The sequence below is a fragment of the Lolium perenne genome, chromosome 6 (genome assembly GCF_019359855.2).
Source record: "Lolium perenne isolate Kyuss_39 chromosome 6, Kyuss_2.0, whole genome shotgun sequence".
Taxonomy (NCBI): domain Eukaryota; kingdom Viridiplantae; phylum Streptophyta; class Magnoliopsida; order Poales; family Poaceae; genus Lolium; species Lolium perenne.
The window spans coordinates 106787625-106859713 of record NC_067249.2 but is presented as its reverse complement, the minus strand read 5'-3'; the positions used below and the strand labels follow the sequence as shown (position 1 = coordinate 106859713).

At 43.8% G+C, this 72089-nt stretch overlaps 2 protein-coding genes across 2 annotated transcripts; one reads left to right on the top strand and one right to left on the bottom strand.

The window, feature by feature from the left end:
- Positions 1-25503: 25503 nt before the first annotated feature.
- On the top strand, positions 25504-34052 carry LOC127325968 (uncharacterized). Its single transcript, XM_051352780.2, has 9 exons — positions 25504-25894; positions 26257-26491; positions 26639-26808; positions 28378-28520; positions 28653-28830; positions 29040-29607; positions 31115-31227; positions 32565-32808; positions 33672-34052. Exons 1-9 carry the CDS (start codon positions 25695-25697, stop codon positions 33900-33902), a joined length of 2082 nt encoding a protein of 693 aa, XP_051208740.1. The 5' UTR covers positions 25504-25694; the 3' UTR covers positions 33903-34052.
- Positions 34053-34453: 401 nt separating this feature from the next.
- Positions 34454-42382, bottom strand: LOC127325969 (glycosyltransferase BC10). Its single transcript, XM_051352781.2, has 2 exons — positions 41561-42382; positions 34454-35299 (listed from the first exon to the last, which is right to left on the bottom strand). Exons 1-2 carry the CDS (start codon positions 42194-42196, stop codon positions 34658-34660), a joined length of 1278 nt encoding a protein of 425 aa, XP_051208741.1. The 5' UTR covers positions 42197-42382; the 3' UTR covers positions 34454-34657.
- Positions 42383-72089: the final 29707 nt, after the last annotated feature.

Genomic DNA, 72089 nt, shown 5'->3' with positions numbered 1-72089 from the left:
CCTTGTCTAGGATCGGCTTACGATCACCGTGCGCGGCCGCGAGGCTCAATCACGAGTAGGATGTTCCGATTATGCGGTGAAAACCCTAAATCGCCGTAGATCGTTTTAGCTTTATCTTGATCAAGCAGGACCACCATATATTCGTACACCTCGTGCGAATCATGGGTGGATCGGCTCTTTGAGCCGATTCACAGGACAACCTGAGAGCCGATCGAGGCTCGTATTTAATGTTTACGTGTATGCCATGCAGGAAACTAAGCGAGGCATCTCCATCACCTTCCTGACCAGGTATAGGTCAGGTGGCACGCCCTTGCACCAGCATCGGACGTGCGTGCCGGAGTCTTTGCGGGCCGTCGGTCGGAGGGACCAGGGCCAGCCGCAGCCCTAAGTTGTTCCCGGCTCTCCTGTGTTGCCCGTCGCTGCTCGCCGGTGGGTTTCTGACTGCAACACCACGATGTACCTTTTACACATGAAGATGAGAGGTGAGATTGACCACATGCTATCTGAGTTCACGGACCCTGATAAAGTCCAAACTCGGATGCGTGATTTGAGGGCACAACCACAACATACTACACCTTTCTTTAGCCTAGACAGCTATGTAGATTTGAGTGACCAGTTGTCCCATAAAGATCCACTTACACCCAACTTTGTTCCACATTATCCACATGTGTCAGCATCATATGAGTCTGGATATGGGGGAGATGATTCCAGGAACCTAAACTGCTCGGAGTCACCAATCGAGAATTCGACTGGTTGGCGTTTCGGGGAACCATTTGGAGATGAAGGAGAACCCATCACTTGTGAGTCAGAGGATGAAGGAGGCGCGGTTAACCAGAATATTAACCAAAGCTTTGGGCAGGAAGAGAAAGACACCAACTCCATTTCTTTAGATTTGGAGATGGGATTACCCAAAACATCCTAGTATGTCGTAGGTGAGAGTTCTGGAACCAAGAAAAAGAAGAAGAAGAAGATGAGGGGTCAAGTGAATAGGAAATCCTCCATGGATGACAGGAGAAGATGAGCTGTATCCCACTGGGGATACATATGAGTCTTTATCTAGCTACTTTGGCATGACAGATCTCTGTCTCGGCACTTCGTCCGATTCAGACTACATACCTACTGGAAGGACCTTCATTCCGGACGGTGTTCGGAAGACAAATCGCTGTACCGGATGGACCCCAGGGATGTACGCGGAGGCGAGTTATGATGACGAGGAGTAGAGCTCCAAGAAAGAATAAAGTAATCTAGGTGGTATTGTAATAGAGCGTATTTTAAATTCCCGTTGGCTTGGGCTTTGAGCCAAATAAGTGGTTTATATGTACCACATGTAATATAAGCTTGTGAGTGTGTTATGTATTATACAAAGTATATGCATAATAAATGTTTGTTTTGTATTTGCTTCTTGATTTCATTGTGTGACTAGTTCTGGGCATTGAGTTGAGCTCAGAAAGCATTTGCATTGTGTAGTTATGAGTAATCGCTCTTTGTTACAGGACTAGGGGGAAATGGCGTTAGTAGAAACCGAAGAGGCTCGCAGAGAGCGGGAAGCAAGAGAAAAAGAGGAGGCAGATGCAGCAGCTAGAGCAGAGAATGCACCACCACCACCACACCCAATGATGCACCCAGACTTCCAACAGTATATGAGGTCAATGGAGGAAGATAGGAGGCGTTACCAGGAAAGCCAGAGCAAGAACATGCAAGATTTCTTTACCCACGTCATCAATGATAGGGGTAATGAAGGCAAGGGAGTAACTCTATCGGACTTCCAAAATGCAAGACCACTACCATTTACATCAGCTCCAGAACCAATGGACGCTGAAGATTGGCTTATGGATATGGAAAGGAAGCTGAAGACCGTTGGCTGCAATGATCAGGAGAAGATCAGATACACAACTTATCTGTTGTCAGGACCAGCAGCGTCATGGTGGGAGAACCTTGTAGCAGTACACCCTCCTGATAAGGTGTTCACCTGGGAGGAGTTCAAGAAGAAGTTCCGGGATGCTCATGTTCCGGACAGCGTGGTGGAACTGAAGAAGAGGGAGTTTGAAGAACTAAGACAGAATACTGCACCTATTATGCAGTATGTTCGGGATTTCAACAGGTTATCCAGGTATGCACCTGAGGATGTAGATACAGAGGAGAAGAGAAAGAAGCGGTTCATGAAAGGCATGAATCCATACATGAAGATGCAACTGAGGTTGGCACGGACTGCCTAATTCCAGGAACTGATTGACTCGGCAATCACTTTCGAGGATGATTACCGGCAAGTCCAGGAGGACAGGAGGAAGAGGGCTCGTATAGAGCCAAGGAAGTACCCAATCAGTAAACCAACACCTGATCGGAGTTTCAAACCCCGATACCGACCTACTACTGGTAGCCAATACAACCGGGGAGGTCAGAATCAGAATCCAATCAGCCAAATCATCTGCAACAATTGTGGCCTAAAGGGTCATTTGCAGAAGGATTGTTAGAAACCCAGGATCATTTGTTATGGTTGTGGGAAGGAAGGGCACATCAAGCCGGAGTGTCCAAACAAGGCGTCTTGGAGCGGACAGAGCTCTGGAGGACGAGGTGGAAACCACAACAACAACAACAACAACAACAACAACCGCAACAACAACAACAACAACAACAACAACCACCACAACTACAACTACAACAACAAGAGGGGAAAGCCTTATGGAAAGCTGAATTGCACATCTTTGGAACAAGCGGAAGAGTCGGATCAAACAGTCTTAGGTACGCTAAGCATTCTTACTCATCCTGGCAAAGTATTATTTGATACTGGAGCAACCACATCATTTCTTGCATTGGAGTTTGTGGAAAAATTCGGGCTTAGATGTTCTAAGTTAGAAACTCCTATAACTGTTCTATCCGGGGGGGAACGATCTTAGTAACCCACGTGAAAGAAGCACAAGTCCTAACCATATGTGACTGTGTGTATTTCGCGGACCTATTCATCATACCCATGAAGGACATATCAGTCATCCTAGGGATGGATTGGTTGACAGAGAATGGAGCGGTGATTAACTGTGGAGACAAAACAGTATCACTTCGCAACTCCATCGGAGGTCGAATAGTGTTCCAAGGAGATAAGTACATTGAGTTGGAGATCTGATTGGAACTCAATAGTCTGAAGGAGGTGAGAATTGAAGATATTCCTGTAGTGAATGAGTTTAAGGATGTATTTCCTAAGGAACTACCGGGAATGCCACCCGATAGAGAGATAGAATTCACAATCGATCTGATTCCAGGCACAGCACCAATAGCACAACCACCATATAAGATGGGGCCAAAGGAATTAGTGGAACTGAAAGCTCAGATTGATGAGTTAGAACAAAAGGGATTCATTCAAGAAAGTGTGTCACCATGGGGTACACCAGTTATTTTTGTGGATAAAAGAGATGGAGGAAAGAGAATGTGTGGAGATTACAGAAATTTGAACAATGTAACTATCAAGAACAAGTATCCTTTACCTAGAATCCAAGACCTTTTTGATCAAGTTCAAGGAGCTGGAGTCTTCTCGAAGATAGATTTAAGGTCAGGATACCATCAAATCAAGATCAAGAAGGAGGATGTACCAAAAACAGCGTTCGTATCAAGGTATGGACACCATGAATACTTGGTTGTACCATTTGGACTAACAAATGCACCAGCAATTTTCATGAATTTGATGAACAAAATATTCATGAAGTACTTGGACAAGTTTGTGATAGTGTTCATAGATGATATTCTAATCTATTCCAAAGATAAAGAAGAACATGCCAAGCATTTGAAGATAGTTCTGCAAACTTTGAGGGAACATCAGCTATATGCGAAGTTTAGCAAGTGCAAATTTTGGTTAGATAGTGTTGAATTTCTTGGACATGTCATAACCAAAGAAGGCATAGCGGTGAATCCAAGCAAGGTTCAGTCCGTATTGGAATGGAAATCACCTAAAAATGCTAAGGAGATACGAGGATTTCTTGGTATGGCAGGCTATTATCGGAGATTCATAGAGGGATTTTCGAAGATTGCAGGACCAATGACCAAGTTACTCAAGAAAAATACTCCATTTGTTTGGACTGATGAGTGTGAAGCCAGCTTCCAAACACTCAAAGATAAGTTAACCACAGCACCGGTGTTAGCAGTTCCTGAACCTGGAAAGGATTACACGGTATATTGTGATGCTTCCAAGCATGGACTTGGATGTGTTCTTATGCAAGATCGGAAGGTAATAGCTTATGGATCAAGGCAGTTGAAACCACATGAACACAACTACCCAGTACATGATCTAGAGTTAGCGGCAGTTGTGTATGCTTTGAAGAGTTGGAGACAATTTCTATATGGATCCAAGTGTGAGTTATACACCGATCACAAAAGTTTGAAATATTTCTTCACTCAGAAGGAATTAAACATGAGGCAGAAGAGATGGTTAGAGTTGATTAAGGATTACGACCTTACGATCAACTATACACCAGGCAAGGCTAATGTAGTAGCAGATGCCCTAAGTAGGAAGAGTACGGAGAATCAACCTACGGAATGGGAGATTCCAAAGGAACTTCGGAAGGAGCTAGAGGAGGCTCAGATTTTGTTTATTCAAGGTGATGATAAGGGAAGTATAGCAACCATGAGGATTATGGATGAGATGTATTCAGATTTGAAATATGAGATTATCCGAAAGCAAGCGGATGATTTGTTCATCCAAGAGGAAATCAAGAGGATTGGAGAAGGAAGACCATCGGAATTCCATCTAGGGGATTTTGATTCAGTATACTTCCAGAAAAGGATCTGTGTACCGGATGATCCAGAAGTGAAGTCAATCATATTAAAGGAAGCACATGAAACCCCTTATTCAATACATCCGGGAAGTACTAAGATGTATATGGATTTGAAGGAGATGTTCTGGTGGAACAACATGAAAAGAGAAATAGCACAATATGTCTCGGAATGTCATACATGTCAACGAGTGAAGGCAGAACATCAGAGTCCTGCGGGATTACTCAAACAATTAGAGATACCGGAATGGAAATGGGATGAAATCGGAATGGATTTTGTTACTGGTCTACCAATGACTAGTAAGAAGAAGGATATGATATGGGTAATAGTGGACAGGCTTACCAAGAGTGCTCATTTCATAGCCGTAAACACAAAAGATACTGCAGAAAAGCTTGTGGATATATATGTGAAGGAGATTGTGAGTAAGCATGGAGTACCAAAGAAGATAGTCTCGGATAGAGGTTCAATTTTCACATCAGCATTTTGGAAACAACTACAAGAATCTTTGGGATCCAAATTGGATTTCAGTACAGCATATCATCCACAGACCGGAGGACAAACCGAAAGAACCAATCAGATACTTGAAGACATGCTTAGAGCTTGTGCTCTGAACTTTGGAGGCTCATGGGAGGACCATTTACCTTTAGCGGAGTTCTCATATAACAATAGTTATCAGAGTAGCATCCAGATGGCACCGTACGAAGCATTGTACGGAAGAAAGTGTCGATCCCCAATTTGTTGGTTTGAAACCGGAGAAAACAAGGAGTTTACACCGGACTACATCAAGGAGAGACAAGAAGTCATCGAGGTGATCCGGGATAGACTCAAAATAGCTCAGAGTCGTCAGAAGAGTTACGCCGATTTAAAGAGAAGAGTTGGGAACCGAAAGTGGGAGACATGGTCTATTTAAAGGTTAGCCCAATGAAAGGACTTAAGAGGTTCGAAGTGAAAGGAAAGTTAAGTCCTCGATATATTGGACCATTTAAGATACTCAGTCAGAATCGAGGAACAGCTTTTGAGTTGGAGTTACCGGCACAACTAAGTCAAGTTCATAATGTGTTTCATGTTTCACAACTCAGGAAGTGTTTGAAGGCACCGGATGATCCTATCACATATGAAGAAATATAATTGCAATCTGACTTAACTTATGTGGAAAGACCGGAAAAGATCTTAGAAGTACAATGGAAGAAGTTAAGAAACAAAGCAATCAAATACTGCAAAGTTCAATGGCAACATCATCCTGAGCGAGAAGCAACTTGGGAGACGGAAGAAGAATTAAGGAAGTCTTACCCCGAGATGTTCAGGTACCAATCTTAACTTCGGGACGAAGTTTCTGTTAAGGGGGAGAGGCTGTAATAACCCAGAACATAGGAACAACGAAGGGTAGATTTAGAAATGGGATGTGCATTTTATCGCAAAACGGGGGAAATTTTCGCGCCTTATTGCAACTAAACCTAAGAGGGATCGAGGTTCTCTCTCATTTTGCACTTAGGGTTAGGCAATGTGAGTTAGGGAAATTTCGACATGATCTCTTTTGTAACTTGTTACTTTGGGGAATGATTGCATATGATATGTGTTAAACATTTAAATATAAACATCATACAATATAACAATGAATTTAAAATTCAAACACAAGATATAAAATTCAAATCACTTTGAAATTCAAAGTGAATATCACATACAATATTTAATCAAGAATACAAACATTACATAATACAAAGCTCATAAACCAAAATTTGAGCTTTATTGATATACAACACAATTACAAAGTCTTTACAATATCCTTGATACAAGAATTGAGACATAATGATCAGGAATAAAAAGAAAAGGAAAATTACAAGTTTAATTCTAAACTAAACCTAAACTAAGTGGCTTGAGGATGATCTTCTTGCCATAGAATAATTCAAACCTGCAAAACCAAAACAGAGAACAAGAACTAACCAGGATACAAAGTGTTAGCAAGGTTCAGTTTAGACAGTTAGCAGAAATAACCCAAAATTCAGTTTGGACAGTGCAAACTGTCACAGCACACTTGTGCTTGTCCAAAATCCTGGACAGCACAAGATAGACATAGGCAGACCAGCACTGAGCAAGCCACAGGGGCTCAAGTTTCACCATATGAAGGCTGTTGCTAGGCAAGCAACAGCAAGGCAAGGCAAGGTGTGAGTCATAAAGTAAATGAGCTTGTGTGTCATGGCCAGGGAAGAAGTAGAGGCCATATAAATAGCACACAAACCCTAGAACCATGACAGTCGACCACATTTGCAAATCACCAGGTAAGGGTGAAGCAAGAACAAGCACAGTTCATCTAGTTCATAACCAAGAATAGAAACCAACACAACCAACTTAGCCACCAGGAATCATGGTGACCTGAGAAGATCAACCAGAGATTGGAGGTGAAGGGATGTGCACAGAAACCCCAAGTCTGCATCAACCAAATATTTCACACTAGGAGCTGGAACAAGGTATACCAAGTTCCTGGACAGATCCAATGGATCTGATCCATCACATATGCATGAAATAAGCATGGGTATGAGCAGATGCTCATATGGGTAGATCATCACTTGGTTTTAACCAAGGATTACTGCCAGTCAACAGCTACTAAAAATAGAAAGCATCTAGGTACAGATCTTGTACACAGAAACTAGCACACATGCACAGATGCACACCATAGCCAGATCACATGCACAGATAGCACCAGTAGATGAATTGCAAGGATTAGCAGCTAAGGCTACACAGTAAATCCTAAGCTATGAACCATCAGTAAACCCTAGATTTTCATCAGGCAAGCATATTGGCATTCATCTCAAGGATGATTCCCAAATATGCAAGCAAAGGTTGAGTAGCCACAAGATCCAACTAAATAGGTGAGCAACCAATCAGTAGCAAGGCTACTGAGGTCACATCACACTTAGCACCAATTAAGAGAAAGCCAAATATATCACATCATTATCCAGGAATGGATTCAGATTCAATTGCTTGCCAGATAATCATGAACAGCCAAATCATTTGCAAGCAAGTCATTTAAATCATTACTGCATAAGCAGTTCATCATAATTTAATTAATACAAGCATGAATTTATCACAGATCCATGCTTAGCACTGACAGTAGCACACTATTAAGCAACACAATTTAATCACTACACCATAGCCACTGGAGCAAGTCCAGTAGCTTGAGTAAGCAACAGCATAGTGATGCTTGAGCATCAGCATCACAAGAAAATTGAATCACTTAGCCACAATATTAACCAGTAAGCCATCACTGACAAATAACTGATCAAATGGATCAATTAGAGCAAGCCAAGCTACACAGGGAAGTTAGCCAACAAGCAAGGAATGATCCAATGGATCATTGGCTTGCATAGAAAGCACTGAAGCATATCACAGGCACCACTGGCACACACACAAGTGTCACTGATGCATCACAAATACACCTAGACAAGCAAGCATGATATACCAGTAAGCACAGGCAAGCCATAATCAAGCATAGCATGGCATAGCAAGCTTTTGAGCAAGCACAGTATAGCATGGCAAGTACAGAGCATGCTAGGAGCAGCAGAGGAGCAAGCACAGCATGAATAGCAAGCAAAGCAACATGAGCCAGTACCAGTAACTGGTAATTTGGCCATGATCTTGCAGTAGACAGAAGCACAGGAAGCTTGCACAGCAATAGCATGGCTCTGCGTGATCACAGGAATCACTAGAGAGCAACAGAGCATGAGGAGGAAGAAGAACAGTAACAAAGGGAGGCGCACAGATATGGAGAAGAGGAAGAGGAAGTGCAGCAACTTACTTACGCCTGGAAGCAGAAGCTAGGGCATGGCGAGGCAGTGCTCGCGCGGCCCTAACAGCTGCGAGTCCAGGGTAGGCGCCGACGTTACGCCGGCGAACCCAAACACGAACCCAGCACCACCGTAGCAGATGCACCTGAGGCGACGGCACGAGTACTGCGAGCAGCACCCGCGCCAGGTCAACCCCAGGAACACACCCATCGTCGGCGAGGACGAGCGCTCGCCGGAGTTCGTCGAGGCGAATCTCCGCGAGATCCAGAACGAAGGCGATCCGCCAGAAGAGGATGAGAAGGGGAAAACCACGCGGACAGATCGATAGATCTGCACGCGGCGGTTCTAGTTCGGTAGGTGGCTACGGCGGAGGAGCACGGAGATGGCCGGAGCGAGGCGGCGGCCATGGCGGCGACGCCATCGCCAGAGCGTCGTGGGAGAGGCTAGGGTTAGAGACGAAAGCGAGAGAGGGCCGAGTAAGTGAGAGAGGTGGGCCGTTCGGCGCCACCGAGCCACTATGGGGCAAGCCTTAGTGGGCTGTCCCATGGGCTTAGGCAAATGGGCTGGGCCCAATATGGGTCCAGGGGGGTATTTTAGTCTTTTAACATTTAATAAAAGGCCAAAACTTTACCAAATTTTAATAAATCAAATACAACTCTAAAAATCCATTAAAAATTGGATTAATGAATGAAAAATAAATCTTAACAAGAATAAAATATGAAATGGAATTTATGAAACAAATTCAAAATTATGAATTTTAAGAATTTAAATAATAACTTGGAATTCTAAACTATTATTTCCTTGTAATTAAAATTCAAGGAAAAATCTCAAATAAGTTCAAATACTTACTTTCAAACATTTCAAAATGAAATTCTAATATTCCAAGTCATTTCTATTGAAAAGGGTATTTTTCCAAGAAAAATACTATATTCCTTTATATTCCAAAAAACTATAGAGGTAACTCAATAATTTCAAATTATTTTTGGAATGATTAAGGAAATCATCAAGTAAAATAGTTTTACTTTGAATTGTTGTACTTTGTGTGAATTAAAAGGATTTATACTTTTAAATCAATTGTAAATTACTGTCAAAGACATAAATCTTAAACTCGACCCTAAATTGCTATAACTCACCGGGGTAAAGGGATCCAACATAAAATAATACATCCATGATTGCATTATTTGGATTTTATAACATTGTCCTTACCGGACAATGATGCTTCTTACAGAACCCGAGGTCCAGGTTCCATCAACTGCATTGAACTGCACTATCTCGCAGTCCACAGGCAAGTTCACCCTTGCTCATGTCAACTTGATTATTTTCTACTACTTTAATGCAAAGCTATATACTTATCATTCCTGCATCGCAAATGAAATGTTACTTTCCAACTATGAATATGACTATGTGGCTGGCAATGGAACCATGGTATGTGTTGATATGGTGGAGGTTCCATTGCAATGGGTTATATCACCCTAGGATTAATCACCAATGCCGTCCAGTGATTCTAGCGCCGTACAAATCGCGTTGACCATGAGATCTATAATGGCTCTGGGGAAGCCAGTCGTATCTTTTCCCTTCTGCACGCCAACGGATTGGTAGAGCCGGCGGGGTGTTGGAGGCACTGCCGTAGGTTGGGATAGCCTTTTAAATCCCCATCCATTAGTGATGATGGCTCTACGATCTATGAAGGATTGTCCGGAGTACACCGTGAGTAAAGCCGTATTATCGGGGGAAGTCTACTAGGGGTGTACGGTTGGACAAAAGGGTGGGTTTGCAGTCGCGGAGAAGGCGGTGTGGGCTTGGATCTTTATACCTGGCCTCACACCAAAGGAAGTGTGAACGGGGGCAAGTCCCTGCGGATGGCAAAAAGGGTGAGATCTCTTGTGGGAAAAGTAACGAACCTCTGCAGAGTGTATCAAATTGTGGCTGTCACTCCTTGTTCCGGGAAGGGAACTGCGAACGCGGCAGGAAAGGAACTCCACGAAGTTCTAGTCAACCTGTGAAGACTGAACGGGCATAGTTTTCATAATAAAAGCAACCTTTTGAAGAAATGATTGCAAAACATGCATTGACCTGCGATTTCCTGATCAACGGTCGTAGCTAGTGCATCAAACACCTTTTTATTCTTTTAGAACTTGCTGAGTACCCCTGTACTCACTTTCTTTCGACACCCTTGCTAGACTGTGATCCGGAAGTGGAGGCCATCAACGATGGAGTACCAGAAGGAGGTTACGAGCTGGTCTACAAAGAACCCGATCTTACCGGCGGAGTGGAAGGAGTAGACTATGGGATAGTCTACGGATCAGATGACACGGAGGTGGAGGAGTAGTGACATACATTAGCATCATAGAGCCGAGCAACATAGAACTTACCTAAATAAGTTGTTGAGCTCTCTTAATATTTAGTTATAAGTTGTAATCGTACTTAAGTAGTATCTTAGGATGTTCTCATAGGACCTGTGAGAATATCAACTTGTAAGACAATGTTTGTAATAATGTATGGAGTGTTATGACCTGCAATGTTTCTGTTGTACCACTCTGAGGGATATGGCAATTTGTGAAGAAGTCTGTTCACAAAGATCATATCACGACTTGTATACTACAACATGCAGTGGTATGCTGGGTCACCGCAACACCAGAGGTTATTCCACACATACACAGAGAAGTGTCCGCCCCCAAGGTAGCAGAATCGGAGGATGTTGCCTTGTGAGAGCCTGCTATCATGGACGAATCTGTCCCAGCCGGTGGCAAAAGACATTCTCCCAGAAGAGGAAACCTCGAGGTCCACTCCCCAATATGCGTCTCCCCATGGCGTGAGACAAGGTGACCGGCAGGGGCAAGATGTCGACTGAGCCAAGACCCGAGTGCTCAGGAAGCGAGAGTCTCTGCCTCCAGCCGAGAAGACCGGGGATGGAGACAAAGTCGATGCGAGGCAGAGGGTCATCGTCTTCCAGCTTCACTGGAACTTGCGGAGGAAGAGCAGGTGAAGGTGGGTTGACCTTTTGGGCACCTCCTCTTTTGTTGCGGCTCCCTGGTGGGCGGCCTCACGGACAATTCGCCACCGAAGCTTCATCACTTTCTCCCACCCGGGAGGATGACGCCCCGCCGGCAGAGCCCCTGCGGCCACCACAACCGCTTCGACTTCTGCCTCGACCTCCATGTCTCCCGCTCCCGGGAGGGCGACCGCGCGGCCTTCTCGGCGCATGACTTATTTCCTCCAGCACAGTCGGGCTCTTGTTCTTCTCAGATGCGAAGAGTCTCTTCGGCAGTATCTGGTGGAAACAAAAGAAGAGGAAGAAGACTAAGGAGTAGGTGGGAAAACGGGCCACCCTATCCCTTCTTATACGTGGCCCATTCCGCGACAGTCGCTGGATCAACGGATTCGGATCAGCGGTCGTTTGGTCTGCACAGCTCAGATGAAAAAGGGTAGGGATCAAGGCGCCCACGTGGCACAATCACCTCAGCAGTGGGAGGACCATCTTCCCTCCCAGGATGGGCATACCCGTCAAAACCACGTCACCAAGGTCTCTGACGCTGGATGTCTCGAGCACCACACGCACGGGAACCTGGGAACATAGGTAGTATGTGTTGGAGATATGCCCAAGAGGCAATAATAAATGGTTATTATATATCTTTGTGTTTATGATAATGTTTATATACCATGCTATAATTGTATTAACCGAAACATTGATACATATGTGATATGTAAACAACAAAGAGTCCCTAGTATGCCTCTTAACTAGCTTGTTGATTAATGGATGATTAGTTTCATAATCATGAACATTGGATGTTATTAATAACAAGGTTATATCATTATATGAATGATGTAATGGACATACCCAATTAAGCGTAGCATAAGATCATGTCATTAAGTTATTTGCTATAAGCTTTCGATACATAGTTACCTAGTCCTTATGACCATGAGATCATGTAAATCACTTATACCGGAAAGGTACTTTGATTACATCAAACGCCACTGCGTAAATGGGTGGTTATAAAGGTGGGATTAAGTATCCGGAAAGTATGAGTTGAGGCATATGGATCAACAGTGGGATTTGTCCATCCCGATGACGGATAGATATACTCTGGGCCCTCTCGGTGGAATGTCGTCTAATGTCTTGCAAGCATATGAATAAGTTCATAAGAGACCACAAGTATGAGTTGAGGCATATGGATCAACAGTGGGATTTGTCCATCCCGATGACGGATAGATATACTCTGGGCCCTCTCGGTGGAATGTCGTCTAATGTCTTGCAAGCATATGAATAAGTTCATAAGAGACCACATACCATGGTACGAGTAAAGAGTACTTGTCAGGAGACGAGGTTGAACAAGGTATAGAGTGATACCGATGATCAAACCTCGGACAAGTAAAATATCGCGTGACAAAGGGAATTGGTATCGTATGTGAATGGTTCATTCGATCACTAAAGTCATCATTGAATATGTGGGAGCCATTATGGATCTCCAGATCCCGCTATTGGTTATTGGACAGAGAGAGTTCTCACCCATGTCCACATAGTTCACGAACCGTAGGGTGACACACTTAAGGTTTGATGTTGTAATGGTAGAACTTGAAAATGGAATGAAGTTCGAAGTATTGTTCGAAGTCTCGGATGGGATCCCGGACATCACGAGGAGTTCCGGAATGGTCCGGAGAATAAGATTCATATATAGGAAGTCATTTTATAAGTTTGAAAATGATTTGGTGATTTTACGGAAGGTTCTAGAAGGTTCTAGAAAAGTCCGGAAGGAATCACTAAGGAAGGAGGAGACCCGGAGGGACTCCACCTCCCCATGGCCGGCCAACCCTAGTGGGGGAGTCCAAGGTGGACTCCACCTAAGGGGGCCGGCCACCCCCCCACATGGAAGGGGGGAATCCCACTTGAGGTGGGAGTCCCACCTTGGGTAGGTTTCCCTACTACATGGAAGGTTCTTGTGTTGGGGTCTTATTCGAAGACTTGTAGTCCAACACTTGGGGATCCACCTATATAATGAGGGGCATAGGGGAGGGGGCCGGCCACCACAAAGCCACAAGCTGGCCGCACCCCTTGAGGCCGGCCACCCCCTCTCCCAAACCCTAGCCGCCCCCTCTCTCCTCCACCTCTCCCGCACGCTTAGCGAAGCTCCGCCGGAGATCTCCACCGCCACCACCACCACGCCGTCGTGTTGCCGGATTCAAGGAGGAGCTACTACTTCCGCTGCCCGCTGGAACGAGGAGAAGGACGTCGTCTTCATCAACACCGAACGTGTGACCGAGTACGGAGGTGCTGCCCGATCGTGGCACCGTGATCAAGATCTTCTGCGCGCTTTTGCAAGCGGCAAGTGATCGTCTACCGCAGTAATAAGAGCCTACTCTTATAGGCTTTGGAAATCTTCAAGGGTGAGTCTCGATCATCCCCTCGTTGCTCCCGTCTTCTAGATTGCATCTTGGCTTGGATTGCGTTCTCGCGGTAGGAAATTTTTTGTTTTCTATGCAACGAATCCCTACAGTGGTATCAGAGCTGTGTCTATGCATAGATGGTTGCACGAGTAGAACACAATGGTTTGTGGGCGTTGATGCTTTTGTTGTCTTTAGTTTGAGTACTTTGCATCTTTGTGACATAGTGGGATGAAGCGGCTCGGACTAACTTTACATGACCGCGTTCATGAGACTTGTTCCTCGTTCGACATGCAACTTGTATTTCATAAGAGGCTTTGCGGGTGTCTGTCTCTCCTACTATAGTGAAGATTCAATTTACTCTTCTATTGACAATATTAGTATCACCGTTGTGGTTCATGTTCGTAGGTAGATTAGATCTCTCTCGAAAACCCTAAACCACGTAAAATATGCAAACCAAATTAGAGACGTCTAACTTGTTTTTGCAGGGTTTGGTGATGTGATATGGCCATAATGTGATGATGAATATGTATGAGATGATCATTATTGTATTGTGGCAACCGGCAGGAGCCTTATGGTTGTCTTTAAATTTCATGTTGAGTAGTATTTCAAAGTAGTTGTAATAGTTGCTACATGAGATGAACAACCATGAAGATGGCGCCATGGACCTTGACGTTACGCCGACGATGATGGAGATCATGCCCGTTGATGATGGAGATCATGTCCGTGCTTTGGAGATGAAGATCGAAGGCGCAAAGACTAAAGGGCCATATCATATCACATATGAATTGCATGTGATGTTTATCCTTTATGCATCTTATTTTGCTTTGATCGCGACGGTAGCATTATAAGATGACCCCTCACATTAATATCAAGATAATAAAGTGTTCTCCCCTCGTATGCACCGTTGTAACAGTTCGTCGTTTCGAAGCATCTCGTGATGATCGGATGTGATAGACTCAACGTTCACATACAACGGGTGTAAGCAATGTTGCACACACGGAATACTTGGGTTTGCTTGACAAGCCTAGCATGTACAGACATGGCCTCGGGACAACGGAAACCGAAAGGTTGAACACGAGTCATATGGATGATATGATCAACATGTTGATGTTCACCATTGAAGCTACCTCATCTCACATGATGATCGGTTTTGGTGTAGTGGATTTGGATCGTGTACCACTTAACAACTATGAGGGATGTTGTATTAAGTGGGAGTTTATTAGTAATTAGATTAAAACATGAACTAATTATCATAAACATAGTCTGAGTAGTATTTTGAATTAATTTTGTAGTATTGGCATCCGTTTTCTACCATGCGCTAGTCTTGTAATTGAGATAGAAATACTGTTAAAATCTGACAAGAAACTTTACGGATTGGTACCGTATTGTTAAAGAATCAAGAATTGATTAAGTCCTATTGAAAACTTTTAGTAAACCTCACATTGTTGATTCAAAGAGCTATGGTTTCAATTAGTACCTAAAGTTATCTTGTCTCCGTGAAACTTGAAGTTCAAATCTGTTTGAAAAGTAAGGAGCTGAAAATTTAGTTTTCAGAAATAATCAAGGTATGAGATATATGTGATATCTACGACCTTATTGCAAGATGATAGAATATAATTTGGTGAGACTACACAAACTCATAAGTTTTATGGGAATGTACGAAGGTTGAAGACGCAAGGCGTCCCAATCCTCCAACTATTGGGGCACTAACGATATTCGCATATCCATGAAGTAATCATCCTTAGTATGCACCGTTGCTAAGACTCGTCGTTTCGAAGCATCACGTGATGATCGGGTGTTATAGATTCTACGTGTGCATACAACGGGTGCAAGCCAGATTTACACATGCTAATACTAAGGTTAAAACTTTACGAGCCTAGCATGTACAGACATGGTCTCGGAAAGTCGTCATGATATGATGGATAAAATTATGAGTGAAATTGTTCATCATATTACAAAGTTACTAATAGTGAAATCTGGAACACTTATCATATGATGATCAACTTCAAAGTAAGAACCTCAAGGTTATTGGTATTTGACCAACAAACCTAGAAGTTAATGATGTTGAAGTGTTTTTTTTCTGAATAATGAGGAAAGCTAAAAGAGAAACTACAAAAGATATTTTGGCAGAAAGAATATAAAAGACTAGAAAGTCCAGCTCAGGTGTATATAAATGATATACATGTTATGGTTGTATTCCTAGTTTGGTCACACAATGAAATTCTTGGGTATTTGTACCATATTGGTTGGTATGAAGTGTCATACAAAACAACGCAATACAATAATACAATGGCCTAAGTGACTGATAAGGAATATGGTAATAATGCACGTCTGGAACATAATAAAGTGTTATTATGTTTGTCGTTGGCATTCTACCTAGCCCTTAGAATTTATAATAAAGAGCTTAATAAATTTTTATTTTGCTCTGGTCAAATAAAAACAATGAGTTGTTCAAATTATGACATTACTCCATGTACGATGGATAAGTTATTATAAATCTTAATGGTGAAACACACACACATAATACTGACGCTAAAATGCCATAAGGAAAATGATTTGAATTCCACTTATTTGTGGAACCGCCATTTAGGTCATGTTAGAAAGGAACGCATGAAGGAACACCATGCAAATGGATTTTTGGAGTCATTTGATTTTTTGAATCGTTTGGCGCTTGCAAAATCTTTTCTAAAAAGTAATGACTGAAATACCGTTCATAGGCCGAGAGTTGAACGGGCAACTAACTTAGTGAAAACATACATAATGATATATGTGGTTCACTGGGCATAGTTGTGTGCGGGAGATTCTTCTACTTCATGAAAACTTTCAACAATGAATTGAGTATATATGTGGATATATTCAATAAGGAAGAAGTTTGAAACATTTGAATGGATTCAAATAAAATTCAGCATGAAGTGGAAATCATCGTAATAGAAAAGTCAAATATCTATGATTGGATCATGGTGGAAATATTTGAATTACGAGTTTTAGCGAACATCTAAGAGAGTTATGAAATTGTTCTACAACTCACGTTTCTTGGAGTATCATAGTGATGATGAAGTATCCAGGAGATGTATCCAAACCTTGTTGGGTCAATGATGAGATAAGATATTGACGCCATTATATTTTTATGGATTATGCTTTAGTGACTACCGCTTTTACACTGAATAGAGCATCATCATGATCCGTTGAAATGACACCATATGAGTTATGGCATGGGTATGAACCCTGATAGTCTTTTCTTAAATTTTGGTATGCATAGCATAAGTAAATAAGTTTACAACCAAAATCGGATGAATGTCTTTGTTGGTTATCCCAGAGATTTGATTGGGAATTCTTCCCACGAGACAAAGACAAAAGTGTTTGTCAATGTTTCTTATTTCCGAGAAATTATTTCTAGCGAAGTATTTGAGTGTGGGGACAATAGAACTTGATAAAGTTTATAAACTTGAGCATAATGATCAGAGTAGTGCAGCATTGGAATTGGTTCCGGAAGCGGCCACGACGATCATGGCTCCCATGACTACAAAGTGTTTTAGCCATGGAGATCGAAGTACTTATTGAACCTTGTAGGTATGGTTTACTTTGTGATCAAATAAATAATTTGTGGACAAAGGATTGATTTTGAACAATGATAAACCAAATACAAAACAAAGAAGTTATGATGGGCCCTGACTCCGTTAAAATGGCCATGCGCCATGAAATCCATAATAGATGAATACTTTTTGAAAGTAAATGGATCTATAGACTTGGATGAAATATCCTTGAAGAAGCTCGACTTGTCGAAAAATTGTTTACGACAAAGTTCAAAGAGTTGACTATGATAAGATTAGATCTTCCGTAGCAATGCTTATAGTCTATGTGGATTATTCTAGTAATCGCTACATATTTCTTTTATGAGATATGCTAGTAGGATGGCAAAATAAATTACTTATCAGAAGTATGTATTAAAGGTGTATACAAGATACAACCAAGAGTTTTGCTGGTCTGTGGAATACTAGATAGGTATACAAACTTCAATTGGATGAAGTGAGTATCGCGGAGTTGGAATCTTCACCAGATGAAATAGTCAAAGAGTTTTTGATTTCATCAGAAACGATGAAGAGGCTTGCATTTGCAAGAAATTAAGTGGGAGCGCTGAGACATATTTATAATACTTTATGTAGATGACATATAGTTGGTTATAAATGATGTAATTATATACTTGATTAAAAAAGGTTTCATTGAGAAATTAACTTCAATGAAAGGATATGGACTGAAATAAATTTAGTGTCAAGATCTATGAAGATAGATTGAAACACATAATAAGTTTAAGTCAAAGTACATAGAATGGATATTGAAGTAGTTCAATATAGAAATATTAAGAAAATGTTATTGTCATGTGAAGTTTTAACAATACTTGAGTGTATCTGACACTCAATGAGTAAAAACACATGAGTGATTATAGATCACAAATAATATGTACACAATCAGATGTCATGTGCTCTTAAAAATGTTATGAGCATGTACCAGAATGATTCATGTGATGATCATTGAAAAACAGTAAGAATATTCTTGAGTACTTAAGAAGAACCAAGGATATATATAGTTTTGTATGGAGAAATGACAAACAAATCGCTGTAAGGTGTTGTACCGATATTTGTTTTGTCACATATGAAAATAAAATTTCAATCTCAAATTAGACTAAGTGTTGTTTAAAAGGTAGCACAATGAGCTAGAAGTTGTCTATGCTAGATTTAGAAGAGTTCTAAATATTGTGACGGATTCTACAAATGAATGCAGAGTATGTCATTGTTGATGTTAAAGTCAAGAGGTTCTTTGAGAATTTGTTGTAGTTCCGACAGAGTCAGAACTTTGAAGCTATATTGTGTGTGACAATATTAGTAACATATTTCAGACCGCGGAATTAAGGTTCCACCAGAAGACCAAACATATTTAATGCCGACTCATTAGGAAATGAGTTATGCATTGAGACAAAAATGAATTACAAAATACATACGTTTCTGAGTGTGTCAGATCTGTTGACTAAAACCTCTCCCGTGAGCAAAACATGATAAAGCACCAGAAGGCCAAGGTGTTATATCTTTACAAATGTAAACTAGATTATTGACTCTAGTGCAAGTGGGAGACTGTTGGAGATATGCCCAAGAGGCAATAATAAATGGTTATTATATATCTTTGTGTTTATGATAATGTTTATATACCATGCTATAATTGTATTAACCGAAACATTGATACATGTGTGATATGTAAACAACAAAGAGTCCCTAGTATGCCTCTTAACTAGCTTGTTGATTAATGGATGATTAGTTTCATAATCATGAACATTGGATGTTATTAATAACAAGGTTATATCATTATATGAATGATGTAATGGACACACCCAATTAAGCGTAGCATAAGATCACGTCATTAAGTTATTTGCTATAAGCTTTCGATACATAGTTACCTAGTCCTTATGACCATGAGATCATGTAAATCACTTATACCGGAAAGGTACTTTGATTACATCAAACACCACTACGTAAATGGGTGGTTATAAAGGTGGGATTAAGTATCCGGAAAGTATGAGTTGAGGCATATGGATCAACAGTGGGATTTGTCCATCCCGATGACGGATAGATATACTCTGGGCCCTCTCGGTGGAATGTCGTCTAATGTCTTGCAAGCATATGAATAAGTTCATAAGAGACCACATACCACGGTACGAGTAAAGAGTACTTGTCAGGAGACGAGGTTGAACAAGGTATAGAGTGATACCGATGATCAAACCTCGGATAAGTAAAATATCGCGTGACAAAGGGAATTGGTATCGTATGTGAATGGTTCATTCGATCACTAAAGTCATCGTTGAATATGTGGGAGCCATTATGGATCTCCAGATCCCGCTATTGGTTATTGGACGGAGAGAGTTCTCACCCATTTCCACATAGTTCACGAACCGTAGGGTGACACACTTAAGGTTTGATGTTGTAATGGTAGAACTTGAAAATGGAATGGAGTTCGAAGTATTGTTCGAAGTCTCGGATGGGATCCCGGACATCACGAGGAGTTCCGGAATGGTCCGGAGAATAAGATTCATATATAGGAAGTCATTTTATAAGTTTGAAAATGATTCGGTGATTTTACGGAAGGTTCTAGAAGGTTCTAGAAAAGTCCGGAAGGAATCACTAAGGAAGGAGGAGTCCCGGAGGGACTCCACCTCCCCATGGCCGGCCAACCCTAGTGGGGGAGTCCAAGGTGGACTCCACCTAAGGGGGCCGGCCACCCCCCCACATGGAAGGGGGGAATCCCACTTGAGGTGGGAGTCCCACCTTGGGTAGGTTTCCCTACTACATGGAAGGTTCTTGTGTTGGGGTCTTATTCGAAGACTTGTAGTCCAACACTTGGGGATCCACCTATATAATGAGGCGCATAGGGGAGGGGGCCGGCCACCACAAAGCCACAAGCTGGCCGCACCCCTTGAGGCCGGCCACCCCCTCTCCCAAACCCTAGCCGCCCCCTCTCTCCTCCACCTCTCCCGCACGCTTAGCGAAGCTCCGCCGGAGATCTCCACCGCCACCGCCACCACGCCGTCGTGCTGCCGGATTCAAGGAGGAGCTACTACTTCCGCTGCCCGCTGGAATGGGGAGAAGGACGTCGTCTTCATCAACACCAAACGTGTGACCGAGTACGGAGGTGCTGCCCGATCGTGGCACCGTGATCAAGATCTTCTACACGCTTTTGCAAGCGGCAAGTGATCGTCTACCGCAGCAATAAGAGCCTACTCTTATAGGCTTTGGAAATCTTCAAGGGTGAGTCTCGATCATCCCCTCGTTGCTCCCGTCTTCTAGATTGCATCTTGGCTTGGATTGCGTTCTCGTGGCAGGAATTTTTTTGTTTTCTATGCAACGAATCCCTACAGTATGTTGTTACCCGGAATTACCTCCCCGAGGAATCGGCTTGGAGGACGCTTTTCTTCCTCACTTAGGGACAATCCCTCCGCGAAGATGCGGGTTTCCGGCAAGATAAGTCTCCCTTGCCTCCTACTCTCGCAAACTATGTGTGTGGTTCTTGTGCGCTCCTGTCCCCTGTAAGCATACTATCGGAGGGCTTCGAGGCACGCCCTCGCGAGTTACGACAACTACCTCACCTGGAAAGCAACAAGTGATCAGTCATGGCCGGGCTAACCACTATGTTACTTTGACCGGAGGACAGTCTCTGATTACGATATGTGGATGAACATTGTAACGTACGGAACCTCCACGAGGATAGGGAATGCATCCCAACAGACTTCATTCGAGATATCATTCAAAATCATATTTACATTACAGATAATGCAGATAATGCCCCACGGGCGATGTCTACAATATGCTAACACTAATTGTGCTCCTGTCACCGGAAGGAGTACACCCTTTTTTCCTATAGATCCTCTAGGAGCAACGTAAGCTCGCCCAGAGGAGGATCACCAAAAGGCCCCCCCTGAACGGGTCTTCATCGGGTCAGGAGTCGGGGTGCGGTGGTGACGCGAAAACCATCGAGGTCCCAGACGCTCACCCAGAAATTCCCATTGCCGCGGTAGCGGAGACGCAGTCGAGTCCCGCGCAGGAGGGCGTTCTCGATGACGAAGTGCCTCCAGCCGATGGTGAGGATGAGAACATCAGGGCCACGATGCTCGGCGTTGACGTTCCAATATCGGCGTCCAATACCGGCTCCCGCCGGTATGGTACAGAGCCATGCCGCTCGGCACGCCGGAGCACTCCCTCGCGAAGGAGGCAGACAGCCTCAACTGGTTGACCCAGTCGGAGGCATCAAGGATGACGAGGAGGTCGACGAACTAGACGACGCGGCCTTCCTCGGGCTTCATGGCGCCCAAGCAAGGCGGACGCGGAGGCGCACTTGACGGACGCGGAGGCGGGCTCGACGGATGCGGAGGCGGGCTCGGCGCCGGTGACCGCTTGTCGCGCCTCTTCCGCGGTTTCTTGTCGCGGCTGCCTATCGGACGGCCGCGAGGACGCTTGGCAGGCCTCCGCGCCGCTCGGCCCCGCCGTCGCCGGGGGGTCTCTCCCATGGTGGCGGAAGCTGATGGCCCTCCGCCACGCGCCACCAGTCGCGGGCTTCTTGGCTTCCTCGCGACAGAGCCTACCGCCGCACTGGCCAACATCGACAGCTCCAACACCATGAGGATAAGGGATGGAGGACATGAAGGATAGGAAGTGAAGTGGGTGGCGAACCCTCTTCCCACCCAGTAGGTGTTGTAGTGTTATCATGTGGTAGTACTGCTAGGAGTAGTTTTATTAGTAGGTGTTGTAGTGTTAACTTGATTCCTTACACGTCAATGCAGGTGGTGGATTCAGCGAGAGCGAAGGACATGTACATCATGAATATCGGGAAGGAGACAATGAGGAACCCGTGGATAATGGAGAAGCCAGTGGTACGTTCAATCAATTTACTGTAGAGTATGTTTGCAATGCATTTTTTATACTCCATCAGAGTAGTTCATTTACTACTGTACATCCCGCAGGTACCAATGGTACGTTGAAGAGAATTTTTTTTGGGTACAAACTCCATCAGAAACAGGCTGCATATGTAATGCTTCTAGAGAGGACCACTGCTGGGGTGTTAAGTAGAGGGGTTTCTGAGGAAGTGTCTTCACTAACGAAGATCCATGTACATATATTGGTGAATTGGTGTAAAAAATGCAAAACACTAGGTCTAGATGGATTAGAAAGCAAAGGTGGAAATTCTGGACGGAAGAAAATACCTTTTGATCCGGAGGCTATCACACATGTGGATTTGAGTAAAAGAACTACCCTTCATGATTTAGCAATTGAACTGAACATGTCGGTGAGTACATTATGGTGTCGTTTGAACGAGGGCTTGTTTAGGCGTCACACGAATGCCATCAAGTCCACGCTCACGGATGGTAACAAGGTAGCTCTTCTAAGATTTTGTTTGTCCATGCTTGAAAACATTATAGACTTTGAGGACTCTACTTTTAAAGAAATGTATAATGTCATTCACATTGATGATAAATGGTTTTACCGCACACACGGTAGCCAAAATTATACGTGGCCCTTGGAGAAGAGGATCCATTCCGTAGCACGCAAAGCAAAAAAACTTCATTGAGAAGGTAAGCCTAATTCTAAAGGTGTTTTTATGGTTTTAAATGTGTATTGTCAATAATTCCATGGCCGTGTTATTGTGTAGGTCATGTTCTTGGCAGCGGTCGCTCATCCACGCTTTGATGCTAATGACAATGTGGTTTTCGATGGAAAACTTTGAATATGGCCTTTTACGTACCAAGAAGCGGCAAAGAGAAAAAGCAAGCATAGAGATGCTGGAACAATTGTAAGGACTTCAAGTTTTTTACATGTACTATTCGTATGTTCAGTACTTGGATTTTGTTGACATGGTGATCATTGTGTAGGTCACAAAAGTACTACCGATGGTTACCCAAAGTGTAAGCCAGGAGTACATGATTAATTTTTTGCTTCCCGCTATCAAGCAGAGATGGCCTGCATCTGAGCGTGGCACCACAATCTAGAATCAACAGGATAATGCAAAGATGCATATCCCTGTGGATGACCCAAAATTTGTCGCAGCGACTCAAGCTGATGGTTGGGATATTCGTCTCACATGTCAGCCTCCGAATTCCCCCAACCTAAATATCCTTGATTTAGGTTTTTTTGCGGCGCTCCAATCAATCTTTCACAAGCTATTTCCAGGTATTTTGTGCAGTGCTGCAATGATTTTGGTGCTGATTAAGTTGCTTTCATGTACTCCTTCATTGATTCTGGTATTGAATATTTGTGCAGGTTCTGTTGATGATATTATGGTGAAGGTGAAGCAGGCTTTCGACGAGTACCCAGCTGAGCGTGGCAACAGAATCTTCATGATGTTGCAAGCTTGTATGGTTGAAGTACTTAGGGATACTGGAGGGAACCGATATCAAGTCCCCCACATGCGGAAGGAGGTTCTACAGAGGCTCGAAACTCTCCCGGTGACATTGAAATGTACTGCTAATTTAGTGAGGTGTGCGATCGATTCCTTGCCCGATGCTTAGTGGGAATATCAGCATAGGCCTATGGTTTTGAAGTCTTAAATTTGCTTTGAAGTTTAGTTGATTTACTCCTAAATTTGAGTCTTGTACGCTCAAACTTTATTCGTGATCTAAGGTTAATGAAATTGGTGTATTTTTGTTGCTTTACTCCTCTATTGAAGTTGTGTAATCGTCACTGCCCCCCAGCCACGAAAACTCTGCCCCGGCTTTGAAATCACTGCTCCGTTTTGGAGTATTCGTCCTGCTTGTTAAACATGACCTTTGCCCCGATCTCAACAAAATCGATAAAGAAAAACAATTGAACATAATTCAGAAGCAGAACGATTACATTTATTCAAAAAAGATCAAACCGACTAATGTTCTGATGGAAACAATTTATTCATGATACAGTCCTCGTATCCTATCTGTATTTATCCAGGTCACTTCCATTGTCTTCTTCTTCATCGCCGTAGTAGCTGTTCATCGACGATCCATCCGAGCTTCTTTGGAAATAGTCGCGTATCTCCCCGCAGCCGGCACACTTGTGCATTGCCACTTGGTTGACCCATTTGGAGAAGTCGATGATTGTGCCCGGTAATTGATGGCACACAAGGCATGGCACCTCTTCCTCTGCAACTATGGACCCATCGGCCTCCACCTTGTCCTCCTCAAAAATGGTGGCGTCGGGCGCGGCCTCCTCCTCCTCAACAATGGATCCGTCGGGCGCAGCCTCCTCCTCTGCAACTATTGATCCGTCGGGCGCGGCCTCCTCCTCTTCAACAATGGATCCGTCGGGCGCAGCCTCATTGATGGGAACGTCGGCCACGACATTGTCCTCCTTCACCGATGAGAGAGGATGCGTGAGGGACCCTACGAGAGAGAGAGTGACGTGTGTGAGTGAGAGAGAGAGACGTGAGATAGAGGAGGTTCCCAGATTTTATGCACGGGATTAGATCGTTTCCTTATTTCCTGCTGTTCAGCTGATCGGTGGAAGGGATTCTTTGCAAATAAACACAGATATACTATTATATTATGAAACAAATGCAGAAAATCTGTAGGCACTATAGATTGAAACGGATGAAGTATTTACTTTCGGCACCGTGGGTTCGATAACCTTTTTTTATTGAAAAGTACTACAATTGATCTCCTGTACTTGGGAGTCAACAGAGAGGCATGGAAGGTGTTCGATATATGGAAAAAGGCAAAGGGATAGAATCACGACCATCACCCCCCAACCCTCTCCCTTTCATACGCTCTGTTCGTTGTTCTTTCCGGAAGACGACTGGCCGGTATTCATAGTTTGAAGAAGCTCATGATGGGAAGAAAAGTCATCACTCTTCCTAGCGCTATGTCTATATGTCTCGACACCCTCCGTTCTCTCAATGAGAGAACTAGAAGGTGTCGGATATGTGGAAAAAGCAAAGGGGAAGAATCACCGTTGCCCTTCCCAGTGGGTCACATGTTCCTTTTTTTTTTTTTGAGATGTGGTCACATGTTCCTAGTAAACAGCCAAAAGAGAAACAAGTTACAATCTGGAGATAAATAAATGATTTAGTAGTTGGAACCGAAAGGCGAAAACCTCTGCAAGCCTTGGAGAGATGGTGTGATTTTCCTTTCCCCGTTGTGGGTCTTTCTGCTTCACCGCACTCTCCCGTCTCATCGTCACCGCCCCACCGCCTATACCAATACCACCGGCCTAGACCCGAACACGGCAAGCACAACCGTCCCTGCGCGATCCGGCCAACGGGCGGAGGATGGCGATGATGAGCCGGACGCGGGATCTGCTCATGGAGGGTTTCGAGGGGTTCGTCCGGGACGGGTCGTTCAAGTGGCCCGTCCCCCGTCGCGCGGGGGACGACGACGACGACCCCGGCCGCTCTCCCTCCTCCGGCAAGAGCGCGTCCGTAGCCGGTCTCTCCCCCATGGCCAGCGTCGTCGTCTCCCGCTGCTCCCGGTAATGTCCTCAACAATTAAAAGGAACATGTTGTGTGAACTGATATAGTCTAACTGATTGGGAACATATTGTCTCGCTGCTCCCGGAAATGATGCTCTGGGATGTTGTAATTTCTTTCATTTCTCGCATAAGTTGTCCAGTCATTAGCTTGATTGGGAACCTATTGAGCATTCTCTATTTTCATGCAAATGTTGTAATGTTTTTTTTTTTTTTTTTTGCTTTGTGGAGCAGAAATAAGCACACATGCCTATGCACTGTCATACTTTATTCACCCCATAACAAATTTGACTTCTCTTGGTTACACCACGTCCAGCTCGCTTCCATTAGATGTTGTTGAATTTTCTGTTTGTTTTACCTTCCAGAATTCTCGACGTTACCATCGAAGACATGATATATGACTTTGATATGCAAGCATCTGATTCCATAAAGCACCAAAGGAACTATGCAAGAAACTTTTTGGAGTATTGCTGCTTTAGGGCACTTGCACAGGTCTCGCAAGTTGCCGGGTATCTTGCTGACAAAAGCCTCCGCCGCTTGACATTTGATATGATGTTAGCTTGGGAAGTTCCCTCTTCTTCAGGCCAGCTCACTGTTAAGGTAGATTCTTTGTTTTGTTGGCTTCCACTACATAACTTGTGGGTCATACAGAATGGGCCGAGTTTTTGCACTACAATTTTAGGTGACACATTTTGGTTTTGTAATAGTATCCCTCTTATACATAATTTCATCTCTCCTTGTTTATAGGTTGAGGTTGATAGCACAGTAAGTTTAGAGGCTTTCTCAAGAATAGCACCTGCCATACCAACAATCGCTGATGTAGTAACTTCTTCAAACCTCTTTGATGCGCTGTCATCAACAAGTGGAGGGCGTCTTCCATTTCCTGTATATGATAAGTATCTTGCAGGATTGGACAGGTCAGATTGTTCACTGATATGTTGTACACATTGGTATATTGCCTTGTTCAAATATCTGAGTGATAGCTGTTTTATCTCTTTCTGGTATAATTCTTATTATTTCTTAAAATTAAGTACACTTTATGTAAGAATTTTTCGTGGATATCTGGTTTTGAGCACATGACTTCAGATTTCCGGTTGGTGTTCGGTACATTGGCTCTCCTTGTGGTGTAAAGTATATTATTGTGAAGAGTTCATATGTGACAGCACTCTGTACTTCCTATAAGTAACTGACTAACTGTGCATGTAGAGTGATACGTATTCTAGTTTCTGATTGCATAAAGATAGCTTAGCTCGATCATTTCTAGCATTCATGCTGGTGTACCACTGTATATCACCTCATCTTTCCTACTTATAAAGATTTGAGTTGATGGTCAAATGTTCACTCCGTCAATCTTCCTTGTTTCAACCCTGACAAGGTTGGGCCATGCAAATCTACGAGCATAGCAGCAAACAACCCTCTCTCGAATCCTCCTATTTCCCACGCCTCCTGTTGCCCAACCCCCCTTCTCTGGTTTCTAATCTCCGCCGGCATGCTTCAAAATTAAAATCCGAGTGAACCTTGATATGCTAGCTTACCAAAGTTCATCTAGTCTATAGACTTTGTCTCAATTTTCCTTGCACGTAATCATAGCTATATCCTTCATGCATAGTCCACAATTGATAAACGAAAGATAGTGAATTAATTCAACTTGCAACTGCAAACTATGTTCCACCTTGTTTTTGGTTCAACGTAGCACTGACGACTTGCTAGTTGATGTAAACAAAGGAATGTAGATATATGGCGTAATTTAGTCAATTCCAGCTAATGTGTGCACCCCACGATGTGTATACCTATTCTTAGTTGTTACAAATGAAGCATACAACTGCATCACACATTTGATTTCTTCTGTTCTTACTGCTTATTCTCAGCAATCATAAATAACATTCATGAACTAAGATGTAGTTTTTTTTTTTTTTTTGAGAAATGACCTACCAAGATTCATCTCCTTGAAGTTCTATTTGTACAATTTTTGTAGCTTACACCTTTATATGGCCACTCATTTCATAATTTGTGCTGTGTTAGTAGACTGCTGCCTTGAAGTAAGAAGGTTGTGTTGTGGGCAAGTAGCAACAATACTTTTGCTTGGGTGATGTCATGCTTTCTTCTGCAGGGTGTAGAGTAATGCGGCATTGAGATCGTAGCATATTATCTCATGTTTGACTATCTATACCTTGTTGTTCATCTAGGCAGACAATAATTTGACCAGTTAAAATCATGCAAATACTAATGGGCATTCTGAAGTGGTATCACTATCTGAATTAGGATGGCAATGATTTGTTAAATCATTTATTGATGATTTACTCTTCTTTTAAAGTAGGACATAAGAAAATGCATGAGATAACATGTCTATTAAATTTTATTTTCAAATAAAGTTCAGTTACACTCTTATTTCCCCTCTTAACATAGGATAGGTAAGCATGAATTTCTATTGGATTTTTTTTGGTAAAGGCAGGACTCAAGAGTGTTTTTTTTGTCTCATAATATAGAGCTATTAAAAAAATGAAGGCGCAATCTGAGTCATCGCTTCTATCGGGTCTCCGATCTCAGAGAGGGGAAAGGGTTCTAGAAGTAGATGGCACATTGACAACACAACCAGTACTTGAGCATGTTGGGATTTCAACATGGCCAGGTGTGTATGGTTTACTGATGGGGATGATCAAGTTGCTGTCATGTTCGATTAGTTATTTTTTATTTCTTAATATTTGTATTTTTCATTGTTCATTTGTTATATATCACTGGTTTTCAACCTTTGCTGATGCAGGAAGATTGACACTTACCGATCATGCTCTTTACTTTGAAGCTGTTAAGGTTGTGACATTTGATAAGCCCAAAGGCTATGAACTTGCAGAAGATTTAAAGCAGGTTGTTAAACCGGAGCTGACTGGCCCATGGGGTTCACGGCTATTTGATAAAGCCGTTATGTACAAGTCGACCACCTTGTAAGTTTAACACGAATCATATAAACAATACTACATGAACTGAACATACAGTCTTTTACTGATTACGTAATTACAACTGATTCCTGCTCATCTTACAAAAAATTGTTCTGTTAGGACTAGTGTTCCACTTCATATAATTAGCATATAGGTTTGTCCTTATCGTCTTCTGTTACATCTCTATGACTGTTTATTTATGATGTGGAATGCAGAACAGAACCAGTTATCATAGAATTTCCAGAGCTGGCTGGCCACTCTCGCCGTGATTACTGGTTGGCCATCATATCAGAAGTTCTTTATGTCCACAGATTTCTTAGGAAGTTCGACATAAATGGAGTTGATAAAGAGGAAATAATCCTGAAGGCCTCGCTTGGCATCTTGCGGTTACAAGCCATTGAGGAATTGGCCTTTCCAGTTTCAAGTCGATATGAATCGCTTTTGATGTTCAATCTTTGTGACAAACTTCCTGGAGGAGATGTAATACTTGAAACACTAGCCAGTGCTATATCATCAAGAAGTTCAGCTCAAGTCAACAAACCAGGCTTGAACATTGGAATGCGTTCTATGTCTGCCTTGGCTGTCCTGTCAAATCTGGGCGTGGTATCACCAGGTAATAATAGTGAGAGACTCTCTGTTGGTGAGATAGTCGTTGGGGAAATGAGTTCCTTGCAGAAGGCAGTTACTGAGTCAATGAACAACTACAAGAAGGTTGAATTGGCACAAGCCACAGTTGATGGAGTCAAAGTTGATGGGCTTGATACCAATTTGGTAGTGATGAAGGTAAACACAGAACAAAAGTAGTCTCTTCATCTGCTCAATTTATTTAGATTTTTTTTTTGACCTTTTAGAGCATTATCACCTGCTCAATCCGGCTTTCTTAATTCAGCTTCACTAGACTTTTATTGTTTCCAGCCAGGTTCCTGTTTCAGTCCCTATTATACATTGGCTTGATTAAAGTTCTAGAAAGGCAGGAATATTCGTTTCCTACTATAAGACATCAATTTTCTTTACTCATGTTACTGTTCCACGTATAGTTTAAAGAGTATGTGTTGCTACTAGTCTAATATGTAACTGAAAGCATAGATAGCATGTCTCTCTCTTTTTTTGGCTTCCAGTTTATGTTTCTCACCAGTATAACTGCCCAATACCAAGTACTAGGTAAAATAACTTGACTGTGTTTGAAGCTGCTTAATATTTGTTTAGTATGGCAATAGAAGTAGCCAAGGGATTCTTTATATATGTCCACCGGATCAATTAGGTATTTGGACTTAGTCGATATTCTTGTTTCCAATGTTTATATATGTCTATCGAAACTATATTCTGTTGGAGTTGCACTGCTTATACCTGAAGTTTCAAGATTGTGCGTATTTCTGCTTGCACTTCAAAATTGGCAAATTGTTGCATCTGTTTTATAGATCGCACATGGACTATAATTTGCCATCTACAACTTGTGAATTTTTTCATTGACACTTTCAGATTGAAATTCCAAAAGAAGGCAATTTAGTACTTCACTGAAATTCAAAAGATGTAGGTGGATTTGGTGCATTTATGAAAGGCCAAATATTTAGGGGTGTAATGCACACTATAATAACTTCCATACTTTTCATCACATGCCACTCATGAGTACACTACATAGTATGCATGAATCAACATGCCATGCCACTGATCACGTGCTCAAGTTAGTGTGCTAATTACCTAGAGTGACTGTTGTGGCGTTAGTAGTATAGCAGTTTCCATAATTAGAGTCCAGTTCAGTTACTGCATTAGGGAAAATAGGGTAACAGTCAAAAGAGTCCTACTTGTGTACTACAGATCTTGGAGTCAGTTTGGTACACCAGGTTACCTGGCGGCTGGTCCTCCTATAAGAGGATGTGTATCCCGTATGTTTTCGGGCAAGCAATAACAAATACCGTATCTTCTATTTGCTCTCCCCGATCCCTCTGATTTCTCTCGATCCCTATCCCCTGCTATCAGATCTAGTCGCCGGCAACGGCACCTAGACGCAGAGAACGAACTCGTCCTCCTGTATCTCACCCCTATCACCTTCAAAGCTCTAAGCAGCCACAACAGTGACCCACTTACATGAGTGTTCAGTTGGGGGAGCTTGGTGGTCTAGTTCAACTAAATGGAAAAGTGTTCAGTAATCTGTAATGCAAGCTACTCTTTTCTGTATATCAAACTTTCTCTAAATGGTTTATGTTTTCAATTCTACAGTATGGTACTAACCATGTCTATCGAATAGCAGTTTTCTATAGGCAATCTTGAATTAATTATTAATTGTGTTTAGGAATTGTTATCTCCGGTAAGTGAGCTATGGAGGTTTTTGGTATCACTGGCATTATGGGATGAGCCTCTGAAGTCATTGGTCTTTTGCTTGCTATCTTCTTTTATTATTATCAGGTATGCTACTCTGTCCACATTTGTTCTCATGTTCTTTATGTCAGACATGATGCTTTGAAAGTTACCACTCTAGTATGTGTTGTTGGTTATTTTGTATTATCCAACATTACAAATAGGACGTAAGTAAGGACAGCATATTATGCTCTGCAACAACTAATGGAAGAAGGCTTGCAAAATAAACTTATGGGGTTTGCAGGAGTTAATATTCGTGTAAAGAATGTTTGGGTAGTTGGAGTTTGGATAGTACCTTTTGTTGGGAGATTATGGAAGTCCATTTTATAACGGCGTCACCTAAAGCTGTATCACAAGAATCCTTATAATGGCATCACTATAAAGTTGCTGCCTTCCGGGGCCGTCGCCTTGACATCCTCCATCCCCGCTGGCACGACAACACTGGATGGCAAACGATCCAACCGTTGCCCAACAAGGTCATGCTCTCCAAGACGACGCCCCCAAGGAGGGAAGCGACGAGACCGTCGCCATCACTTGCTCTGGCCAAGGCTGGAACCTGGGTTTTTACCCGGACAGCACGAGACCTCCATGGCAAGAGGTAGGAAGCCCCACGATGATGCCTCCAAGGAGGGGCGCGGTGTCCTGGGACGTCGTCAACGCCGACACCAGCACCGACCGGAGTCGCGGCTGAGTTTTCACTCAGACTGGCCATCTCTCACTGCCTGTACAGCCGGAGGTCCGCATGCCACCAGCAGATCCTTATAGCCAACCACACCGCACTGCAGCTCATTGGCCACCTCCCATGCTATTGAATCAGAACTTCATCTCCTGCTGTTGGTTCAGATTGGGTTGTATAAGAGTTTTAGGGCAAGTCAACTAAGTGCTCTAAAAGGTTAAGCGTCTCTGTACCATACGAAACCAAGAAAAGTGAAAGAAAATCTTTTTCTCTAGGATAAAAAGGCCCACCTCATCTATGGTGCATTTCTTGTTATTATAATATCAAAAACTCCCAGCCCTTTTTGTATGGTATTTATGTTGTCATGAAAAATGTAATGTTCATGACTGGTTGTATTGCAATTACACTATGTTTTTTCTTGAAATATCTTGAGAGCAGTCTCTCTTTTAAGAGAAATAGCAAAGTAGCAATTCCAAACTGACACTCTGATAGTAAGCAGTTGATAGGCGCACATGCATCTATGCCAATACGCCTATGGATGCCAATAGTTCCTTGGCCAAAGTACTAGGGTAGCTTCTACTAGCAACTTGAGCGTAGTACAAGTGCTTGGCTATGATGAATCTTAATTTCAAGTTGCTAATTCATCAATGATTTTTCATCCGTTCATATTAGTGATTAATGATGGTCCTATGTTTCTATGCTGAGACAGGGGATGGGTAGTCTATTTTGTTGTTATGGTCCTATTGTTATCAGCAGCCTTCATGCTCCTGACAAGACTAACTAGTCAAGGAAAGCCTATGACTGAGGTCAAGGTGTCATCTCCTCCTTCAATGAACACAATGGAGCAGCTATTAGCTGTTCAAAATGCCATTTCCAAAGTTGAAGAGCTTGTCCAGGATGCAAATATTGTTCTTCTGAAGATAAGGGCCTTACTGCTGGCTTTTCCATCTCAGGTGACTATCATCTTAATTCTCAGTATTTCATCTTATAATTTATATCTTGTTTTGCAGTTTTGTTTCTCTGCTCTATTATATTATATACGGGCAATAGTGTACTAAGAATGTAATGCACATTATAGATTGCGTAGATATTATTGTCCAAAGGGAAGCCCAGATTACACTTTAACTTGGCAAATTTATACATAATTTAGTGCGGAAATACTGATAATACAAACCATACATGCTTTGTTTCATTAAATTATAATGAAGTACTGATGATTAAATGGGAAGTGTGTGCGAACTGAATAACCAGATCACATTGAGCAAACATAGCTAAAAAGTTTGTCTTAAATCTTCCGCTTCTCTTATCTTGCATGTGGTGGGAAAAAGAAAACCCTAGGCTCATATACCATTTGAAGAAATATGCAACTCGTATTTTCATGTGGCCAAGGGCCACAATATATGTACACGAACTTGTGCGTTAAATATGCAGGGAGGCCCTTATAAAATGGGGGGGGGGGGGGGGGGGGGGAACACAACAATACACGGGAAGTATGAACTACTCTAAAAATCACACTCCCTCCATCCCACGAAATTTCTCTTAAATTTATGTAAATTCGGTGTGTCTAGGTACATCCAAATTTAGATAAATCTACGACAAGTTCCATTCCCGGTTTCCTTCTGCTCTGTGAAAAGTTCCTTACTGTTCGATTTGATGGACAGTGCTTGACTAAATGATTTCATTCCCAAATTTTCCACGGAATGCCAGAGCTTGTATTTGCGAGTTCTGTTGAAAAATTTCAATTGGTCTACCTTGTTGAATATATATTTTCTCTCAGGTTTGGTCCCTACGTTTCATGAATTCTTGTATTTTACAGGCTACTGATAAAGCTATCCTTGCTCTGTTGATGATGGCTCTATGCCTTGCTTTCCTGCCCACAAGATTGCTTGTCCTGGCCATGTTTCTGGAGGTGTTCACGAACAATTCCCCACTAAGGAGAGCAAGCACAGAGAGGTGCACCAGAAGGTTGAGAGAGTGGTGGTTCAGCATACCTGCAGCTCCAGTAGTGGTGGAGAAGGATAATAAAGAAGATAAGAAAACAAGATGAATATCCGTGTGCTTATCCAATGCGATGTCGTATCCTGTTTGGCTGATGCATCTTAATGGGCCACGAGCGCCCGCCCCACCGTGTAAAATGTCGATATGTTAACATAAAATTCTGTTAGTCTTATTCCAATAAAAGTGCTAGTTTCTGTCACTACGGAATTGTTCTATGCTGATGTCTCTCTAAATTAGTGTTTGCTAGAAACGGATGATGATATTATGGCCACATCGTTGAAATTTAACCATAGAAAAATTATAGGAGCAAGCAGAGGTACCCTTTCTATATATTTTTTTAGGGAGAGGTACCCTTTCTCTTACCACTACCTCTGTCGAAGGGAGTACCTAAGTAAGTCATCCGTAGCATTATTTCAGCCCTACGTTCATAGTTAAAAGGTTATCTTTATGAGACAAATGATGACCATGTTAGAATATGAAACGAGAAGTCTACTACGGAGTATATGATAACATTCATGTTTCTCAAAGCATATTGTTGTACTGCAGTTATAATCAAAGTGAGCAGGAGTGCACGCAATATTATGACTGGATCGAGGGGTCTGTTGATTAACAAATTCTTCTTCTCTTTCTTACGCTCTTGCATTTGCTAGATTACATATATTGATCATTATAGAAGGAAATCTGTGAAGAAAAAAGGAGCCGGTGAACATGAACCAAAGAATCGTGTGACGATGCATATATGTATCTTTGTATTGTATCCTAAAGCAAAGAAAATTGGGCGGTCATATGTATAGGTCCTCCAATTCAGCCGAAGCCCATGAGCTTTGGCGCGAATCTGAGGAAGCGGGTGAGCGAGTTGGGCAGGAACTTCCTGGCGAAGAGGAAGCAGACGGTGGTGGTCCTCCCGTTGTAGTCGCAGGTCGTCCCGCCTCGGAGCCATCGCAGGAAGTCCACCGTGACCTCCATCCTGGTGAAGCGCGACGGGTGCGGCCCGCCGTGTGACCAGTCGACCCACGTGACGCTCCGCTTGGCGGCGGCCCCCCGGTGGCGGATGTGGAGGAACGTCGGCAGGTAGTGCTCGTCGGCGTAGCAGTTGCGCGTGCAGTGCCTCCTGAACACCGGGAAGTAGACGGCGTCGGCGACGACGGCGGCGGCGAGGGCGCGGTCCAGCTCGAACCACTGCGAGCCCTTACGCCACTGCCAGGCGGCCACGGCGGGGGCCATGCCGCGCTTGTACCGCCCCCGGCCTGTCCCGCCGAGCTCGTCATAGGACTCCACGAACACCTTGGTGGAGTTGACGAGGTAGGAGTAGACCGTGGGGAAGTCGAAGAGCGGGACGTGCGACTCCGAGAGCAGGAGGAAGCGGGCGTTGGAGTGGTCCAGGAGGGCGTGCGCCAGGAGGCGACGCTCGGCTTCCACCATGCTGATGTGGCCCCATCTCACCTCCTGTTCATGCACGTCATCACAGCAATATATACACATTTAGTAAGAGCATGTCTAACAGGCCCCGTATTTTTTCGCCCCGTAAAACGCGAGTAGAGGGCCCTGTATCCGGTTTTCACCGGCCGAAAACTCGGACGAGCTAGCAGAACCCGTATCCGTAAACTGTAAAAGAGCATATTCCTAAAATATGCCAAATCAAAAAAAATTTCCTCCTCTTCCTCCTCCAACCACTTTCCCTGCCCCAGACCTGCCCCGCCCCGGCCGGCCGCCGCCCCCCGCCGCTGTCCCTACCGCCGTCACCGGCCGTGGGCCGGCCGCCCCCGCCCCCGCCCGCCACGGCTCCGTCGCGCATCCGTCAGCCACACACAAAGGAGACCCTGGGCGTCCTGTGAAGAACAGCCCTTGGATCAAGAATATGCAATGCGTCTACGCATCTTTCTGCTTCCCTACAGTTGCTACAGCGAGCCAGCTACGCTAGATTAGAATTAGTTAAAGTCTCCGTCGGCCGATTAGTATAACGTGACTACAGTCGACTTCTTGCGTGGACTCGCGTTCGGTTCGATCTCGATCCTTCCGGCGAGCTGGCCAGCTATTCGGTCGAATCCAGGAACACGAGCGGGCCGTCGTGGTCGCCCGCCAGCGCCGCGCGGGCGCGGATGGCAAGCGCAGCCATCTCCTCCGCCTGCAGCGGCCGCCGCCGCATCGCGACGAGGATGAAGTACAGTTGTCCAGGCTGTAGCTCCTCGTCAGGCGCCACGGCCATTACCGCGCCGCCCAGCTCGAGACCGTCGGCGCTGCAGAGGAAGCATGCGCGGTGCAGGGCATGGCGCGATTGGGTGCGTGCAGGATCTCGATTTGGCGCGATTGGGTGTGTGCAGGAGTCAACGAGGCGGAAGCAGTTGCGATTTCCTGAAAGTTCAGCGCGCCACGAGTGGGGGGTTGGGCCTGTATTCAGCCTCCCACCCTGTACTTGTAAGGGGCGAGGAGCCGCCCCGTAGCCAAAACTGTAAAATTTTTACGGGGTTGGGCGTTTTAAGGGGTCTGTTAGACGGCCGGGTAGAGCTCTACCCCGTATATCGGCGGTTATTTTACGAGGTTGGGCGTTTTAAGGGGTCTGTTAGACCTGCTCTAAGTAGTCTTCATTGTATGTATCATGCCCAACATGTGTGTCATCATGTCGTACGGTGAAATTGTGAGTCCATGTTTCTTGCTCGACGCCGGACTCAATCTATAGGTTTCTATTTCTAGTTTTCTATGTGTCGTATATGGATCCTTTTTCTGCGCGCGGAAATGTCGTGTGTGGATTCTTTTTCTGCGCGCGGAAATGTCGTATATGGATTCTTTTTCTGCGCGCGGAAATGTCGGAGTATATGGATTCTTTTTCTGCGCTCGGAAATGTCCTAGTATATGGATTATTAGGTCTTTATTTACTTAGATAACTAGCTCATCAGTCACCTAGTTTCCAGCTTCGTCTTTGACGAGCTCAACAAATCTGACAAAAGGGAGAGCTGATCGCGACTATGAAGGAATACCCGCGTGGCGCTGTGTGTCCGTCTGTGTGGTGTGAAGGAAGGTGCATGCCGCGCGCAGACAGCGGGAGCTGGGGCCTCCCGTCCTGGGGGAGGTTGGCAAAGTGGACTATCACGAGGCACGCCATGTGGGGGAAGGCAAGGCATGGGTACAATCTAGTTGAGACGTACTGGAACAAGTTTTATTAAAAAAATCGAAACAAGAAAGAAAATATATATATATCTTACATTGTAAAAAAAATCCGTGTGTATGTGTATCTTGACATTCTTTGTGTGCTTTGCGGAAAGGTAATATTTTTTTAGGATGATGCTGAGCATCCCGAGCCCTGATCCCCCACCTCAGAGTGTTTGACACGTGTCCACTTGGACCACCACACATACGAATAGAAAAATTCTTCACGCTCCTGGAAAAAAGGCATGCACCATCCCATCCCAGCGTCCTGGCTCACCACTGTCTTCTTGCAGCACCACACCCCATCGCTCCTCCATAAACCCCATTGGTCGCCGGAGCAAGGATGCCCACTAGCAGCACCGGCGGTGGCACCCGCCACCGTCTTCTTGCACCAGTGCATCACCACCCATGTCGCTCCTACGTGAGACTCTCCCATCGTCAGAGAATACGTCGTCGGAGCTTCAATGCCCGCTCACAACATGGTGGTGGCGGGTCGCAGCAATGGCGGTGGTGGCTGGAAGCAACGACGGTGGCCGCTCGCAGCAACGGCGGTGGCGGGTCACGGAACTTAGCCGCCGTAGGTAGCAAACCCGGCCGCCAGCGGTAGCAAACCTGGTTGCCGTACATAGAAAACCTGGCCGCTGGCGGTAGCAAACCTGGCCGCCGTGTGTATCAAACCTGGTCGCCGTAGGGAGCTAACACGGTCGTCGACCGTTGCAAACCCGGCCACCGTAGGGAGCAAACACTGCCACCGGCGGTAGCAAAACCCGACCACCATGTGTAGCAAACCTGGTGGCCGGCGCCGGAGGTAGCAAACCCGACGGCCAACGGTAGCATATCGCAGAGCCCTTTGCAGCAGCGCACCAGATTTGCAGCGCGGCCGCCCGCCTTTTCCGCCTTGCCGGTGGGAGGAGTGCCGCCCCTGCAAGATTCAGGTGTCTGGTTACATGCGGCGACGGCCTCGTCGCATTCATCTGCCCCCACGACACCCGTCTCGCAGCAACGGCTCCCGCTGCTTACAGGTCCGGCGGTGGGGAGGTGGTGCAGACCTCGACGGCAGGGACGAAGGTGCAAGCACTACCAGTTGGGAAGGGGAGGAGCAGGGCACTGGAGAAACCATGGGCAGCAAAGGACAACTGTTTGAGAGACAGGAGATAAGAGAATCTCCAGCCGTCTCCCCGACGAGGCCCCCGACAGCCGTTTTTTACATCCATATGGCGTTATTCGGCTCAGCCGCGCCCCCGACTCCTTGTTTTCACCCGGATTTGGCCTTTAATCCATCCGGAGAGCCCAGGCCATCCTCGGCCCCTCGGGGTGCGCTCGGGGACTTCGGACAAGAGAACACACGAACCCCACCACTTTGTCGACGCAAATCCCCCTCCCCTCCCGTTGCTCTATCGCCGCCGGCACCACCCCTCGCCAATCCGTCGGCTGGTTGCCTAAACTCCGCCGTTCCTCCACCCAACTGCCTATATTCCGCCGCCCACCGTGCCCTCTGCCTATTTTCCGCCGTCAGGCAGCTCCGTCGCGTCGCTCCTCGTCGACACGCCCGACAGGTGTTCGTACGATTGCCTGGCCGGACATGGACTCCGACGAAGAGGAGGAGCAGATGTTCGCCGAGCTTTTTGAAGAAGAAATGGCAGCCACCACCCAAGACGAGGAGTACATGCTGATCCTAGCTTGCCCGGCTTGTACGCCAAGTTGGCCATTGGTCGCCGTGGTGGGTCAGCACCAGGTCACCGGAAGTGCAAGCCGAGACAACGAATGGAGGGCTACTGCATGCTCTACGCCAACTACTTTGCTAACGATCCATTGCACGGTGAGGCTGTTTTTGGGCGTCGTTTCAGGATGAGCCGGAAGCTCTTCCTGAAAATTGTGTATGCCCTTCGAGAGTACGGCTCTATTTTAGATGCAAGTTGGATTGCACCGGCATGGTAGGGTTTTCCTCCCTCCAAAAGTGCACGGTTGCTATGCAGATGCTGGCATATGGAGCTCCTGGTGATTCTGCCGATGACTATCTTCGGATGGCGGAGTCCACCGCCCTTGATTATTTCTACCGGTTCTGCAGGGCGGTGATAGCAGTGTTCGGGGACATCTACTTGAGATCACCCACGTTCGAAGACACTGCTAAGATCCTCGCTGTCAATGAAGCTCGAGGATTTCCAGGGATGCTTGGAAGCATTTACTGCATGCATTGGAAATGGAAGAACTGTCCGTTTGCCTGGCAGGGAATGTACAAGGGTCACAAAAAAGGTTGCACTGTGATACTTGAGGCAGTGGCTACCCATGATCTCTGGAGGGCACTCCTTCTTTGGTATGCCGGGACCCAACAACGACATCAACGTCTTGTAGTGCTCGCCGATCTTCTCCAAGCTTGTTGAGTGTCATGCTCCCCCGGTTAACTTTGTGATCAATGGCCGGCAGTACAACAAGGGATACTATCTTGTAGGCCGTATCTATCCAAAGTGGGAAACATTTGTGAAGACTATCTATGGCGCCGTCCTCCCGAAGGAGCTGGAGTTTGTCAAGGAACAAGAAGATTGCCGAAAGGACGTCGAGCATGCATTTGGTGTCCTCCAGCAGAGATTTATTGTAGTCCGGTTTCCCTCTTTGATTTGGTCCAAAGATCAGATGTGGGAGATGATGAATTGTTGTGTGTGCTTACACAACATGATTATCGAGAATGAGCGGAAGTATCCGATTCCTCTGAGTGAACAAGCTGCACCATATGACAGAGATGGTCCTCTTGCACAGCCTAACCACCAGGTGCCGGCATCGTGGGCTGCGTTCATCGCTATGCGTCAGGAGATTCAAGACTCCACAATGCATCAACAGAACAGGATGATCTGGTGGAGCACATATGGACGCTTCGAGGCAACACCAACTAGTTTCCATTTGATTTGTTTGAAAACTTGTCTTGTTTTGTTGAACTGTTATGTTTATTTGTAAAAATAAGCCAAATATTGGTAAAACTGGTCAAATTCGTCGAATTATGCTGGAAATTTGGTAGCCAGGAACATTTTTTTTCTTCTTAAAAACGGCGAACACCGGGTGTCTACCAAAGAGACGGCTGGAACTTCGGTGCTCCACGGTCCAAACTTTCGTCCAATCCGGCCCTATTTAGCGCCGGATTTGGCCGTGGGGAGCGCCAACGGCTGGAGATGCTCTAATGCAGAGAAACGACGGGGGAGATGGATAAGAATTGGAGATGGCCCCCACCCACGTTCACTCTCTGGCTTTGGATCATTGGAAAGGACGCGTGGCGCGCTAACAAGCAGGAGGACACGGGCGTAGCGATCCCCCGGGGGATGATAAACATTTTCCATTTTTTTATGTCATATGTAAAAGAAAGGTTTAAAAATGTCTTTGCAGAGAGCTTTTTTCAGCACCGAATTCTGTCTTTTTTATACGTGGCACAAACATATCAGGATTGTGCGAAACGACTCCGCGAACAGGTACAAGGTCAAGATGTACATGTAGAAAAGTTATCAGAATTTTTTGATAGTTTAAACCTAATTTCAGAAACTAGGTAGGTGGGTGCAAAAACATATTGTCTAGTTCCGGAAATCCATGTCAACAAGTTAAGAAACAGAAATGTCAAGTGGTTCGTGTAACTGGGCTGTTAGGTTGTCGCAAAGCTTGATGACGAGGGGTAACGTCCGTGATGCAGCAGCTGTATGCATGCAGGTTACCTTACGTGCTGTGGTTGGCAAGGTCTCGATGGATGGATGGATCGGCCAACGAAGTGCACGATGCACACGCGCGCCGAGCATGCCATGTGGCCCAGGCGATGGGTTTGAGAAGGCATTTCCCATTCTCAGGCGGAAAAGAAAACCAAGAAGGCCGGTCCCGTGCGATTTGAAAGTAAGAATTCCCCGCCACATATAAAACCTTACGAAAGCAACAAAGGCTAAATGGTAATTGCAAACAAAGGCGTCCTCTGCAGGTGTACTTCGAATGCATCGCGTGCTCTTGCGGAACTCCGCGCTCGTCACATTCTTGGTGCCATGTGCATGTGGGGAATAGATTTCCTGCTTGTCATCCAAATCAGTTGTCGTCGTCGTCGAGCCAATCAGTTGTTGGCATGGCGTGCTCCCAAACAAGATAGCGCAGAGTACTCAGTTCGATCCATAATAAGTTTTATGATTTTAATTTAAATCTACACTAAAATTGATTGAATTGAAACCACGACACTTACTAAAAGACCATGACGCTTACTATGAATAATCAGAGGGTGTAGTTTAGATGAGTTTTCGTAAGACTATCATTTTTCTTGGAGGAAATAGCTAGCCACTCGATCGCCGTGTCAAAAAGGACATTGCAGAATTACGGGTCAAGCCATGCATGCATTTTGCTACGCATTTGATGAGAACTCAACAAAATACGCATGCATGTGCAAGTTGCGTCAATGCTTTGGACCCAAAAAAGTGCACGCATGAATGCCGGCATGGGGTGCGCCAATTCATGCATCCATGGCGGGTAGTAGTAAATTAAGAGTAATTTTCTGAAATGAGCAGGAAAATATAAACAAAAAAAAAGTCAAATCACTTCTCGATTTAGTACCTTGCTGGGGATGTGTCGGCCGTAGAAGGCGGACTGCTGGTCTGTGGCGGAGGCGTTGAACGCCGGGTCGGTGTGCACGTAGACGGAGTAGAGCCCGCGGTGGCCCTGGAAGAACTTGTCCCACAGCGGCGCCATCGGCAAGTCCCACTTGGCCAGGAACAGGAACGCCACCTTCGGGGCGCCCACCACCGACCTGGGCGCCGCCGCCGCCCGCGACATCAGCTCCTCGTCGTCGTCCTCCTCCTTCTTAATGGAGGCGGCGCCGGCCGGCCGTTCACCCTCCGAGCTGTCAGGCACAGCCACAGCTGCTGCATGTACATAAGCCGGCGGGGACGGGGCGTCGACTGCCGGCGCCACCTGAAGCACTGGCTGCGACGGCTGGCGCGCGCGTACCGGGCTGGAGCTGGACAGTTTTGCCGTGGGCGGCGGGAAGAAGAGGCCGAGAGCAGCGCCGGGGAGCGCGGAGGATGTGGTGGAGCTTACGAGGGAGAGCGTGGCCACGATGCCGAGCGCGAAGCCGATGGCAAGGGGGATGGCGAAGAGCAGGAGCTTGATGGTGCAAGGAGTGGCCATGGCTGCCACCGCCATCTGCAGTGCTACATGCTGCTGCTGCTGCTTCTGGTTCTTGGTGCTCATGGCTACAGCTGCCTATAGCTGACTGGCTCCTAACAATCAACGATCTTATTTGTCACTTTCTAGTAGTCTACTATGCTGCTGGGAGTTCGTGGGAGACGATCGAAAGGGATGATGGCAGGATCACCGCACCTGCACGGCATGGAAAGGCGAAGGAACCGGTGAGGGCGGCATCTGGGGCTATTCACGGGGGTATATGTACATGTGTGTACACTACTACTAGCTAGGTGAAGTGTGGCCGATGCGAGGAATCTTCGGTGGAGGTCAGGTCAGCCGAGCCGATTGCCGAATTGGACCGGGAAGGTATAGGATTTGGGCGGGGACCCACGAGGAGATGACTTGGTCGCTTGGGTCTGCTTCTGGATTCCTCCTCATTGATCGGTTCTTGCGTGGAAGCCGGCGTCGTATACTCAGCTCTTGGAAGAAGCTTACCATCAATAATACATCAGGTCATGGTTTACTCTTTACTGAATGAAGGAAATCAATCACGTACAAATTACTACAAAGTTTCACATCAATGATAGTAGTAGTACATCAGGTCATTTGGTTTTTGTATAAAGGACGTCAATCATGCATTCATGCATGTACTCCTACAAATGTAACTGTAAAATTATGGTTCGTCTAATATTATACTTTCTAATGATTACAGGAAATCATGAGTGCAAAGCTAAATACAAAGGCTAAGTGGAAATAAATATTTGGCATCCATGGAATGAATCAAGATGGCGGGACGAACAAAATATGAACACAGTGGAACAAAAATTAGAACTTCTGGAACAAAGCATATGTACAAGAGGAAAACAAAAATTGGATCATGCAGAAAAAGTTGAACACGTGAGAAAAAAAAAATCACGGCTACTAACGGAAAAAATCTAAGATATTTCGAAAGAACACTCCCTGATGCAACAAATTTAGATCATGCGCAAACTTAAATACATGAGAAACAAATTTAGATCATTGACGGGATAAATGGATTAGCTAAAAATAGAAAAAAAAGAAAAAAGTGAAAATTATAGAGAGAGTAATACAAAAAGGAAAAAAATACAGAAACAAGCAAACGATCAAACCATTGACGAATGTCTCGTATCGAATGAATCACGACCAGCAACACGAACACAATAAGTGGGCCAAGTCCAAAGAAGTGTTGTGTTTGGTTGTATAGAATTGGGCCTAGAATCGTGGAATCTGGCAGATCGATTTCCCTTGTTTGGATTGCCATCTGAATTGTTACATGGAAATTGAGAAAAATTCTGAGCCCCTGCTTCTTCGCGTGCAAAGAGCTCGCTCATGATTCGGAGGTCCCACCCTCAGAATCGTGTAGAAACGCAACCCCGCGCGTAGCGGTTCACTCTAGAAACAGAGTGAAGCCTCCCACCCCAACGCGCGTGACACCATCCCTCCACGCGCGAGCGACAAGAGACCCCGGCGGTGGCGCACTGCCTCCCTCTCTGTCTCCCCTGGCCTCCCTCCTCCTTGCTTCTATACCTCTTGGATGCCCCCTCCTCGTCCGGCCCTAAACCTAAATCGTGTGGGGGGGATGAATGGCAGCGACGACGGCATAATGGGTGTTATTGGCCATGTTCCTTTTCATTGAATCCTCCCGTGTCCCGTTGATGTCTGCTGCCGGAGGTTCTTCCACCGGCGTCCTCCCCGAGCTCCTGATGCCGGCCTCATTGACGTGATGCCGCTGTTCCAGCACACCGTCCATCGTCCGCCCTGACATGCGCTCCCCGGTTGCTCCCCTCGTCAACCATCCCTCGTCGTCTTCCTCATGCACCTAATCGCAACGGGCTCCTCTCGTTGTGGAGCATCGGCGACACAGTTAACCCAATTGAAAGTGTTTCTGGGTGTATGCGTTGTGTCTGTGTAATGAGACCAGAGGTGTTCCCGGTTACGCCTTAGGGCGCATGCCCATATCCACTGGTCATGGGCTGAGCTAGTGCCAAGGCCAAGACTCCAGGCGTGCCGCACGACAAGAGTCATGGTGGACAAACAGACAAGTACGAACTGTGGTGAATCGTGTGTAACATTGCTAAGTCTTGCCTTTGGTGTAGGCACCCTTGTGGTTGACAAGCGCTATTGGTCAAGAATGAGCCAAGACAACGAGTTGGGACAAGGAGAACATGATAAGCGGAGCAAGGAGCAACCCTTGGTCACCCTTCCTGGTCGCCCTCGGAAGGAGACCGAGGTACGGCAAAGCAGGGCAACCAGGCCAAGGTGTGCCTAGACTGCCCCGAGAAGGACCAGAAGACCACTTCTCCTAGGCGTGTTCGGCCCAGCCTTGGAAACACGCGATGCGCAGCAGATAGAGGTGATAGCTCGATGCCCGAGCTGTCACACCGCCATCGAGTATGTCGGCGCATCGTCTGTGGCCATCCATTGGCCACCCGCGCCACCCACCTATCGAGCGTCCGCGTTGCTCCCAGCGATTGAGCCCGAGAATGCCCTTGGGCGATGCTCGGACTAGACGATGTGGTGGCCCCTTGTGATATAAAAGGGGGCGCCTCGCCGACGTAGGGGGGTTGGATCCATTTTTAGTTCAGCTGAGACTAGCTCAGTTCAGAGGAAGATTAGTGTTGAGAAAGGAGAGAACAATAGTTACGCAAAAGGAAAGAATACGAGAGGAAGAGGAAGCCCGGGAGGTGTAGAAGCTAGAGAAAGCATCCTCCCGGCACCCAAGTGTTCATCATGTTGTACACTGTGCACTCCAGAGAATCCACCAAAGCAGGACATAGGGTTGTTAGCCAAAGGGCGGCTTGAACCTGGGTAAAAAATGTGCGTGCGTGCTTTGTGTGTGCTTTTCGCTCGTCTTAGCAGGTTCCTAAGGCGGCGTTGAGACCAGAATGCCTTCGTTCTCACTACCCAACAAAATGAGGGTGTGCTCATCCCCGATGTAAGCGCATACAAGACACGACACGTTGAAAATTTTAGATTATTGTATGCATCTCTGAACTATGTGTCGTTGGAAGTTTTAGGTTATTTGGCACATATGAAAACATTACAAACTAGTTTGTTGCAGTTTGTAATTGCTATCAAACGGAAATTAGAATTGCTACCACCCTTTGATTTCAACAGAAAATTCGAAGCACACCCAAATAATAGCATCTGAATTGAGAATCATTTCCTTTCCATTTTGGATTTTGAATATTTAGTCAAATTCAACTCCAGACTTAATTTTGTACATCCAAACACGACGATAAAAAAATGGTGGAGAAATCGCGCGTTTTTTCCCGAAATGGGGATCCCTAGCCCCTGCATCGAAAGATGCACACAACCTAGTTTTTATTAAATAGTTGTGAGTACCAATTTATTACAATTTATGAATCACATAAGATCATATCTAACAGAAAGGCCTAAAACCGAAAAATAACCGATTGTTTACGGGTTGGCGCCGATCAATCACCGTAAACAAGGAAAAACCAAATCTTTTTTTTTCAGGCCGAGAACGAAAACCCAATTCGGCCTGCATTTGTAGGGGGCAAACAAGCAAACCGAGAGAACCAACATGAGGTTGGGTGGTTAGGAGGGTGGTTGTACCCCCAGCCCACCAGAGTTCAAACCCCAGGTTTGATATCTGTGTGTCTCATAAAGGCGGAATATTCATTCAGTGGGAGGCGACGTTCCCGTCGACAGCGAGGCGCCTGTGGTGACTTCGTCAATTTCAAGATCCAATCCGCCGGCTCAGTCTTCCGGAGGTGCTCATAGGGGTAGGGTGTGCGTGTGTGCGTTCATAGGGGTGAGTGTATGCGCGTGTATGTGGGCGCCTGCGTTTGTACTGTGTTTCTCAAAAAAAAAAACCGAACGGTGGATCCATATCTAGGGCGCGCTGAAATTTTACCTCACGCAACCACTAAGTTTCTCCCTCATCCCGCGTGCCACCATCACACTCCGCCACTGCCACCATCGCACCGCCCGATTCAGCCGAGCCCGGGGAAGCGGAGCTAGCGCAGGTCACCCCGCATCCCGCCCACGGTTCCTCACCCAGTTCTGGGTCCCTCCGCTGCCACGCTGGCCAAATCGAGGATGAGCTCGACCAACGAGTTCATCGACATCGATCTGTCTGATCCGTCGAGCTCAGACGATTCCGACCTCGATGAGCTACTCCACGACGACGACATGGAGGCCACCATCCTCCTTCTCTCTGTCAGGGAGCTAGAGCACCGCGTGCAGCCGCTGAATCGGAGGTGCGGCTCGATGATTGGCTGGAACCACATCCAACGGAATCGCCTCCTCGGCCACGAGCTGACGGAGGACTACTTCTCCAAGGTACCTACCTATCCACCGCATCTATTCTGTAGGAGGTATCGCATGCGCTGTAGTTTGTTCGTCACAATCGTGAACACATGTGAAGTCAACTCAAATTACTTCAAACAACATAGAAATGTTGGCGACGGGATGGGTTTCAGCCCCTTTCAAAAAATCTCGGCTTCCATGAGGGTGATTACGTATGGCATCCCTGTAGATTACACCGATGAATATCTTCAAATTGTTGAAGATACAACCATGGACTCCGTGCGTAGGTTTGCTCGCATGATTATCAAGTTGTTTGGACCAACATATCTCCGAGCTCCCAATGAGGATGACACAAAAAGATTGATGAAGATAAATGAGGAAAGAGGTTGGCCTTGAATGCTTGGCAGTTTTGATTGTATGCATTGGACATGAAAGAATTGTCCCAAGGCATGGCATGGATAGTACTGTGGGAAGAGCAAAGATGCTACCATTGTACTTGAGGCCGTAGCATCACAAGATTTGTGGATTTGGCATTGTTTTTTAGTTTGCCGCGAACACTCAATGACATCAACGTGCTACAAAGATTCCCTTTATTTGCGAAATTAGCAAATAGGGAAACACCAACTTGCAATCACAAGGTTATAAACAATGAATATACAATGGGATACTATCTAGCCGATGGCATCTATCCAGACTGTGCAACTTCTGTGAAGTCTGTGAAGGATCCCCAAGATAAAATAGAAGCTGAATTTACCAAAGCTCGAGAAGCAGCCCGCAAGGATATTGAGAGAGCTTTAGGTGTTTTGCAAGCAAGGTTTGCCATTGTTCGGGGTCCAGCTCAGTTTCGGGATAAAAAAAACCCTTGTGAACATCATGACATGTTGTGTGATTCTTCACAACATGATCATCTAGGATGAAAGAAGTTTAAGCTTGCCCTGCTTCTATGACAACGTTGACACCCGAGTGCAACCCAACGGAATCCCGGTCGCATTGAAGCTTTCCTTAAAACGCATAGGCAGATTGAGAATACCAATACTCATACAAAACTCGTTTATGCAAAATGCACCACTAGCAGCAACAAGGCCGTTGCCAATGATCCTACAATTCCATCCATTTATGTGTGACATGAATCATTGTTGAGACATTTGTTCATTTGTTTTAAAATTGTTGTAATTTGGTTGAGACATTTGTTTATCTATTGTAATAATTTGGATGATTATTGTGTTCTGAAATGTATTATTTGATTAATTATGATCGATTGTTGTATGTTTATGTTTATACCATGTTGCATATGAATTCTATGAAAAAACCCTAGTTTTACGGGTTCGGATGGTGCTGGCGCAGAACATAGGCCGTAAACCAAAACTGTAAAAGAAAATATTCTATTTTACATTTTTGGTTTACGGAATCTGTTCTATGCCATCAATTTTCTGACCCGTAAACACGAGTTCTGTGAACTGAACTCGTTGTTTTCAGTTCGCCTGTTTATGGGCTCTATTAGAGATGTTGTAAGGTCGTTACAAAAGTCAACCATCAAAATAAAAGCAGCATATTGGAACTATAGATATGCCAATCTACTAGTATGTGCCACCCAGCCCAGTTGTATAAATCTCGTGCGACCGGCAGCAGCCGGCTGCACCCAGTATCCATATGTTCCCGTTGATCCACCGGGAGCAGGAAAGCCCATAGCTGGATCCAATGTTGGATAATTAGGCACAATTTCCATGATTAATTCCAGAATATTAAACATGACGACAACAACTACGATTAACATGTGAAACTCGAACATACTAGATGCATTAGCAGGGCAAACGACACAACACGCATCGCTAAACAGATCGAGATATGTCGCACGTACCGCTCTGGTGGAGGTGGTGGTGGCAGTGTAGTAGTCGCCGATGCAGTAGTAACGTTGTTGATGACAACGTTGTTGACGACGGGTCGAAGTAGACGGCGGTGAAGACGATGGTAGGCAGCACCGCCCGACTTGGACAGAAGATGACCCGTGATGAAGAGCTTGAGCAGTCGCGCAGAGCGCTTCCCAAAAACCTAATTCTCCCTCTCCCGTACAGGATCGCAAAGGCGAGCGGTTCTGGAGACCTGCTCTCCCGTTCGCCGGTGCATGCCGGCGGGCGAGATGGAGTAGGCTACGATGGCGGCGCAACCAGAGAGAGGTGGCAAAACCCTAACTCGTGTTTTGGATATGTTTCTGCAGTAGCCAGACAAGAGATTATATAGGCTCAGGAAACCTTAGGCGACATGGGCCAAGCCCACGTCGCACGTTTCGAGTCGGTTACAAATAGCCCACGATCCGGGAGTGACCCAAACCGACTAACTGTGGCGCATCCATCTAGGACTCTGTTCGTTTTCCTGAACATCAAAAATAAAGGAAAGTCTCGGCTCGAGGCTCAATTCTCTCACCACGAGCGCGGCGCGTGTGTCGTGATGTGATGTGTCAATGCGAGACTAGTGAGCGAGGAGGAGGAGGAGGAGCGTGTGTGTTCCACTCCTCTTCTCACTCACTTACTAGTTGTGGAACAACCCACCTTATAAGGTGGTCCAACTTCCACCCAACTTTCCATGTGGGACTAAACTTCCCATCTCTTGCCACTCCCTAGTGAGCTGCCACCAACTTGGGTTCAAACTCACATGGGGTGCCACTATGTGGTCTTTGAGATTTATAGGGAAATCATAAATATAATATGGGCCACTATATGTGGGCCCAATTTCAACAATCTCCACGAAATCTAAAATACCCATTTGGGATTTACCAAAAGTCGTTGCTTGTTTATATACCCGTGTTTCAGTAGAGATCGTTAAGTTGAACTTCTGCCTAGAACTTTAAGCCACATGCATTCACACTTCAACAATGGACTAATTAAGCCTTAAATTGCAAGTTTTGCATGAACATGTTTCATTCAAAGTCATGACCAGTACATGGCTTCCAGTAGCCTACCCCACGGGTGAAGCATATGCGTCATACTTCGTGGTTTCTTCATGAGTTTACCAGAGATTCCCAAATCTTATAGATTGCGATGTTTAACAATCAGACTCATATAGGTTTGTTGTTTCAAGAATGCTCTGTAGGAAAACATCTTTGCTAAAATAGCCAACGTAAACACATTAAGGCTTCTTGCCAACCCTCCTTACAGTAATTGGGAGTTGTGCCTCTTCACATAGAGAGGGTTACATAATACTCTCCTCAATTAAGCCACTAGTTTGTTCTTCCGAGGTCCTAATTCACGGGATCTCCGATCACAAAGGTTGGGTTACTACTATGGTGTAACATCAACGGGTCCAAAACCCATCTCCCTTGATGCACTTTCTATCACATTACGTGATAGTCCCTTTGTAAAGGGATATGCCAGGTTTTTTTCTGTTTGAATATATGTAACAGTTATTAATCCAGAGTTTCGCAATTTCCTGAGAGAAACGTCTCTTTACGTGTCTTGATGAATTCACGCTATTGATGGCTCCCAAGTGCAGGAGATCAATTGTAGTACTTTTCAATAAAGAAAGGTTGTCGAACCCACGAGGAGCTGAAGGTATTGGAGAGCAAAAATAACAAGAAAGCAGTACTAATGAAATAACGGTTTTGGTGTTTTGGGTATATAGTTTGCAATAGAAATAAAGTGCGAAAAGTAAATAGCAAATAACTAAATGCTCCCAATGAGAGAAAATCCCAATCCTCTATGCAGCAAGAGGACAAGCTAAAGTGTGTGCTTATATGAGACAAAAGTTCCCGAGAGCGGCATGGATTCACTAGCATCTGAGTTCTAGACAACATGGTAAATATTTTGTTAAGCTTTATTAAATTAGGGGCGGAGCCTTAATTAGGTGCATCCATAAATATATGCAAATACACCCCTTAGACTAGTCACAATGGGAAGTATCATATACTAGTATCATGCACATGATACTAGTTTATTATACTACCCTCACAATGCATAGTATCATAAGATAGTATCAAAGTATCATCATATTTAATGTTTTGTAGAATCTCAATGCAAATTTGTGTACATGATTTTTTTGCCATTAAGTTTTCTAGTTTTACGTGCTATGATATGGTATCATATTATGATACCACTCAGATCTCTCACCTCACTAATTGGTGCGTGATACGTCTCCAACGTATCTATAATTTCTTATGTTCCATGCTAGTTTTATGACAATACCTACATGTTTTATTCACACTTTATAATGTTTTTGTGCATTTTCTGGGACTAACCTATTAACAAGATGCCACAGTGTCAATTCCTGTTTTCCGCTGTTTTTGATTTCAGAAAAGTTAGTTTACAAATATTCTCGGAATTGGACGAAACAAAAGCCCACGGCCCTATTTTCCACGGAGTGTTACAGAAGTCCGAAGAAGAGTCGAAGAAGGCCAGCAGGGGGCCCACACAATAGGGCGGCGCGATAGTGGGGCCCCCCGCACCAACATGTGGGGAGGGAGCCCCCTGGCTCCCCCGACGCTGCCCCTTCACCTATTTATTCCTTTGTCCCCGAAAACCCTAGCACCGAGAGCCAAAATACGAGAAAAGTTCCAGAGACGCCGCCACCATCAAACCTAACTCGGGGGGTTCAGAAGATCTCCTCCGGCACCCTGCCGGAGAGGGGAATCATCACCGGAGGGCTCTACATCACCATGCCCGCCTCCGGACTGATGCGTGAGTAGTTCATCCTTGGACTATGTGTCCATAGCAGTAGCTAGATGGTTGTCTTCTCCTATTATGCCATCATGTTTAGATCTTGTGAGCTGCCTATCATGATTAAGATCATCTATTTGTAATGCTACATGTTGTGTTTGTTGGGATCCGATGAATATTGAATACTATGTCAAGTTGATTATTGATCTATCATATATGTTGTTTATGATCTTGCATGCTCTCCGTTGCTAGTAGAGGCTCTGGCCAAGTTGATACTTGTAACTCCAAGAGGGGGTATTTATGCTAGATAGTGGGTTCATGCCTCCATTGAATTTGGGACAGTGACAGAAAGTTCTAAGGTTGTGGATGTGCTGTTGCCACTAGGGATAAAACATCAATGCTTTGTCTAAGGATATTTGTATTGTTTACATTACGCACAATACTTAATGCAATTGTCTGTTGTTTGCAACTTAATACTGGAAGGGGTGCGGATGCTAAACCGAAGGTGGACTTTTTAGGCATAGATGCATGCTGGATGGCAGTCTATGTTCTTTGTCGTAATGCCCTAAGTAAATCTCATAGTAGTCATCATGATATGTATGTGCATTGTTAAGCCCTCTCTATTTGTCAATTGCCTAACTGTAATTTGTTTATCCAATATGTTATTTATCTTATTGGAGAGACACCACTAGTGAACTGTGGAGTCCGGTCCATTCTTTTACATCTGAAATACAACCTACTACAATCATTGTTCTCTTTTTTTCTGCAAGCTGATGTCTACGCCCCCTCCTTTTCCTGTAGACAGTGTTGGGCCTCCAAGAGCAGAGGTTTGTAGAACAGCAGCAAGTTTTCCCTTAAGTGGATCACCCAAGGTTTATCGAACTCAGGGAGGAAGAGGTCAAAGATATCCCTCTCATGCAACCCTGCAACCACAAAGCAAGAAGTCTCTTGTGTCCCCAACACACCTAATAGGTGCACTAGTTCGGCGAAGAGATAGTGAAATACAGGTGGTATGAATATATATGAGCAGTAGCAACGGTGCCAGAAAATAGCTTGCTGGCGTGTAGTTGATGGTGGTAGTATTGCAGCAGTAGTAACACAGTGAAACAGTAAACAAGCAATGATAGCGATATTTAGGAACAAGGCCTAGGGATTAGACTTTCACTAGTGGACACTCTCAACATTGATCACATAACAGAATAGATAAATGCATACTCTACACTCTCTTGTTGGATGATGAACACATTGCGTAGGATTACACGAACCCTCAATGCCGGAGTTAACAAGCTCCACAATTCAATGTTCATATTTAAGTAACCTTAGAGTGTAAGATAGATCAATACGACTAAACCAAGTACTAACGTAGCATGCACACTGTCACCTTCATGCTAAGAAAGGAGGAATAGATCACATCAATACTATCATAGCAATAGTTAACTTCGCAATCTACAAGAGATCATGATCATAGCATAAACCAAGTACTAACACGGATGCACACACTGTCACCATTACACCGTGTAGGAGGAATAAAACTACTTTAATAACATTGCTAGAGTAGTACATAGATAAATTGTGATACAAACACATTGCAATCATGAAGAGATATAAATAAGCACCTCACTATGCCATTCATCAGTGAATAAGTATTCTGTGAAATATAGCCTAAGAGACCCACACGGTGCACACACTGTCACCTTTACACACGTGGGACAAGGAGTCTCCGGAGATCACATAAGTAAAATTCACTTGACTAGCATAACGACATCTAGATTACAAGCATCATCATATGAATCTCAATCATGTAAGGCAGCTCATGAGATTATTGTATTGAAGTACATAGGAGAGAGATGAACCACATAGCTACCGGTACAACCCCGAGCCTCGATGGAGAACTACTCCCTCCTCATGGGAGCAGCAGCGGTGATGAAGATGGCGGTGGAGATGGCAGCGGTGTCGATGGAGAAGCCTTCCGGGGGCGCTTCCCCGTTCCGGCGGCGTGCCGGAACAGAGACTCCTGTCCCCCAGATCTTGGCGTCGCGATGGCGGCGGCTCTGGAAGGTTTCTGTGGGTTTCGTCGAACGTATCAGGGTTTTCGATCCAGGGGCATTATATAGGCGAAGAGGCGGCGCAGGAGGGCTTCTGGGGGGCCCACACTATAGGGGGGCACGCCCCCCCTGGCCGCGTCGGGGTGTGGTGTGGGGCCCCCAGGGCTTCCCTCTGGCGACTCTCGGGTGTTCTGGATGGTTCCGGGAAAAATAGGAACCTGGGCGTTGATTTCGTCCGATTCCGAGAATATTTCGTTACTAGGATTTCTGAAACCAAAAACAGCAGAAAACAGGAACTGGCACTTCGGCATCTTGTTAATAGGTTAGTTCCAGAAAATGCACGAATATGACATAAAGTGTGCATAAAACATGTAGATAACATCAATAATGTGGCATGGAACATAAGAAATTATCGATACGTCGGAGACGTATCAGCATCCCCAAGCTTAGTTTCTGCTCGTCCCGAGCAGGTAAACGATAAACAAAGATAATTTCTGGAGTGACATGCCATCATAACCTTGATCATACTATTTGTAAAGCATATGTAATGAATGCAGCGATCAAAACAATAGTAATGACATGAGTAAACAACTGAATCATAAAGCAAAAGACTTTTCATGAATAGTACTTCAAGACAAGCATCAATAAGTCTTGCATAAGAGTTAACTCATAAAGCAATAATTCAAAGTAGAGGCATTGAAGCAACACAAAGGAAGATGAAGTTTCAGCGGTTGCTTTCAACTTATAACATGTATATCTCATGGATAGTTGTCAATGCAAAGCAATATAACAAATGCAATATGCAAATATGTAGGAATCAATGCACAGTTCACACAAGTGTTTGCTTCTTGAGATGGAAAGAGATAGGTGAACTGACACAACAATAAAAGTAGAAGAATGGTCCTCCATAGAGGAAAGCATCGATTGCTATATTTGTGCTAGAGCTTCTATTTTGAAAACATAAAGAGAGCATAAAAATAAAGTTTTGAGAGGTGTATGTTGTTGTCAACGAATGGTAGCGGGTACTCTAACCCCCTTGCCAGACAAACCTTCAAAGAGCGGCTCCCATTTTATTTTATTTTTGTGTGGCACTCCTTCCAACCTTTCTTTCACAAACCATGGCTAACCGAATCCTTCGGGTGCCTGCCAACAATCTCATACCATGAAGGAGTGCCTTTTTATTTTAGTTTTATTATGATGACACTCCTCCCCACCTTTGCTTTCTCAAGCCATGGCTAACCGAATCCTTCGGGTGCCGTCCAATCAATCACATACCATGGAGGAGTATCTATTTTTATTAATTAATTTGGGACTGGGAATCCCATTGCCAGCTCTTTTTGCAAAATTATTGGATAAGCGGATGAAGCCACTAATCCATTGGTGAAAATTGCCCAACAAGATTGAAAGATAAACACCACATACTTCCTCATGAGCTATAAAACATTGACACAAATCAGAGGTGATAAATTTTGAATTGTTTAAAGGTAGCACTCAAGCAATTTACTTTGGAATGGCGGAGAAATACCATGTAGTAGGTAGGTATGGTGGACACAAATGGCATAGTGGTTGGCTCAAGTATTTGGATGCATGAGAAGTATTCCCTCTCGATACAAGGTTTAGGCTAGCAAGGCTATTTGAAACAAACACAAGGATGAAGCGGTGCAGCAAAACTCACATAAAAGACATATTGAAAACATTATAAGACTCTACACCATCTTCCTTGTTGTTCAAACTCAATACTAGAAATTATCTAGACCTTAGAGAGACCAAATATGCAAACCAAATTTTAGCATGCTCTATGTATTTCTTCATTAATATGTGCAAAGTATATGATGCAAGAGCTTAAACATGAGCACAACAATTGCCAAGTATCACATTATCCAAGACATTTTAGCAATTACTACATGTATCATTTTCCAATTCCAACCATATAACAATTTAACGAAGAAGAAACTTCGCCATGAATATTATGAGTAGAGCCTAAGGACATATTTGTCCATATGCTACAGCGGAGCGTGTCTCTCTCCCACAAAGTGAATGCTAGGATCCATTTTATTCAAACAAAACAAAAACAAAAACAAACCGACGCTCCAAGCAAAATACATGAGATGTGATGGAATAAAAATATAGTTTCAGGGGAGGAACCTGATAATGTTGTCGATGAAGAAGGGGATGCCTTGGGCATCCCCAAGCTTAGATGCTTGAGTCTTCTTGAAATATGCAGGTATGAACCACCGGGGCATCCCCAAGCTTAGACTTTTCACTCTTCTTGATCGTAGTATATCATCCTCCTCTCTTGACCCTTGAAAACTTCCTTCACACCAAACTTCTCATAAACTTCATTAGAGGGGTTAGTACATAATAAAAAAACTCACATGTTCAGAGGTGACACAATCATTCTTAACACTTCTGGACATTGCTCAAAGCTACTGGAGTTTAATGGAACAAAGAAATCCATCCCACATAGCAAAAGAGGCAATGCGAAATAAAAGGCAGAATCTGTCAAAACAGAACAGTCCGTAAAGACGAATTTTTAATAAATACTTCCGTTGCTCAAATCAGAAAACTCAAAACTAATGAAAGTTGCGTACATATCTGAGGAACACACACGTAAATTGGCATATTTTTCTGATTTTTATACAGAGAAAACAGCCCAGATTCGTGACAGATAGAAATCTGTTTCTGCGCAGAAATCCAAATCTAGTATCAACCTTCGATTAGAGGCTTCACTTGGCACAACAAAACACAAAACTAAGATAAGGAGAGGTTGCTACAGTAGTAAACAACTTCCAAGACACAAATATAAAACAAATAACTGTAGCAAAATAACACATGGGTTATCTCCCAAGAAGTTCTTTCTTTATAGCCATTAAGATGGGCTCAGCAGTTTTAATGATGCACTCGCAAGAAACAGTAGTTGAAGCAAAAGAGAGCATCAAGAGGCAAATTCAAATCACATTTAAGTCTAACATGCTTCCTATGAAAAGGAATCTTGTAAATAAACAAATTCAAGAAGCACAATGCAACAAGCATAGAAAGATAAAACAAGTGTAGCTTGAAAAATTTCAGCACATAGAGAGGTGTTTTAGTAACATGAAAATTTCTACAACCATATTTTCCTCTCTCATAATAACTTTCAGTAGCATCATGAGCAAACTCAACAATATAACTATCAAATGAAACATTCTTATCATGAGTCTCATGCATAAAATTATTACTCTCCACATAAGCATAATCAATTTTATTAGTTGTTGTGGGAGCAAATTTAACAAAGTAGCTATCATCAAATATAGGAGGCATATTGTAATCATAATCAAATTTATCCTCCATAACAGGTGGCAACAAAAGACTACTATCATTATAATCATCATATATAGGAGGCAAAGTATCATCAAAGAAAAATTTCTCCTCAATGCTTGGTGGACTAAAAAGATCATGCTCATCAAAACCAGCTTCCCCAAGCTTAGAATTTTCCATATCATTAGCAACAATGGTATTCAAAGTGTTCATACTAACATGTTCCATGGGTTTTTTAATTTTCGCATCAAACAATCCATGTTTTAAATCAGGAAATAGAATAAGAAGATCATTCTTGTCCATTATGCCAAACTAGTGTAAACAAGAAACAAAAAGATGCAATTGCAGGATCTAAAGGAAATAGCTTTGAGTACTTACGACGCCGGAAAATAGCTTGGTAGCCGAGGTCCGGAGTGTGAGTACCCTTTACCTTTCCTCCCCGGCAACGGCGCCAGAAAATAGCTTGATGTCTACGCCCCCTCCTTTTCCTGTAGACAGTGTTGGGCCTCCAAGAGCAGAGGTTTGTAGAACAGCAGCAAGTTTTCCCTTAAGTGGATCACCCAAGGTTTATCGAACTCAGGGAGGAAGAGGTCAAAGATATCCCTCTCATGCAACCCTGCAACCACAAAGCAAGAAGTCTCTTGTGTCCCCAACACACCTAATAGGTGCACTAGTTCGGCGAAGAGATAGTGAAATACAGGTGGTATGAATATATATGAGCAGTAGCAACGGTGCCAGAAAATAGCTTGCTGGCGTGTAGTTGATGGTGGTAGTATTGCAGCAGTAGTAACACAGTGAAACAGTAAACAAGCAGCGATAGCAGTATTTAGGAACAAGGCCTAGGGATTAGACTTTCACTAGTGGACACTCTCAACATTGATCACATAATAGAATAGATAAATGCATACTCTACACTCTCTTGTTGGATGATGAACACATTGCGTAGGATTACACGAACCCTCAATGCCGGAGTTAACAAGCTCCACAATTCAATGTTCATATTTAAGTAACCTTAGAGTGTAAGATATAGATCAATACGACTAAACCAAGTACTAACGTAGCATGCACACTGTCACCTTCATGCTAAGAAAGGAGGAATAGATCACATCAATACTATCATAGCAATAGTTAACTTCGCAATCTACAAGAGATCATGATCATAGCATAAACCAAGTACTAACACGGATGCACACACTGTCACCATTACACCGTGTAGGAGGAATAAAACTACTTTAATAACATTGCTAGAGTAGCACATAGATAAATTGTGATACAAACACATTGCAATCATAAAGAGATATAAATAAGCACCTCACTATGCCATTCATCAGTGAATAAGTATTCTGTGAAATATAGCCTAAGAGACCCACACGGTGCACACACTGTCACCTTTACACACGTGGGACAAGGAGTCTCCGGAGATCACATAAGTAAAATTCACTTGACTAGCATAACGACATCTAGATTACAAGCATCATCATATGAATCTCAATCATGTAAGGCAGCTCATGAGATTATTGTATTGAAGTACATAGGAGAGAGATGAACCACATAGCTACCGGTACAGCCCCGAGCCTCGATGGAGAACTACTCCCTCCTCATGGGAGCAGCAGCGGTGATGAAGATGGCGGTGGAGATGGCAGCGGTGTCGATGGAGAAGCCTTCCGGGGGCACTTCCCCGTTCCGGCGGCGTGCCGGAACAGAGACTCCTGTCCCCCAGATCTTGGCGTCGCGATGGCGGCAGCTCTGGAAGGTTTCTGTGGGTTTCGTCGAACGTATCAGGGTTTTCGATCCAGGGGCATTATATAGGCGAAGAGGCGGCGCAGGAGGGCTTCTGGGGGGCCCACACTATAGGGGGGCGCCCCCCTGGCTGCGCCGGGGTGTGGTGTGGGGCCCCCAGGGCTTCCCTCTGGCGACTCTCGGGTGTTCTGGATGGTTCCGGGAAAAATAGGAACCTGGGCGTTGATTTCGTCCGATTCCAAGAATATTTCGTTACTAGGATTTCTGAAACCAAAAACAGCAGAAAACAGGAACTGGCACTTCGGCATCTTGTTAATAGGTTAGTTCCAGAAAATGCACGAATATGACATAAAGTGTGCATAAAACATGTAGATAACATCAATAATGTGGCATGGAACATAAGAAATTATCGATACGTCGGAGACGTATCACAAGCAAACATAATTTTCCACACCATACGTTTAATCCTTTGTTTTCAGCAAGCCGGTGAGATTGACAACCTCACTGTTAAGTTGGGGCAAAGTAGTTTGATTGTGTTGTGCAGGTTCCACGTTGGCACCGGAATCCCTGGTGTTGCGCCGCACTACACTCCTTCACCAACAACCTTCACGTGATCTTCATCTCCTACTGGTTCGATAACCTTGGTTTCTTACTGAGGGAAAACTCGCTGCTGTACTCATCATACCTTCCTCTTGGGGTTCCCAACGGACGTGTGCTTTACCGTCACAAGCAGCTAGTTTTCTGGCGCCGATGCCGGGGAGATCAAGACACGCTGCAAGGGGAGTCTCTCATATCCAATCTCTTTACTTTGTTTATTGTCTTGCTTTATTTTATTTTCTGTCTTGTTTGCTTTCTTTATATAAAAAACACAAAAAAATTAGTTACTTGTTTTACTTTATTTAATTCGGTTTTGCTTTATTTATATTTATTATTGCTAAAATGAGTACTCCTGAGACCACTAAGTTGTGTGACTTCACTAGCACAAATACTAATGATTTCATATGCACTCCTATTGCTCCACCTGCTTCTACAGTAGAATTTTATGAAATTAAACCTGCTTTACTAAATCTTGTTATGAGAGAGCAATTTTCTGGTGTTAGTACTGATGATGCTGCTGCCCATCTTAATAATTTTGTTGAACTTTGTGAAATGCAAAAGTATAAGGATGTAGATGGGAATATTATAAAACTGAAATTGTTTCCTTTCTCCTTGAGAGGAAGAGCTAAAGATTGGTTGCTATCTTTGCCTAAATATAGTATTAGTTCATGGACTAAATGTAAATATGCTTTCATTGGAAAATATTATCCTCCTGCTAACATTATATCTTTGAGAAGTAGCATTATGAATTTTAAGCAATTGGATAATGAACATGTTGCCCAAGCATGGGAGAGAATGAAATCTTTGGTAAAGAATTGCCCTACCCATGGACTAACTACTTGGATGATCATCTAAACCTTTTATGCAGGATTAAATTTTTCTTCAAGGAACCTATTGGATTCAGCTGCTGGAGGTACTTTTATGTCCATCACTTTGGGTGCTGCAACAAAGCTTCTTGATGATATGATGATCAACTACTCTGAATGACACACTAAAAGGACTCCTCAAGGTAAGAAGGTAAATTCTGTTGAAGAAACCTCTTCCTTGAGTGATAAGATTGATGTTATTATGTCTATGCTTGTTAATGGTAAATCTCATGTTGATCCTAATAATGTTCCTTTAGCTTCAAGAAGATCATGTTGATGTGAACTTTATTAAAAACAATAATTTCAACAACAATGCTTATAGGAATAATTTTGGTAACAACTATAGACCATATCCTTCTAACAGTGGTAATTCTTATGGTAATTCTTATGGTAATTCTTACAACAATAGTAGGAGCGTACCCTCTGATCTTGAAGTCATGCTTAAAGAATTTATTAGTACACAAACTGCTTTTAACAAATCTGTTGAGGAAAATTTTGGTAAAATTGATGTTCTTTCTTCTAAGGTTGATAGTCTTGGTCTTGATGTTGATCTTTTAAAACTGAAAGTTATTCCTGATAAAGTTAATGATACTAAGTCATTTGCTACAGAAAATGCTATCCAAGTTCGAATTAATGACAATATTAGAATGATGGCTTAATTGCATGCTAGGTGGGAAAGAGAAGAAAAACTTGCTAAAGAGAATAATATAGCTAGAGTTTGGACTATTACCACCACTAGTAATGTTGATGCTTCACATGTTGCTAAACCTCCTACTATCAATGGTAAAATAATTGGTGTTGGCAATGTTTCTACTTCTACTACAAAGCGTGCAAAATTGCCTGAAGCTGCTGAAACTGTTTGTGATAAAAGTGCTGAAATTTTTCGAAGTGTTGGGGACAATGGTCCCATTGCTTTAGATCATAATGGTTTTGATTTTGATAATTGTCATATCTCTCAAGTTATTAAGTTCTTGCAAAAACTTGCTAGAAGTCCTAATGCTAGTGCTATAAACTCGGCCTTTACAAAACATATTACAAATGCTCTCATTAAAGCTAGGGAAGAGAAACTAAAACTTGAAGCTTCTATCCCTAGGAGGTTGGAAGATGGTTGGGAGCCCATCATTAAAATGGAGGTCAATGATTTTGATTGTAATGCTTTATGTGATCTAGGTTCAAGTATTTCTGTTATGCCTAAGAAACTTTATTATATGCTTGACTTGCCACCTTTGGAATGTTGTTATTTGGATGTCAATCTTGCTGATAATTCTATAAAGAAACCTTTGGGGAGAATTGACAACGTTCACATTACAGTTAACAAAAACCTTGTCCCCGTTGATTTTGTTGTTTTGGATATTGAATGCAATGCATCTTGTCCTATTGTTTTGGGAAGACCCTTTCTTCGAACCGTTGGTGCTATTATTGATATGATAGAAGGAAATATTAAATATCAATTCCCTCTTAAGAAAGGTATGGAACACTTCCCTAGAAAGAGAATGAATATGCCTTTTGATTCTATTATTAGAACAAATTATGATGTTGATGCTTCTTCTCTTGATGTTAGTTGATTTTCACTTTCTGCGCCTAGCTGAAAGGCGTTAAAGAAAAGCGCTTATGGGAGATAACCCATTATTTTATTTCTGCAATTTTTGTTTTATATTTGAGTCAAGGTGCTTGTTACTACTTTAGCAATACCTTTGTATCTTTATTTTCTTGCATTGTTGTGCCAAGTAAAGTCTTTGATAGAAAGTTGATACTAGATTTGGATTTCTGCGCAGAAACAGATTTTTAGCTGTCACGGTTTTGAGTTTTTCTCTCTGTAGAGAAATCTAAAAATCCTGAAACAATTCATGAGTAATCCTCAGATATGTACGCAACTTTCATTCAGCTGGAGCTTTTCCATCTGAGCATGTTAAGTGCCTCGAAAAAATTCTTCTTTACGGACTGTTCTATTTTGACAGATTATGCCTTTTATTTCGCATTGCCTCTTTTACTGTGTTTGAGTGGGTTTCTTTGCTCCATTAAATTTCAGGAACCTTGGGTAATGTCCAGAAGTGTTGGGAATGATTGTGTCCTTGCTGAACATGTGAATTTTTGATTATGCACTAACCCTCTAATGAGATTGCTTTGAGTTTGGTGTGAAGGAAGTTTTCAAGGATCAAGAGAGGAGGATGATATAATATGATCAAGAAGAGTGAAAAGTCTAAGCTTGGGGATGCCCCCGTGGTTCATCCCTGCATATTTCAAGAAGACTCAAGAGTCTAAGCTTGGGGATGCCCAAGGTATCCCCTTCTTCATCAACAACTTATAAGGTCACCTCTAGTGAAACTATATTTTAATTCCGTCACATCTTATGTGCTTTATTCGGAGCGTCTGTGTTCTTTTATTTTCATTTTGTTATTTTCATTCTCTGAATAAATCGGATCCTTACATGCTTGTGTGGGAGAGAGACACGCTCTGCTTTTTCATTTGAACACTGGTGTTCTTCGTTTTATTTTTCATGTTCATGGCAAAAGCTGAAAGCCGCTGCACTTATTGCTATTTGGTTGGAAACAGAAAATGCTTCATGTGGTAGTTGGTATACTGTCTTGAATAATTTGATACATGGCAATTGTTTTGAGCTCTCAAGTAGATCATGTTTAAGCTCTTGCATCATGTAGTTTAAACCTATTAGTGGAGAACTACCATAGAGCTTGTTGAAATTTGGTTTGCATGATTGGTCTCTCTAAGGTCTAGATATTTTCTGGTAAAAGTGTTTGAGCTACAAGGAAGACAGTGTAGAGTCTTATAATGCTTGCAACATGTTCTTATGTAAGTTTTGCTGTACCGGTTTATACTTGTGTTTGCTTCAAACAACCTTGCTAGCCAAAGCCTTGTACTGAGAGGGAATGCTTCTCGTGCATCCAAAACCTTGAGCCAAAACCTATGCCATTTGTGTCCACCATAACTACCTACTATGTGGTATTTTTCTGCCATTCCAAGTAAATACTTCATGTGCTACCTTTAAACAATTCAAAACTTTATTACTCTTTATTTGTGTCAATATTTTATAGCTCATGAGGAAGTATGTGATGTTTTATCTTTCAATCTTGTTGGGCAGACTTTCACCAATGGACTAGTGGCATATACATCCACTTATCCAATAACTTTGCAAAAAGAGCTGGCAACGGGGTGCCCAGCCCCAATTAATTAACTTTCATTAATAATTCTCTTCACATGTTTTGCCCTGATTTATCAGTAAGCAACTTAATTTTGCAATAGACACTCCTCCATGGTATGTGAAATGTTGGAAGGCACCCGAGGATTCGGTTAGCCATGGCTTATGAAAGCAAAAGGTTGGGAGGAGTGTCATCTATAAATAAAACTAAAATACATGTCTAAACAAAAGAGAAGAGGGATGATCTACCTTGCTGGTAGAGATAACGTCCTTCATGGGAGCCGCTCTTTGAAATTCTGTTTGACAAGGGGGTTAGAGTGCCCACTACCATTCGTTGACAACAACAAACACCTCTCAAAACTTTATTTTTATGCTCTCTTTATGATTTCAATACTTGAAAAGCTCTAGCACATGATTTAATCCCTGCTTCCCTCTGCGAAGGGCCTTTCTTTTACTTTATGTTGAGTCAATTTACCTACTTCTTTCTATCTTAGAAGCAAACACTTGTATCAACTGTGTGCATTGATTCTTACATGCTTGCTTATTGCACTTACTATATTACTTTGTGTTGACAATTATCCATGAGATATACATGTTGAAAGTTGAAGGCAATTGCTGAAACTTAAATATTCCTTTGTGTTGCTTCAAAACCTTTTACTAAGAATCTATTGCTTTATGAGTTAACTCTTATGCAAGACTTTTTGATGCTTGTCTTGAAAGTACTATTTATGAAAAGTTTTTGCTATATGATTCAGTTGTTTAGTCGTTATCTTTTTGTTAGCAAACTATAGACCTTTGCTTTGAGTCACTTCATTCATCTCATATGCCTTACAATAGTATTGATCAAGATTATGTTGCTAGCATGTCACTTCAGAAATTATTCATTTTATCGTTTACCTACTCGAGGGCGAGTACGAACTAAGCTTGGGGATGCTTGATACGTCTCCAACGTATCTATAATTTCTTATGTTCCATGCTAGTTTTATGACAATACCTACATGTTTTATTCACACTTTATAATGTTTTTATGCATTTTCTGGGACTAACCTATTAACAAGATGCCACAGTGACAGTTCCTGTTTTCTGCTGTTTTTGATTTCAGAAAAGTTAGTTTACAAATATTCTCGGAATTGGACGAAACAAAATCCCACGGCCCTATTTTCCATGGAGTGTTCCAGAAGTCCGAAGAAGAGTCGAAGAAGGCCAGCAGGGGGCCCACACCATAGGGCGGCACGGCAGTGGGGCCCCCCACGCCGACATGTGGGGAGGGAGCCCCCTGGCTCCCCCGACGCTGCCCCTTCGCCTATTTATTCCTTCGTCCCCGAAAACCCTAGCACCGAGAGCCAAAATACGAGAAAAGTTCCAGAGACGCCGCCGCCGTCAACCCTAACTCGGGGGGTTCAGAAGATCTCCTCCGGTACCCTGCCGGAGAGGGGAATCATCACCGGAGGGCTCTACATCACCATGCCCGCCTCCGGACTGATGCGTGAGTAGTTCATCCTTGGACTATGGGTCCATAGCTGTAGCTATATGGTTGTCTTCTCCTATTATGTCATCATGTTTAGATCTTGTGAGCTGCCCATCATGATCAAGATCATCTATTTGTAATGCTACATGTTGTGTTTGTTGGGATCTGATGAATATAGAATACTATATCAAGTTGATTATTGATCTATCATATATGTTGTTTATGATCTTGCATGCTCTCCGTTGCTAGTAAAGGCTCTGGCCAAGTTGATACTTGTAACTCCAAGAGGGGGTATTTATGCTAGATAGTGGGTTCATGCCTCCATTGAATGCAGGACAAAGGATGAGAAAGTTCTCAGGTTGTGGATGTGCTGTTGCCACTAGGGATAAAACATCAATGCTTTGTCTAAAGATATTTGTATTGTTTACATTATGCACAGTAATTAATGCAATTGTCTGTTGTTTGCAACTTAATACTGGAAGGGGTGCGGATGCTAACCCGAAGGTGGACTTTTTAGGCATAGATGCATGCTGGATGGCGGTCTATGTTCTTTGTCATAATGCCCTAAGTAAATCTCATAGTAGTCATCATGATATGTATGTGCATTGTTATGCCCTCTCTATTTGTCAATTGCCCAACTGTAATTTGTTTACCCAACATGTTATTTATCTTATTGGAGAGACACCACTAGTGAACTGTGGACCCCGGTCCATTCTTTTACATCTGAAATACAACCTACTGCAATCATTGTTCTCTTTTGTTTTCTGCAAGCAAACATAATTTTCCACACCATACGTTTAATCCTTTGTTTTCAGCAAGCTGGTGAGATTGACAACCTCACTGTTAAGTTGGGGCAAAGTAGTTTGATTGTGTTGTGCAGGTTCCACGTTGCCACCGGAATCCCTGGTGTTGCGCCGCACTACACTCCTTCACCAACAACCTTCACGTGATCTTCATCTCCTACTGGTTCGATAACCTTGGTTTCTTACTGAGGAAAAACTCGCTTTTGTACTCATCATACCTTCCTCTTGGGGTTCCCAATGGACGTGTGCTTTACCGTCACAAGCAGCTACTTTTCTGGCGCCGATGCCGGGGAGATCAAGACACGCTGGAAGGGGAGTCTCTCATATCCAATCTCTTTACTTTGTTTATTGTCTTGCTTTACTTTATTTTCTATCTTGTTTGCTTTCTTTATATCAAAAACACAAAAAAATAGTTACTTGTTTTATTTTATTTAATTCGGTTTTGCTTTATTTATTTTACTATTGCTAAAATGAGTACTCCTGAGACCACTAAGTTGTGTGACTTCACTAGCACAAATAGTAATGATTTCATATGCACACCTATTGCTCCACCTGCTTCTACAACAGAATTTTATGAAATTAAACCCGCTTTACTAAATCTTGTTATGAGAGAACAATTTTCTGGTGTTAGTACTGATGATGATGCTGCCCATCTTAATAATTTTGTTGAACTTTGTGAAATGCAAATGTCGTGACCATAACCCTACGGGTACTCGACATTGCCATACCTGGTGCAAACTATGAAGCTGGACCAGCACAAGGAACCGACGAGCTGGACCTGCACGCGCCTCAACTTGGACTACAAGGAAAGAAGACTCCAACACGAATCCTATTAGGACTCTTGTAAACCCTAACTTGGCTGATATATAAACCAGGCAGGGGCACCCCTTAGGGACACGCACAATCAAAAACATAATCATAGAGGCGACACGCCTAGACACCGCAACCCGCGGATTAGAACTAGACTAGATCCAACAACTCCGCCTATGGCGGCCCCCTGTACACCTATATTCATATACTGGATTGCTAGCAGGACGTAGCGATCCTCCACCGCGGGGACGTGAACCTGGGTACGTCGTGTACCGCCTCGCTCCCGGAACTTCCGTCGTCGTCTTTCTCTAAAACCCAAGCCCCTAATGGTGGGCATTGCCGAGGAACCGCCTCGTCAATGGGCGCCGTCTGTGGGAAACGCGACGCTGGATTTTGTCATCCGGGCAGGATCCGTCAAGTTCATTACCAACAAGATTGATGATTAGATCTACCTGAGCCTGGCCGCCGTGACCGATCCAATTTCGGAGAAGATGAAGAAAAGAAATCAACACGCTCAGAAAATAATCTGCGGGCCAAACAATCAATCGGCTGGTCAATTCGACCACTGTCGCTCGCTGGCGTTCTGCACATGCTTGCCGTCCTTGGCGAGATGCGCAGCGATGCACAACACATCATGCGCAGGCGAAAGTAAGCATGGACGGACGGCCACTGTCTATGTCGACGGAATCCAAGATTCTTTCACGCTGAGGATTGCAGAGAGCCAAGGATCAATTTCCAAGGAAGTCCAACATATATAGTTCAATCAGGATCAGTGTCATATGCAGAGTAAAGGAGTCCAAGCTGTTTTCGTGTGCGAATTGGAGAAAACCAAGGTTTCGTACAAGACTAAAAAATCTCGGCGACATGACCTGACGACAGCGGACCAGCCCTGAGCACCTGCTCGCTACAGCACACTTCAGGAAGAAAAGGCAATTAGCACCCGATACATGAAGTTGGGGTTTAAACTAACCAATCTCAAGTTTCAAGGACTGGCACTAGAAGGACTATGTTGAGGCTCCTACGGCTGTCGCCGGATTCCAGAGACCCATACGTTTTATCGAGTGCTACGCCTCCATCCGAATTTGTCGGCAACGACCATCCGATACAAGGACCAGGTGATATAATTCCAATTAATTACTTTTTGTAAATTTATTTCACCAAATATTTTTGGCTCGTACTATTATTTGCAGATTTTCGTGCCGTAATATGACTGCAGATCGGAACAAGTTTCGACTGCTTCACCGTGCACAGTCGCCACGCTCGGGAGCTCGCTTGCTGCGTCGTGGACTTAATATATTCGGGAGCTCGCCCGTCGACTGCCCGGCTCGGCTGACCGCGCCCGCCATCGCGCACTTTTCTTACTCGGGGGCTCGCCTGCCGCGGACCCAACATTACGGAACCGATATACTCGGATGCTCACCCGCAGCGGATTGGCTATGTCAACTGCGTCCTCTTCATCGGCCACGTCAGCTAGGCGCCGCGTGGACTATCTCTGTCCGCGGAATTATTTCGGCTGCGCCTGCCGTATGGACTATCTCTGTCCGCGGAATTATTTCGGCTGCGCCTGCCGCATGGACTATCTCGGGTGGCGGAATTATTTCGACTGCGTCCGCCGCATGGACTACCTCGCGTCAATGGCTTCATCATTTATGATTACTCGATGGACTTATCCTCTTCGGCCCTGGATATATCTTCTCCTGATGCACTCTCGGGAGCGCTGGAATTACTCGGGGGCTCCTGGAATATCTTCAAACCATTGCGGTTACTTCCGTCGGGAGCGTTGGTTCGCTGGAATTACTCGGGGGCTCCTGGAATATCTTCGGACTATTGCGGTTACTCCCATCGGGAGCGCTGGTTCGCTGGGATTCAAGAAGATTTGAAGACTATTACTCCCATCGGGAGCGCCGGTTCGCTGGAACCCAAGAAGATTTGAAGACTATTACTCCCATCGGGAGCGCCGGTTCGCTGGAACCCAAGAAGATTTGAAGACTATTACTCCCATCGGGAGCGCCGGTTCGCTGGAACCCAAGAAGACATGAAGACTCAAGTTTTGAAGAATTGCAGTAATTCGGGACACCCGAACTACATCCTCATGAACCTCATTCATATATTTCAACGAACATCGGTGCGATGAAAAATATGCCCAGAGATTGCACTCTAAAAAAGCCTCTGAAACTACGAGTGCTGTGATGCAAAATCAACGGGGACCTTGCTATTTTCCTTTGCTATAGATGCCTCAAAAGAGTGCCGCAGATAGCAAGGATCATGAAGCAACGAAGACCTTGCTCTTTTCCTTTGCTATAGATGCCTCAAAGAGTGCCGCAGATAGCGAGGATCATGAAACAACGGGGACCTTGCTCTTTTTCTTTGCTATAGATGCCTCAAAGAGTGCCGCAGATAGCAAGGATTATGAGAAAGCCTCTGAAATTACGAGTGCTATGATGCAAAATCAACGGGGACCTTGCTCTTTTCCTTTGCTATAGATGCCTCAAAGAGTGCCGCAGATAGCAAGGATCATGAATCAACAGGGGCCTTGCTCTTTTCCTTTGCTATAGATGCCTCAAAGAGTGCCGCAGATAGCAAGGATCATGAAACACGTACGAAAAGGACCCACGGTCAAGACATGCATCGGTTGAAAGCAAAGTTGCACATACAACAGGTTTAGCAAGACCTGCAACACGAGCTGATCACTCAAATGATTTGCTGCCGATAAACTTACAAACAATGGCATCAACGATGCTCAAGGTGCATTAAGAATTGCCCCTTGAAATAAACAACAATGTGTCAACGGCACCTGAAGAAAACCATAAACACCGAGTTGCTCGACTCACGGTTGCAAGCATCAGTATCCAGACTCGGGGCCTACTTCCATTGGGAGCTTTGGACGCGCACCCGATAAAATCATCGTTTCCTTCTGGGTATCATCCGAATCATCGGCTCCTCTGGGCCATCATCCAAATCATCGGTTCCTCTGGGACAAGATCCAAATCATTGGCTCCTCTGGGCCATCATCCAAATCATCGGCTCCTCTGGGCCATCATCCAAATCATCGGCTCTTCTGGGCCATCATCCAAATCATCGGCTCTTCTGGGCCATCATCCAAATCATCGACTCCTCTGAGACATCTACGGTATTTGACTTAGCATTTTAACACCCTATACATAACTATTTCATATTTATCTACAGGCTCGGGGGCTACTCCCATCGGGAGTGCTAATCGCGCACCCGAGAAAAAGATGGAAACCTCGCCAACAAAGAAGAATAAACTTGAAGACGTCGACATCAACGATCAAGATCTTCGAGTAGTACAACTTGAGTCTATGTGTGGCTGCAAGCACCCGCCCATAGACTCGGGGGCTACTCCCATCGGGAGCGCTTTGCGCACCCGACAGAAAGCAACTTCGACTCTACATCAAGCACAAGATTCAACAGATGATCAAGACATTCGGCGAAGACAACTTTAGTCCCTGCCCGAAGCTTCACTTCGGCCAGACACTTGGGGGCTACTGACGTGGGCATAACCCTACGGGTACTCGACATTGCCATACCTGGTGCAAACTATGAAGCTGGACCAGCACAAGGACTCGACGAGCTGGACCTGCACGCGCCTCAACTTGGACTACAAGGAAAGAAGACTCCAACACGAATCCTATTAGGACTCTTGTAAACCCTAGCTTGGCTGATATATAAAGCCATGCAGGGGCACCCCTTAGGGACACGCACAATCAGAAACATAATCATAGAGGCGACACGCCTAGACACCGCAACCCGCGGATTAGAACTAGACTAGATCCAACAACTCCGCCTATGGCGGCCCCCTGTACACCTATATTCATATACTGGATTGCTAGTAGGACATAGCGATCCTCCACCGCGGGGACGTGAACCTGGGTACGTCGTGTACCGCCTCGCTCCCGGAACTTCCGTCGTCGCCTTTCTCTAAAACCCAAGCCCCTAATGGTGGGCATTGCCGAGGAACCGCCTCGTCAGCAAAAGTATAAGGATGTAGATGGGGATATTATAAAACTTAAATTGCTTCCTTCCACCTTGAGAGGAAGAGCTAAAGATTGGTTGCTATCTTTGCCTAAAAATAGTATTAGTTCATGGACTAAATGTAAAGATGCTTTGATTGGAAAATATTATCCTCCTGCTAAAATTATATCTTTGAGAAATAGCATTATGAATTTTAAGCAATTAGATAATGAACATGTTGCCCAAGCATGGGAGAGAATGAAATCTTTGGTAAAGAATTGCCCTACCCATGGACTAACTACTTGGATGATCATCCAAACCTTTTATGCAGGATTAAATTTTTCTTCAAGGAACCTATTGGATTCAGCTGCTGGAGGTACTTTTATGTCCATCACTTTGGGTGCTGCAACAAAGCTTCTTGATGATATGATGATCAACTTCTCTGAATGGCACACTAAAAGGACTCCTCAAGGTAAGATGGTAAATTCTGTTGAACAAACCTCTTCCTTGAGTGATAAGATTGATGTTATTATGTCTATGCTTGTTAATGGTAAATCTCATGTTGATCCTAATAATGTTCCTTTAGCTTCATTGGTTGCTCAAGAAGAGCATGTTGATGTGAACTTCATTAAAAATAATAATTTCAACAACAATGCTTATAGGAACAATTTTGGTAACAACTATAGGCCATATCCTTCTAACAGTGGTAATTCTTATGGTAATTCTTACAACAATAGTAGGAGTGTACCCTCTGATGTTGAAGTCATGCTTAAACAATTTATTAGTACACAAACTGATTTTAACAAATCTGTTGAGGAAAAGTTTGGTAAAATTGATGTTCTTACTTCTAAGGTTGATAGTCTTGCTCTTGATGTTGATCTTTTAAAACTGAAAGTTATGCCTGATGAAGTTAAAGATACGAAGTCATTTGCTACAGAAAATGCTATCCAAGTTCGAATTAATGACAATATTAGAATGATGGCTGAATTGCATGCTAGGTGGGAAAGAGAAGAAAAACTTGCTAAAAAGAATAATATAGCTAGAGTTTGGACTATTACCACCACTAGTAATATTGATGCTTCACATGTTGCTAAACCTCATACTATCAATGGTAAAATAATTGGTGTTGGCAATGTTTCTACTTCTACTACAAAGCGTGCAAAATTGCCTGAAGCTGCTGAAACTGTTTGTGATAAAAGTGCTGAAATTTTTCAAAGTGTTGGGGACAATGGTCCCATTGCTTTAGTATTTTGATAATTTTCATATCTCTCAAGTTATTAAGTTCTTGAAAAAACTTGCTAGAAGTCCTAATCCTAGTGCTATAAACTCGGCCTTTACAAAACATATTACAAATGCTCTCATTAAAGCTAGGGAAGAGAAATTAAAACTTGAAGCTTCTATCCCTAGGAGGTTGGAAGATGGTTGGGAGCCTATCATTAAAATGGAGGTCAATGATTTTGATTGTAATGCTTTATGTGATCTTGGTGCAAGTATTTCTGTTATGCCTAAGAAACTTTATGATATGCTTGACTTGCCACCTTTGGAATGTTGTTATTTGGATGTTAATCTTGCTGATAATTCTATAAAGAAACCTTTGGGGAGAATTGACAATGTTCACATTACAGTTAACAAAAACCTTGTCCCCGTTGATTTTTTTGTTTTGGATATTGAATGCAATGCATCTTGTCCTATTGTTTTGGGAAGACCCTTTCTTCGAACCGTTGGTGCTATTATTGATATGAAAGAAGGAAATATTAAATATCAGTTCCCTCTTAAGAAAGGTATGGAACACTTCCCTAGAAAGAGAATGAAGATGCCTTTTGATTCTATTATTAGAACAAATTATGATGTTGATGCTTCTTCTCTTGATGTTACTTGATTTTCACTTTCTGCGCCTAGCTGAAAGGCGTTAAAGAAAAGCGCTTATGGGAGACAACCCATTATTTTATTTCTGCAATTTTTTTTATACTTGAGTCAAGGTGCTTGTTACTACTGTAGCAATACATTTGTATCTTTATTTTCTTGCATTGTTGTGCCAAGTAAAGTCTTTGATAGAAAGTTGATACTTTGGATTTCTGCGCAGAAACAGATTTTTAGCTGTCACGGTTTTGAGTTTTCTCTCTGTAGAAAAATCTAAAAATCCTGAAAAAATTCATGAGTAACACTCAGATATGTACGCAACTTTCATTCAACTGGAGCTTTTCCATCTGAGCATGTTAAGTTGCTCAAAAAAATTCGTCTTCACGGATTGTTCTGTTTTGACAG

Bases quoted from the DNA above. Each gene is read 5' to 3' on its own strand.
- LOC127325968 (XM_051352780.2), top strand. From the start codon at position 25,695: ATGGCGATGATGAGCCGGACGCGGGATCTGCTCATGGAGGGTTTCGAG. The intron at 26,492-26,638 runs GTAGATTCTTTG...CCTTGTTTATAG, and splicing joins CAGGCCAGCTCACTGTTAAG to GTTGAGGTTGATAGCACAGT. The intron at 28,831-29,039 runs GTAAGTTTAACA...TGTGGAATGCAG, and splicing joins ATGTACAAGTCGACCACCTT to AACAGAACCAGTTATCATAG.
- LOC127325969 (XM_051352781.2), bottom strand. From the start codon at position 42,196: ATGAGCACCAAGAACCAGAAGCAGCAGCAGCAGCATGTAGCACTGCAG. The intron at 35,300-41,560 runs GTACTAAATCGA...GTGCATGAACAG, and splicing joins GCCGACACATCCCCAGCAAG to GAGGTGAGATGGGGCCACAT.